We start from the raw sequence: 72,089 nt of genomic DNA, 5'->3' as shown, positions 1-72,089 counted from the left end.
AAATCTTAGTTTGATATTTAGATTTGAAAGTTGGATCTATCGGTATGGTAGTTAAGAATAGGTTTGGATTTTGCTTAGTGAATTACAAGCCATCCGCTAACCCTATGATCAGATGGGGAAACCCTCATATGCGGGATGAGGCTAGGGAGCGAAGCTGGTAAGTGTTCCTTGCCCAAGTGGGAGCGGGGAGCGGATTGGGCATCTGGCTACCCGCATAGGATGGGAGTAGCCCTTGTTCAACTTAATAAACATTTCACATGAGTTTTGATGTCCATGCAATACTTTCATTGTTCATTTCATAATTTATCTACCTAACCACTCACTTTTAAGATATTATAAACTGTCTTGCTTAAATTCATGAAAACAAAATGGAAAATACACGCTAGCATGTAAAGAATTGAATATTACAACTATAGTTTTCCAAAAATAGAGAAATATCATAATCTAACCAAGTAGGAAATAATATTCTAATGTTAAACCTTAGTAAAATCTACTTAGGCAATCCATATGTCGGGATATAATATATGTTGGGAGAAAATCCATATAATAGTATTCTTTTGTCTTCAAACCAATACCAAATTTGCAATGTACATATAAATTACAAAAGTTGAAGGCGATTTTTATTTTCTCTCTCCAGGCGATTTTGCTCTCAACAAAAAACTCAAACATCACACCTTCTTCGCCTGGGTGGGGTGGAGCTTTGGCTCCTCCCTCCCTCCTCCTGTCTGGCTAGTCCAGAAACTATCTAGTCCTTTTTTTTTTCCCATCCATAACAAGGAGAAGCGATGATTTACTGTTTTCCAATCCCTCAATACTACCACACACCCCACCACAGGACTCCCCAACCTTCGATCTTTCAGACGGCGAAACTGAATGTCAAACGGAGAGGCGCATGCATCACACACGTGGCACAAACCGCGCGTGAGATCCACACATCTTATTGTCGCTACGTGCGGCACTTTTGAGGCCAACGACCTCAGATCCTTCAGATTCGACCAACCTCCACTCTCCTAGAGTAGCACATGGCCTCCACACATCGCCACAGTCCCTGATGGTCATCTATCGGTGATTCAGTGCATCTTTTGTTTGCTATCTTCCGATATTTTCGCTTCTCCTAATCAAAGATCGTAGAAAAGAGGTAGTGGAAGTCCCCTACAGCCAGTCCATGTAAGAGTTTTTATTTAAACTCTACGTCTCATACACCCATATTAATAGAGTTTGAAATAGATCAAACTTATCAGATAAAAGATGAGTAATAACGAGATAAGAAAACTCTTAAGAGATAAGATTAAAACTTTATATCTCTAATTATAGTCAGATACAAACTCTAAGATTTCTTAATGGTCAGAAATCTATAAATAACACTGATGGATTAAATGGTTCTCACCTACAACATTAGAGTGCCTTTTGCCATCGTGAGACACTTATGAGGTAAAGTTGTTAGGGTAATCCTTCCTTCATAGCCAGATCTAATTTTTCATCAAACTGATGGAGAAATGTACATATTTATTTATCACTGTTTATTATTGTAGATCATATAAAATCGAAGATCCGATTATTAATATTCATGTTAAAATATTTAACATGTGGTATCAGAGCAACAGGTTATTAATTTTTTTATAATCTCGATATAATATTGCACATGCCGTATATCACTTTGATATTTCTTTCGGTCGTGAAAGATAAAAAAACATATACTACTTTGTACTGATACTATGCATCAACGCCACACATGCATAAAATTATAATTTTGATTCTATGTTATATTATCGCATTGATATTGATGATCTGTATATGAAATATATGTGTGTGTGTGTGTGTGTGTGTGTGTGTGTGTGTGTGTGTGTGTGTGTGTGTGTGTGAAATTGCATATGTAAATTTCTGTATATTTATGCATATCAAATTGCTCCATTTAACAAACTCTAAACTGTTTTGAGATGAAACTTAATGGATATTGTTTTCAGGTTTGTTTATTCAAAAAATAAATAAATAATAAAAAAAAGGGGGGAAGGTCGGTGCTGCGAGGAGGCTGAGAACCTCCTCGCCGGCATCTCTGTCACGGCAGCAGAGGGCTCTAAAGACCAAGGTTGCAGTGTTTTCGTGATTAAAAAAAAATGAAAGTGGAGAGGAGGTCGGTCAGATTAATATTATTATTTTATTATTTTAATTTTTTTTTAAATCCAAAATTTTATTTATTTATAATACATGTTATTATTGTTATTTACATGTATGAAAATTTTATTATTGATAAATTCATATGCATATTATTATTGTTAAATACATGTATTAAATTTTATTAAATGTCATGTGCATGTTATTATTACATACATAAATCTTATATACATGTATGAATTGGCTCTTATTATCATGCTATATATAATTGTTTATCCAATATGGACAAATGATTTACATCAAAATTAAAGAAAAACTTGGTTGCCCAAAGGTACAAGATTTTCTTAAATTTTGGTAAATAATCATTAAATTCCATAGTAAGATGGATATGATAGAATAGAAAATTTTGCATGTCAAGATCTACTCTCAAAAGAGAATCTGATGACACTACTAGTTCATCTATCAAATTAAGGTTGGAGTGAGCATTTTGTGTATCAAGATCTACTCCCAAATGAGGGTTTTAATGACACTACTAGTTCATCCATCAAAGAAAAATCGGAGGAAACAATTTGTATGTCAGAGTTTACTCCCAAATGAGAATTCTGATGATACACTTAGTTCATCCACAGAATTTAATATTGGTGAGAACACTTTGTGTATTAAGATCTACTCCCAAAGGAGGGTCTTGATGACACTATCAGTTCATCCATAATTATTTAAATTCTAATTATTGTTTATAAGTGTCTAACTCAAAGCGTTATGTGACAAATATTTTCTTGCAGTAAATGTACCGACATCATTACATTCACAAATTTTATCAGTTCCTGTTTTAAATGTCTCTAATTTTTCTGAGTGGGTTGAGCGAGTCAAATTCACCTTAGGGGTCCTAGACCTAGACTCATCCCTTACAAGTCCAAAACCACCACCCCTCACTGAAAAAAGTAACAAGGAAAGAGTCATTTAAATAGTGGGTGAGATCAAATAGGCTGAGTCTAATGTTCATGAAAATGAACATATCTGAAAATATTAAAAATTCACTCCCTAGTGTTGAGGATGCCCAAAATTTTTTGAAAAATGCTGAGGAGAGATTCAAGTCTACAGATAAGTCTTTAGCAGGAACACTGATGGCTAGACTTACCACTATGAAATATGATAGAACCAAAGGAATGCAAGAGCATATCCTTGAAATGACAAATATTGCTGCCAGATTACAAACCTTGGGAATGAAAGTAAAGGAGTCCTTTATTGTTCAGTTTATTCTGAACTCATTGCCACCTCAATATGGTCCATTTCAGATGCATTATAATTCTATTATGGATAAATGGAATGTGAATGAGCTGGCAAGTATGGTAGTTCAGTTGGAAGTAAGACTGAAACAACAAGGGCATTACTCTGCTAATTTTGTGACCAAAGAAACTGGAAAGAAAAAGCATCATTATAGTAAAAAGAAACGAATTGGACCACTAAGATGAAAGTAGCTTAGAAAAGTTAATCATGTTCAACATAGTAGTACCAAATGCTACTGGTGTGGGAAAAATGGACATATGAAATCTGAGTGTCAGAAACGTAAGGCTTGGTTTGAAAAGAAGGGTAAGCCTCTTGCCCTTGTATGTTTTGAATCAAACCTTATAAATGTTCCTACTAATTCTTGGTGGCTAGATTCAGGTACTAATGTTCATGTTTCTAAAACCATGCATGGATACCTTACAAGCTAAACACCAAGCTCCAATGAGTGATTCATTTTTATGGGAAATGAGAATAAGGCTGAAGTTTTGGCCATAGAGACTTTTCGTTTAGTTTTGAATACTGGTCATTGTTTATACCTTCATAACAAGTTTTTGTGCCTTCTGTGAGGCGTAATTTAATTTCCCTTTCTAGCCTGGACACTGATAGTTATTCCTTTTTATTTCATAATGGTAATTTCAACTTGTTCAGAGACTCTTTATCTATTGGTTCAGGGTTTCTTTCTGATGGTCTTTATCAACTTTGTCTCGATAATACATTTATTCATAATACATATACCCATAACCATGAAATGTGTATTAAAACTAAAAGAAACATGATGAATGAACATTTTTATGACTTGTGGCATAAGAGATTGCGGCACATCTCTAAAGAAACGTTAGAGAGATTAGTAAAAGAATGGATACTTTCGTATTTAGATTTTACTAATCTTGAAGTATGTGTGGATTTCATTAAAGGAAAACAAACCAAACATACTATGAAAGGTGCCACAAGAAGTAAAGAGCTTCTTGAAATAATTCACACAAATATATGTGGACCATTTTCCACTTAATGTTAAGCTGTTTCAGTACTTGAGGTATTTCTCATAGAGGTGGAAAGGCAGTTAGATAGAAAGGTGAAAATCATTAGGTCGGATCGAGGTGGAGAATACTATGGTGGAAAGTATGACGAATCGGGTCATAACCCTGACCCATTCGCCAAACTTCTTGAACAGTGTAGCATTGTTGCACAGTACACGATACCAAGGACGCCACAGCAGAATGGTGTTGCTGAAAGGAGTAATCGGACTTTATTGGATATGGTCATAAGTATAGTAAGCAATTCTACCTTACCCAAGTCATTGTGGGGTAAAGCCATTAAGACGGCAACTTATATCTTAAACCGGGTTCCTAGTAATTCAGTTCCAAAAACTGCTTTCGAGTTATGGACTGATAGGACACCAAGTTTAAGACACATGCATGTTTGGGGTTGCCCAGCAGAAGCGAGACTTTACAATCCACATGAAAAGAAATTGGATCCCAGAACAGTAAGTGGGTACTTTATTAGCTACCCAGAGAGATCCAAAGGGTATAAGTTTTACTATCCTAATCACAGTCCGAGAATAGTGGAAACAAGAAATGCCAAATTCATTGAACTTGGCGAAAACAGTGGGAAAATGGAACCTAGATATGTGATCATTGAGGAAGTACGATAGATGTCCCTATACCTACATCCTCAGAAAAGATAATGGTTCATCTAATTGATCATCACAATGATACATTGGAACAAGAAAATGATCACCCATTTCAGAATGATAATACCACTGATGAACCAAGTTCAGAGTTACCAGAACAGATAGTCTTACACAGATCTTAGAGAGATCGGAGACCTACTATTTTAGCAAACTATGTGGTATATCTCTAAGAATCTGAATTTGACATTGGGGCAAGTGAAGATCTACTAACGTTTTCACAAGCTATAGAGAAATGTGATTCTAGTAAATGGATCGATGCCATGAAAGAAGAGTTGAAATCTATGGATCAAAATCAAGTTTGGGATCTCATTGAGTTGCCTGAAGGGTGTAAAAGAGTCGGGTGTAAATGGGTCTTTAAGACCAAGCGCAACTCTAAAGGCAACGTCGAATGACATAAGGTCAGACTTATTGCTAAGGGTTTCACCCAGAAAGAAGGCATTGATTACACAAAGACCTTTTCTTTAGTATCTAAAAAGGACTCTTTCAGAATCATTATGCCATTGGTGGCTCATTTTGATTTGGAATTACACCAGATAGATGTGAAAACAGCTTTTTTAAATGGAAGTTTGGATGAATTGGTCTACATGGAGCAACTTGAAGGCTACTCAGAAAAGGGCAAAGATCACCTAGTATGTAGGCTTAAGAAATCAATATATGGGCTTAAGCAAGCTTCCCGACAATTGTACTTAAAGTTCAATGATTCCATTACTGCCTTTGGATTTAAAGAAAACATCGTTGATCGATGTATATACCTAAAGGTCAGTGGGAGTAAGTTTATATTTTTGATCCTGTATGCTAATGAAATCTTGTTGGCTAGTAGTGATCTTGACTTACTTTATGAAACCAAAGGTTTTCTATCTAAGAACTTTGAAATGAAAGATATGGGTGAGGCGTCTTTTGTAATCAGAATTGAAATCCTCCGGGATCGAAAACAATGACTGTTGGGATTGTCTCAAAAAAGTTACATAGAAATAGTTCTTGAGAGATTTGGTAAGAAAAGTTGCTCATCACTTGATACTCTGATATCAAAAGGTGATAAGTTTAGCCTATCACAATGTCCTAAAACTGAGTGGGAGCGTAAAGAGATGGCAAAAATCCCCTATGCTTTGGTTTTGGGGAGCTTTATATATGCAGAGATTTGCACAGGACCAAACATTAGTTTTGCAGTTGGCATGCTTGGGCGTTACCAGAGTAACCCAGAGATGTCTCATTGGAAAGCAGCAAAGAGGGTATTGCGATATCTTCAAGGAACTAAGGATTATCAGCTTACCTTTAGGAGAACTGACAACTTAGAGGTAACTGGATACTCAGACTCTGATTTTGCCGGTTGTTCTGATAGTAGGAAATCTACTTCTAGATATGTTTTCCTACTAGCCGATGGAGCGATCTCATGGAAAAGTATGAAGCAAACTATTACTGCTTCATCAACAATGGAGGCTGAGTTTGTGGCATGCTTTGAGGCCACAGTTTGTGATAATTATTACTGCTTTGAGGCTGAGTTTGTGGCATGCTGAGGAACTTTATCTCAAGGCTTGGAATTGTTGACTCTATAGATAGGCCGCGGAGAATTTATTGTGATAATTCCTTTGCAGTATTTTTCTCCAAAAATGATAGGTATTCTAAAGGTGCTAAACACATGGAGCTCAAATACCTAAGTGTCAAAGAGGAAGTACAGAAACAAACAATGTCCATAGAACATATTCGTACTACGCTTATGATAGCAGACCCATTAACAAAGGGTCTAGTAGCAAAGCAGTTTAAAAAGCATGTTGACAGAATGGGTCTTATGATGTAAACATGTTATTGAGCTCGTAGATGTTTTATTTTATTTTGGACACTTAATGATATGTATTATGGTTGTTTTGTTTATGTTTTATTATCTTTCCACTTCTTTGTACATTGAATGGTTTGGAAGAATGATGACAAGATAATATCTGTAACAGACATTAATTGGAACCCAAGGTAGTCTTAATTATCCCAATTAAATACATTAATTGGTTACTGGTATTGTGGTACATGGAAGGAAATTTTTTGATTATATAACAGAGGACCACCATGACTCGCATCCATAGTTGATTTGACATTGATATTACAAAACTCATGTAATGTACTTTGAGCTATGAAAGTTTCAGGAAATGAATTTGTACAGTATGGTTAATTTCTTGTAATAAACCCATGAACGGAAAATATTATTTTATGGGCGTATGGGCCAAGGGGGAGAATGTAAGAGTTTTTGTTTAAACTCTATGTCCCACACACCCATCTTAATAGAGTTTGAAATAGTTCAAACTTATCAGATAAAAGATAAGTGATAATGAGATAAGAAAATTTCTAAGAGATAAGATTAAAACTCTATATCTCTAATTATAGTCAGATACAAACTCTAAGATTTCTTAATAGTTAGAAATCTATAAATAGCACTAAGGGGTTAAAAGGTTCTCAACTACAACATCAGAGTGCATTTTGCCATCGTGAAACACTTGTGAGACAAAGTTGTTAGGGTGATCCTTACCTCATAGACAGATCTAATTCTTCATCAAACTGATTGAGAAATGTACGATTTATTTATCATTGTTTATTATTATAGATCATATAAAATCGAAGATCTGATTATTAATATTCATGTTAAAATATTTAACAGTCCAGACTAGCAAAATGCAATACAAAACACTTCACTGCGACTTCCAGTCGTAGTATTATAGTATGTTTTTTAAACAATATAAAAATCACTTCAAGCGGCTTCCCCTTGTAGAAAATAGGTGGGCGTCGAGTCATTAGTCCCAGAACACTTTTTTTTTTTATTTCTTGTGCTGTATTTGCTTGTTTGAGATGAACGTTGGGATCTCCCACCTTGTTGACTATTGTATCCCATAACTGTTAATGTCAATACTATACAGTCTATTTTTTATTTATTGTAATACTACACAGTTGTAGTAGTTTAGATTATACATATAGGTAGGCTAGTCAAAGCTGCTAAATAGAGGGAGGCTACATACGGCGCTGTGGTCTCTACATACGGCGCTGTGGTCTAAACATCAGGCGTAATTGTAGGGGCTCTTCCCGCTCAAATTAGACAGTGTAAAAATGTTCTGTATAAGGAGAATAAATCCTCAAAAAGAGGGATCGAATCCATTTGAAATGGTATCAGAGCTTTCTTAATTTTTTTCCGATCTATTTCTTGTGCTTCGGTCTTTCTCTACAGACACTTTCTTCTCGATTGGATTCTTCTCAGCATTTCTCTACAAAAAGTGGTCTGTTCTTCTCGTGCACTTTCTTCTCGGTTGAAGCTCTTCATTTTTTTTTCTTTTTTTTGTTTCCCCTCGAATTCTTTTTTTTCTTTTCTTGGTTTCTCGGCTCCTCTGTTCTCAGTTTCTCAGCCAAATATATGAATTGGTAGCTGTCGGTGCTACCTCCCCTTGATGGTGCTGGTCTCTTGCTGGCTTGGGTGTTCTTGGCACAATGGTGTTCTTCTTGGCTTCTTGGTGTAAAATCTGAACTTTCTCGGCAATTTCCGCTTGGTCACCTCGGTCCTTCTGTTTTTCAGTCGGCAATTGTTTTCTTGGTCAACTGTTTTCTGGTTTCTTGGTCAGTTCTTCTTGGCAATTGTTTTTTTTTTTCAGTCGGCAATTTTTTTCTTGGTCAATTGTTTTATTGGTCAATTGTTTTCGGCAAGTGGAATTATTTTTTTTGGGTTTGCCGTGGGCTATCTATGGGCTATTAATTATAGTTAAAGTTTCTTGGTCAATTGTTTTCGGCAAGTGGAATTAATTATAGTTAAAAGTTCAATTGTGGGTTTGTCGTGGGCTATCTGTGGGCTATTAATTATAGTTGGGCAAGTGCCATCTTTTATTTGTAATTTTTTTTTAGCATGGACACCGCACCTGTGTGTACCAAGTTTACGGGTAATAATTATTCTACGTGGGCATTTCAGTTTGAACTTTTTCTTAAGGGAAAAGATCTTTGGGGTCATATTGATGGCACTGATTGTGCACCCAATCCTGATAAATCCAAGGATTGGGCTATGCTTGATGCTCGAATTATGTCTTGGCTTCTTGGCTCAGTTGAGTCACATGTTGTCACCAACTTACGACCTCATCGTACTGCTCAATTCATGTGGACTTACTTAAAGAAAGTATATCATCAAGATAATGCTGCTCATCGTTTTCAGTTAGAGCATACGATTGCCATGTTTTCACATGACAATCGTTCCATCCAAGATTATTATTCGGCGTTCCTGACTCTTTGGACCGAAGATTCTGATTTAGTTACTGCAGATGTTCATGTTGCCTCTCTTTCCACTATTCAAAGTATTCATGAGACTCGTCGTCGTGATCAGTTTCTTATGAAACTCCGCCCCGAGTATGAATCTGTTCGCTCTTCTCTACTGAATCGCTCTCCTGTTCCTTCTCTTGATGTTTGTTTTGGTGAGTTACTTCATGAAGAACAAAGACTTAGTACTCAAGCCTCTCTGGAACAATCTCATGGTAGTTCAGGGTTCCCTCCGATGGCTTATACTGCTCAACGACGAAGACCGCCTGTACATTCTAGCACCTTACAGTGTTTCTGCTGTAAGGAATATGGGCATATTGCTACTAATTGTCCTAAGAAATACTGTTCTTATTGCAAGAAGAAGGGTCACATTATCAAAGCATGTCGTATACGCCCCCAAAATCGTTAGGTTCAAGCATTTCAAACTTCTATAGCACATGGCTCTTCCTCCGGTGCTTCCTCTAATCTTGAACCCCTTGCAACAAATTATTACACACCAGAAATGGTGCAACAGATGCTAATTTCGGCATTATCTACAATGGGGTTTCAAGGTAACAATTCAACTAAACTTTGGTATGTAGACTCAAGTGCTTCTAATCACACGACAAATACTCCTACCGCTTTGTGTCATGTTCGGCCCTATGCTGGTCAATCTGTCATTCAGACTGCCAATGGTAGTTCTTGGCCAATATCTGCTGTCGGAGATGCCTCTTCTCAATTTACTGATGTGTTTTTTGCTCCTCAACTTTCCACAAATCTTATTTCTGTTGGTCAATTAGTTGATAACAATTGTGCTGTTCATTTTTTTAGTGATGGTTGTGTTGTGCAGGACCAGGTAACGGGGGAGCCGATCGCGAAGGGACCTAAAGTGGGGCGTTTGTTTCCACTATGTTTACCCGTTCCAGTACTTTCTTCAGTTTCGTCTATTAAGTCTTTTACTTGTCATAATATTCATGATCTAAGAATGATGTGGCATCATCGTTTAGGTCATCCCAATACTCAGATTTTATCTCATGTATTGCACTCAAGTTTTCTTGATAATGAAGAACGTTCTTCTTTATCTCTTCAATGTGACTCTTGTAAACTTGGTAAAAGTAAAATTCTTTCATTTCCTTTGCATGCTAGTAGAGCTTCTCACTGCTTTGATCTTATCCATAGTGATGTTTGGGGACCTTCCCCGGTTAGTTCACATGAAAAATTTAAATATTATGTGACTTTCATTGATGATTATAGCAGATTCACTTGGGTTTATTTTCTTCGCTCTAAATCTGAAGTTTTTCGTACTTTCACTGAGTTTTTCGCATATATTGACAATCAATTCTCTACGACTATTAAGACATTACGCACAGATTCTGGTGGTGAATATTTGTCTACTGAGTTTCAGGCATTATTGGCTTCTAAAGGTATTATTCATCAACGTTCATGTCCTGCTACTCCTCAACAGAATGGAGTAGCCGAACGCAAAAATCGTCATCTTCTTGATGTGGTACATACTCTCTTATTAGAATCCTCTGTTCCATCCATGTGTCGATGCTCTGAAAACTGCTACTCACTTGATTAATCGTTTACCTTCCCAAGTCTTACACATGGAGTCTCCATATTTTCGCTTGTTTGCTAAACAACCTAGTTATGATAATCTCCGTATCTTTGGTTGTGTATGTTTTGTCCATTTACCTCCTCATGAGCGACATAAATTATCTGCTCAATCAGTTAGATGTGCGTTCTTGGGATATAATGTGTGTCAAAAAGAATTTGTTTGCTATGATCCTACTTTACATTGTACACGCATTTTTAGGAATGTTATTTTCTTTGAAAATCAACATTTCTTTCCTGTGTCCTCTATACCCTCTTCATCTACTGTGGTCTTTCCTCCTTTTGAACAACAGTTCTCAGATCTTCATCCAGTCAACTCTCGTTTTAAACCAGGTATTGTGTATACGAGACGCTCCCGCCCACAGTCTCTTCCGGTGGCTCAACCGATATCTGATCCTATCATGCTCCAGGACCAGTCAGTTGCAGCACCTTCAGAGCACTTGGTACGTCGCTCTTCTCGAGTGTCAGTACCTCCGGATAGGTATCGGTGGTTTACTTCTGCTCTTACTGCTGCATTATCCAATTTTGATATTCCCACATGCTACTCACATGTTGTCAAGCATGATTGTTGGCGAAAAGCTATGCAGGAAGAAATTGCCGCTTTAGAGGCCAATCACACCTAGGACATTGAGCCATGTCCTCCCACCATTGTTCCTCTAGGTTGCAAGTGGGTTTATTCAGTCAAAGTCCAATCTGATGGAAGTTTGGATCGTTACAAAGCTCGACTTGTTGCACTTGGGAATAATCAAGAATATGGTGTCAATTATGAAGAGACCTTTGCTCCTGTAGCTAAGATGACTACTGTTCGTACGATTCTAGCTCTTGCTGCTTCTAGTGATTGGCCACTACATCAGATGGATGTTAAGAATGCTTTCCTTCACAGGGATCTTAAAGAGTGTATTTACATGAAGCCACCCCCTGGATTGTTCACGTCTCCGACTTCACATGTGTGTAAGCTTCGTCATTCCCTTTATGGTCTCAAACAAGCTCCGAGGGCCTGGTTTGATAAATTCCGCGCAACCTTATTACAATTTTCATTCAAGCAGAGCAAGTATGATACTTCATTATTTCTTCGAAAATCAGACATGGGTATTGTCGTTCTTTTAGTTTATGTTGATGATATTGTGATCACTGGTTCCGATTCTGTTTTACTTGGTCAGCTCAAGACTCATCTCTTAGAGTCTTTTCATATGAAAGATCTTGGATCTTTCACATATTTTCTTGGTCTGGAAGTGCATCGTAGTCCCTCTGGTATTTCGCTCAATCAACATAAGTATGCTAGTGACTTGGTAGCTACAACTGGCCTATAGGAGGCTACTTCTGTTGATACACCTATGGAATTAAATGTCAAGCTTCACAAAGAGGAGGGTGACTTACTTGTTGATCCCAGTTTATATCGAAAGTTGGTGAGTAGCCTTGTTTATCTCACCATTACTAGACCAGACATTTCTTTTGCTGTACAGCAAGTTAGTCAATTTATTCAGACTCCTCGTCATCTTCATTTGGCTGTTGTTCGTAGGATCATACGCTATGTTCAGGGCACTTCTGCCCGTGGTTTATTCTTCCCGGCTAGCAACTCTACTCGTCTTGCTGCTTATAGCGATGCTGATTAGGCTGGTTGTGCGGATACACGTCAGCGATGCTGATTAGGCTGGTTGTGCGGATACACGTCGCGCCATCACTGGTTGGTGTGTGTTCTTAGGTAATGCATTGATCTCTTGGAAGAGTAAGAAGCAAGACAGAGTTTTTAAGTCATCTACGGAATCTGAATACCGAGCGATGTCTTTAGCTTGTTCTGAAATTATTTGGCTTCGAGGTATGCTTGTCGAACTAGATTTTTCAGAGACTAATCCCACACCTCTATATGCCGATAATACGAGTGCTATTCATATCACAGCCAATCCTGTCTATCATGAGCGCACGAAGCATATTGAAATCGATTGTCACTCTATCCGTGAAGCATTTGAAGCTCGTGTTATCATTCTTCCACATATTTCTACTGAACTACAAATTGCTGATATCTTCACCAAGGCTCTCACTCGTCATCGAGATTGCTTCCTAAGTAGCAAATTGATGCTTGTTGATCTACGGGCATCAATTTGAGAGGGGCTGTCAATACTATACAGTCCATCTTTTATTTATTATAATACTACACAGTTGTAGTAGTTTAGATTATATATATAGGTAGGCTAATCAAAGCTGCTAAATAGAGGGAGGCTACATACGGCATTGTGGTCTCTACATACGGCGCTATGGTCTAAACATCAGGCGGTTCTTCCCGCTCAAATTAGACAGTGTAAAAATGTTCTATATAAGGAGAATAAATCCTCAGAAAGAGGGATCGAATCCATTTGACAGTTAAATATATCTATAATATGATTACTTAGAATAAAAAAAATTACAAAAGTTGAAAGATTGAACCCAAAACTATTAAAATATTACAATTTTTTTAGTAACGCCGCGAATATATTTTAGTAAAATTAAACAATATTGGTGGACTTAAAAAGTAATGTCGGCATAGACTTTTGGGATGCCTTTATGTGTAATACGCCGATTAAACCATATGGACTTCTTTTTTTATATATTCTTTTTCTTTTTAAGAGTTGGCGTAAATGGCAGCATATGCTTCCACTTCACTTGGGTTACGATTTACTCCTACGGTCCACCATTCAACTATGAGAAATGGTTTGTACTAGCCCAAATACATTAATTCCGTGCAAGCCTTCGTTAAAAAAATAGATTCTAACTTAAAAATTGTAATTTAAATATAAATAAATAAATAAATAATTAAAAAAATTTAAAATTTAAAATTTAAAAAAAAAACTATTCTTTATTAATACAATCCACTTTTTTATAAAAAATTTGTACGAGACTTATCTATTTTGAACTTAGTTTTTTCTCTTGAAACGCTTACTAAAGTTCATTCACCATCGCCAAATGTGACCCAGTTCAGTGATCTCCCCAGGGAAATGCTTACACAAGTGGAACTCACCAACTATAATGTAAAACACCACAAATTCTATGACCATGGTAGACAACTTGGATTTCATTAGCATACCTCGAACTATATTCAAATTGATATACATAATTGAATTACTAGGCTCTGTATTGTACCAAATCGCTGGTAACACCAATACTCTTCACCATTACAACTCTTGATCATAAATATAAAAGAGCTACCAACAAATTATGGGACAATAAAACCGCTACAGAGTAACTGAGATTATCGTTGAGCTGTCGTTCCTCCCACACAACTTCCTCACATTGTGGACATTACCTTGCAATTTCCAAAGATGGAAAACCAAGAGGGGCCAAAACTATTGACACCACTGTAATCCATCTAACTCATCCTCGAGCTGTTTCTCCTTCCCCACCATTTTCTTTTCACAACAGTACCATCTTCATTTCCAAGCTTATGTAAAATTACCTTTGTCTCTCGCAGTCTTGCTCCATAATCCTTTTTCCAAGCCTCGAACATCTGCCTCAACCTCCTAAGCTCGCGGTCTGGATTCAAACTTGCATCAACTTGACCAGATTTTACCTCCACCAAGAACTTGGCGTCATCACCAAATACTTGACTCCTCTGCTCAAATTCTTCGGCCAGCCGGCTTATTACACTCAAACCTGTACTCATTGGCCTCAAACCATTGCTCTCAGCTTGCTTATTATTACTTCCCATATCCGAGCTGTAGTCTCTGTCATCGCTTGCATTTACTGATGCATCAGAGTTTCTTTCAGAATCATCAACGGCTAGGCTCTTCTTTGCAATCGAGAGGCTAGATTGTAGGGACCTCATTTGTTTTTGCCACACTTCTTCCATGGATTTCATTTTCAGCTCATATTCAGACCAACGACTCTCATACTGCTGGAGACGTTGGTGGAGAATGTCATTCTCCTCTTCTTTTTCTCTTAGGGCAGCCTCAGCCTTAAGAACTCGGCGTTGTAATTCAGCAAGGAAAGAAGACTTCACCACCACCTCATCTGACTCATTAGCCTGTTTGAAATTCACACTTGTGAACTATCTCCAATTAAGAGAACAAGGGGGAACCCAAAAAGTATTGCATGCAAAATATCTTGTACTAAATTGGAACAACATCAAAAGACAAACAGTCCATACAAGATTAGCAAAGATCTTTATGTGGACACTAGTAATTCCATATGATTTTCTTTCTTTTTGGTCACCAATTGACACGTGTAATGGGATCTTAATATTAAGCACTTCATTAGGGGATTAGCATTGTAGCATAAAAGGGAAAAAATAGTGGTAAATAAGTTGTCCAGAAATCATGCTTTTTGCAGGTTAAGTAGATAGTTTGGCAATGATAAGGTATGTACATTAATTTAAGAATGCATGGAAGCTTTGCATAGATTGATACTGCCATAGTGATTAGAAGAAAACCAGTCCGCTAAAGTAGTATAATTCAGACAAATAATAGAGTTACGGAGTATTGAGTACCTTCATGCCCACAGATTTTAGCAGTCCTATATCTCCTGAGAATCTTCTGACCAGAAAGCCACGAACAACTGCCACATAGCACAACAACATCATGAAGAATGTACAATAATATTGTAGATTATTCTTTTTTTGGTTAGTTAATATTGTAGATGATTGACAGTTGAATTTAGAGCTGCATGCATCAAACACGAGCCAGCTCACGTTTAACCGGTTTTACTAGAGTCGACAAAACCAGAACTGCTAACTCTGCTCCAGTTAGTAACTTGATATATAATTAAGTAGTCCCAAGCCCAGATTTGATATGATCAGGATCTACCCAAATCGAACCCGTTAGATAGGTGTGAGAATGTAAGATGATGGCATTGCTAAAGAAAAATAAAGGGCATGCACCTTCATGTGGTAGGTGAGGGGGCGGAACTGTCCCTCTCTTGGATCCCACTGGGGGTGTAGAAGAGAACAGATGGACCAACCGGTTCTCCATGAAACTGGTTGGTCATCGGTCTCGACGATCTGTTTCTACTGAAAACCAAGTGGATTGTTAAGGTCCTCTGCTTGAGAGGCCCAGTTCACCAAGACAGAACCAAAACACCCCTTACATCAATATGTTTCAAATTCACTATTTTACCCTGTACAACACGTTAGCCCTTAGGGTTTTTTATTTTTCACGCATATCGTCTTCATCTTTCTAGTCTTTTTAAGTTTTATCTCCAAGCATGCCAAACAATCCATTTAGTATTCCACTTACGACAATGCAGACTACATTCTTCTCCTAGTATATGTGGATAATATTGTTATTATTGGCAATAATTCTTGGGGTATCACCAGACTGAAAACGTTAACATCAGTTTGAAAACAAGGACTTGAATAAAATTTTGATAATTTCTTGATATTGAAGTCATTAGGTCTAAACAATTATACCAGTTTATCTCGGAGAACTATGCATTAGATTGTTAGAAGAATCAAGGTTGATGATAGGCTTAACCCACTGAAGTCCCATGGACCCAAATAAAAAACCCCACGAATGAGGGAGAGTAATTTGGGAATCCTAATAGATATTGTCAAACTATTTAGGAAGATCTTATCATCAGATCGGAAATCTAACATGCAATTAGGGTAGTAAAGTAATTTTTGGCTTCTACTCCTACATGATTATTTTTTGCTAATCAATCCACTATTCATATCACCTACAATCTTTTTATTTTATGAGAACCAGGGATATCGAGGTTGATTATCACTTCATTAAACATAGGATATTTAGTATTTACTAAAGATATTTCTACACTATTTGTGAAGTACAAATATTAACTTGTACATATGTTCACAAGTTTTTGGGTCATAGTTGGTTAGATTTTATTTGTTTCAAGTTGTACTTGTATGATACATATACATGTGTGCTCCAACTTGTGAGTGAGTGTGAGAATGTAAGATGGATGACCTTATTGCATTAAAGCACACCTTAAAGGATATTTTTTTTAATGACTGGGGAATCATCCTACGGCAGAGCCCTTACTCCTTAGGACTCACCCATGGAACCTAAACCCCCAAGAAGACTAACACAGAAACCCACCGCCGTGGCCTCACTTAAATCGAAGTTTGATCATAGGGGGAATCGAACTTGTGACATGGGCTCATGCACACAAGTTCGCCCTTACCACTTGGGCTACCCACAGGCGGGTTTAAAGGATACTACTCTTGTGTATTATTTACTTTATTTTCCCAATCTATACCATTCAACTATATATAAGAGTTAGAAAGGTAACTGTTCCTCTCATTGGGTAAACCCTAAATCTCAATACAATACATCTAAGAATTTGTAGAGTTAGAAAGGTAACTGTTCCTCTCATTGAGTAAACCCTAAATCTCAATACAATACATCTAAGAATTTGTTTTGACAAAGTTTTAATTTAAAGATTCTTACCTGATTGTATCAGAAGTGATGCATCATGTATGCTCTTCAGTTTTCTCATTGCAATCCTGCCTTTAATCTGCTTTTGTATTATAATAGCAGCTCTGTGTTTCTGTAGCAATACTGCATACTCGCTTCTGGTTTTGTCTCCTCGAATGACTGCATGAATAGATGTAGCAATATTAATTTTCAAAAGCGCTTTTAAGCTTCTGCTTAATGGAATATGACATATTTCAGTGATGCAAGACTATGGAAAGGGCAATACATGACTGAAGAGTGGTAATTCCTCTCCTGAGTTCCTTGAGGTAACGGCGTGCTTGATACCCTCTGAAGCAGCTTTGAACCCGTAAAATGCCATGGAGGGTACGGTTTCTTGTATCCTCCAGGACCCCAATCTGCAGCATTATTCTCAACATTATAGTAGGAGTAAGAAATAGATAATTGGTTGCATTTTCACATCATGCCAAACAAGCCAACTTTGAAATCAGCCTTCGTTACAAGATAATGATTTCAATTGGTTGCAGTTGGCTACATGAATCATTTTGAGTTTTAATATCAACTGATTGCAGAATGGAACAAATTGATAGCTTATATGCATTTATTGTACATGTATAACTTCTTACCAACAGAAAACAGGACTTCAATAGCATTAACAACGTATATAACTGAGTCATCCATGAATTACCACATTGACAATGCCATGCACCATCTCCCCAGCCCCAAAAATAAAATAAAATAAAAACTCAAAAAGATATGAAAATAATTTAGTTGAAACAAATAAAACATTCAAGGTACCTGTCCAGTACGAAAAAACAACTTTGTGTAGCCCACTTGATACATTTCAGGCAAGATATTGAACTGATGAAGAATTGCAACTGAAACACTTAGCGGATCCTGGAATGCAGCATTCTCCAGCAGAAGAAAACCATATCTGCAAGATTCAGACCCCACCCCCCAAAAAAACCAGAGAATAAATTAAGGAACCAATCATGAAATATATAAAAATTTCTAATCTACAACTGAACATAAAAAGATTGTTCTTTACCTTCTGGCAAACTTCTGGTGGGACATTCTGGTGGGAAAGCCAGATCTTGATATTCGAACTACTTCTAGGACTCCACAACATCTTAATTGCTGCAGAACAAGGTCTTGTTCATACAAGCCAGGAGACTGGAGGTTATTGGGCTTGATACAACGTATGAAATGAGGTGTGGTGCTCTCTAGGCGTTGCATCAGTTTGAATAATTGACCCTAAATACGAAAAAAAAACAGGTAAATAAAGGGAACACAATTATCTTTCACCACAAATTGTAAGCTTCAAAATCTTATAAGATTTCTTCTTGCAAGCCGGTGTGGAGGATATTGCAAATCATATCCAACCATATCAGCAGTGTCGATGGTGTCTTTCACACCAGCTTGCAAATATAATTTTCTCATGTAGTATTCTTATCAAATGCTTCCAAACCTAAGACTACTGCACCCCTTACCACCCTAGCTAAGTCCCAGAAACTGCTATTCTGGTCAATTGAGTCAGACACGTCAACATATAAATAGAATGACTCCGGAAAAACCCATAAAAACAGCAGTGTCAACTCCTACAGAATAATTCCACGTCAAGGTGACAAGGTTTTTTTCTTAACATGTCATAGAAAACTTTACTAGAAAAAGGAAAATCATACTTGCAAATAGGGAGTGCACAAAAGTATCTCCTAAAGACAAACTAAAGTTAAATGTCCTTAAGAAAAAAGGAAAGACAAATATTGCCAAAAGTAATAATCTAAGATACAAAGACGTTGAGAATAGGCATTATGGTTCAATTGTGGGAACTTCAGCATCACAAAGCTTCTTGTATTTTATCTCTCTGTGACAACCTCTGGGAGAGGTGAAGGTCAAATACAAGAAGTTTACATCCTTGTGCCAATTCTTCCTGTTCGGGCTTTTATAATTCATATACTTCCGTAAACGTAAACATGGTCATGCCACTTTTAGGGTAATTTGGACACAGTTGAAGGCTCTAAATTTGACAATGAGCCATTTGCTAATATACAGGAAAATGTGTGGGATTAAAATTAATGGACAAAAGCTTCATCCATGAGGCATTGAAAATTGCGTTTTCAAAGCCTAAAAATCCCAATCTTTCCACCAGATTTTTATGAAGGGAGGATATTTCAGAAGTGAGTACACAATCATACATGAAATCTTAACATCCATGATGGACAGTTCGAAGGACTTCTAAGAAAGAAAACCAACATACTATGCCTTTGCTTGGGAATAATGGACCATGACAGTAGAAAATTTTATTTTGTTCACCGCTTAATTTGTTGTTGGTTAGTAGTTATTTCACTATGAGCTCATCTAGAAGTCACCAAAAAACTGCTTTCAGTGTCATTGTACAAACTGGATTGTAACAGAACATTGTGAAGTAAGATTTTACAAACTCAAGAATTCATAGTTCTTAATTTTACGAACTGATCAATGTCGATATAATTGAGTTTAGCCTTCGCCACAAAAAATAAATATCTAAACAATTTCACCTGAGTTTGTTGAAATTTCCAATTCAAAATAAGATTAGCTATATACACTTCTGGAAAGTGGTGTACCTTAAATTTTGTCGCAACACTTAGCTTTTGGGAATCTGCTCCACCTGATTTATATAAAGGACCAGCTGCAGGTTTCTCAGATTGTGTAAGCATACTGGAAGCAAATGTCTGACAAAGTTGGGAAGAGCATGATGACAAGAGTTGGATTGAATCTAGATGCAATAAATCCCTGTTCTTCTCCAGAAATCCAGTTGTGTCATACATTACCTGAGGGGGGAAGCAAGTTTAGCCATCTAATAGTCAGCTAGCAAGAGAAAAAATGAACCCAAAGAACCAAAGGTTTTCTTATACAATTTATAATTGGCCTTCCTGTCCACATAGAAAATATTTGGTACTTGACATTTTTATAATGGCAATCTCAAGACAGCACCTATGCAATGGAAGTTGGGTTGAATGTAACACACTAGGCAAGTGATCTACAGCTCATTAAATGTAAATCTCGATTGCGGGATCATCCAAGGATAAGCAGGTACAAGCATTTGGGACATGACTGAATGAGTAAAATGAAGTACCAATCTACTTATCAAAAAAATGAAGTACCAATCAAAGATAAGATAGTACCTCCCCCGCGTAGTGACAGATAGTAAAGGCTTTTCCTCGTTCTCCTCTGAAACAGGAATTAGAATTCAGATGCTGCTTAAGCTTATTGGCAAAGGTCAGATCAGTGCCATTTGGGAAAGTTGACTCCTCATCTAACAGGGATAATAACCCCAATGGTTTCTGCATATAAGTTAGAACAACGTTCATGAAATTGCAATTTGTGAATCCAATTTGCCAATAATTAAAGGCATTGGTAATGAAAGCAAAATTAGCATGTCTGTCATCATTATTGGATTGGATTCTCTTCTCCCCATAACATTATCTCAAACAACAGACAGGGAAAGAAGGAAAACTCAAGCTCCTTAGATGTTTCGTCAAGCCAAGATTACACAAGTTCTGTTGGCTCAGTTCAATTGCAGCCTCTCTTCAAGATTCCCAATGCAATAGGGAACTGGCTTTTTTTTCTCAGTTCACAAATTATTTTCCTTACAGAAAAAATAAGACAACAATGATCCTGATCTCTAACTTTACATAGGTTTTTATATTTATTCTTTTAGCATATCAGAATAAAAAATCCAACCAGCACCGTTCATAATGTTTTCTAAATCTAACAGATGTATTGCGAATCACCAAAGGAAAATACAGTTGTTCCAATATGACAGTTTAAGAAGATCTCTCTGGGAGCAAGATTTTCAACAGGGTTTGACAAAAGTACTTGGATTATGCTTGATCAAGGCTTGTTATTAATGAATGAGATTAACAGAGTATTTACTTCCGCATAACTGATAAAAGAAGTAGAAGTATTTTTGCCCATTTTATTGCCAAAACCTTATTCTAGCAAAGAACATTCTAGCAAGAACTAAATTACAGGGAAATTTACTGTAAAGGTCCTTCAAGTTTGACTTATTGCTACTAAGTCTTTAACAGATTTTTTATGAGGAATCTTGAAAATTGTGCAAATGCAACACGTTGCTAATCCAGTTAAACCCGGACACATCTCCATCACACATCAGGTAAATCATCGACTTTTCACCGATGGGATGTGGTCCCTAGAAATTGTTTGCATGTTCGAACCTTAGACCTAGAGGGAGCATACCATCATGACCAAGGCCCTTACCACTTGAGCCAACCCCTAGGAGTTAAGCCTTTACCAATTTTAAATTTAGTAAAACCATCATATGCAACCAAAATTAAGCAATCATGTGTCAAAACAAGAGACCACCGAGATCAATGGGACTTACTAGTATAATAAACAACATCATTACTGTTTCAGAGAAGGATAGAGTTTTCCTCTATATTAGGTTGGAGGAAATTCTTTTAAAAAAGTATGTGCTTGTCACATGCTTAGTGGACGCTTGTCATATTTATAAATGGATTGGAGGAAAACTTTGACCTTCACAGAATATATTTCCCTCAAAAGTCAATGCCAAAAGGAAACTTTAGGGTTTTGAGGAGACCTCCCGCCAATGCCACAGACAAGGCTAACAGGATCCGACGACTCCTCTGAGGGCACTCCGGCGTCGGTCCTCCTGCCGGCTACCAGGATTCTCTCAGGAAACCTTCTTTTGGTTTCGTCAATGCAAATCTGGTACTTTCCTTACACTGGGACCCCTACCACCACCACAAACAAGATCGACAGGGGCCAACGACTCCTTTGAGGGAACTCCAGCATCAGTCCTCCCTCCGGCAACCGGGATTTTCTCAGGAAACCTTTATTTGGTTTCATCGACACAGATCTGGTATCTCCCATACATTGGGACCCCTGCCACCGCTACAAACAAGACCGACGGGTTCCAGCAACTCCTCTGAGGGCACTCTGGCGTCAATCCTCCCTCCGCCGACCGGGATTTTAATAGGAAACCTTTCTTTTGGTTTGTCAGTGCATATTTGGTGTAAGCCTAAAAATAGTAGCTCTACAATTTATTACCATATAACAACGCGAGAGGATCTTGTGATTTGGGATCAAAGGATGACAACACGAGACACACAATTGTCTCAAATGGAAGGTGAAAGGTGGTTGAAGGTGGAATCAAAAACTTTCATTTTTACGAAAGAGGGAGGAAAAATAGCTTTCTCATCTTTGAATATAGCAAAAGGATGGCTAAGTTCATGTATCTATGTGGGTCATCAGCTTCATGGGTTGCTAAGAGGATAGAGGATTGCTTAGAACTCCTATATCATGATGAATTCTTCAGGGAGCTAAAGAAGGGCAATAGAGTTCTCATCATTCAACACCATAATACGCAAGGGGCAGGTTTCTGCAGCTCTCAAAATTCCAAAATGGGAGGAAAGGTATGTTGGTGATCCTTGAAGGCACAAATGACATCGGATAGAAAGGTTTAGTGCATTCCATTCGAAGCGTCACTGGATCCAAAGTCCCTAATGCAAATAGAGGGGTGTTCATTGATGGAATGACAGTGGGAAGGCCTTTATCGGTAAAAGGTGTCTCGTATGCCTCGATTTTTGGGTCACCGGCATGTATTCCGACCAAGAGTACCCCTGCGGCAGAAGGAAAAGGTAAGGCACTTGTATGAGACAAAGGCTATCAGATAACATTGGGAGAAGTGGAGGGTAAGCACGCTCCTCATGTGTGCATGGTGAAATGGATGCCTCTACTAGATGATTGAGGGTGGGAGAAGTGGAGGGGGGCTGTCAGAGCTCAATTGACAGGAGTTATGGAGTATGTGAGAGATATAGTGATCAAAGTGGATAAGGGGCTAGAGTTGGTCATGGATTTGGGTGGTGGGCCAAAAACAGACAAGGGGGGTTTGAAGGCCTCAAGTTCACTGGAATAGGGCACCTCGACACCATCACAGATAGGATAGTCGGATGTCGGCATCACTGTTTACACCAATGTCACTCAAGTCATCAGCAAGTTGCCGTCTGACTACCCTCAGACTCCAGATGCAAATGGGGTTGGTACTTTTTTGTAGGGTTCACTTTCAGTTGAAGACAGGGGTCCTTCCAGGTTTTGAATACTTTGAAAGAAGCGGACGAGTCTCTCTCAGATGATGAAAAGGATGTAATAGAAGATAGTGCTTCACCACTTGTTTCGGGAGGCAGGGATGAGCCTAGTTCGATTTGTTCTATGCCTCTTGAGGGAGCAATAGGATCTAATAAAGTGGCATGGATAGGGTTGTCGGGGGTTGGCGCACCTGCAAGCAATGTACTCATCAATGGAACGATGACACCTACACCAGAGGTGAAGGAACCTTCAATGGTAACAACAACGGACATCAACAATATAGCTGCTGAAGATATTCGGGATTTGAATGCAAGAGATGGTGGGGAGGAAATTATGGGTTTGTCGTTGGTGCCTTGTGAGAAGGAACGTTTAGGGTCGAGAGCACAGTTGGGAGCTATGTCTGGGGAAAATATTGTTTCCCTGGTATCTCTTCCTCCGATAAACAATATAGTGGGTTCATTATCGGATTGGGTTATGCATAAAGTTAACGAGAATCAACGGTGTGTGAGGCTTTCATATGAGGGATGCAACAACCAATTTGCAACAATACTCACTATGATTGAGGCGGGCCACTCACTTGAAACCAAATCAAATTTTTTTTTTTTTTAAATATAGGGAGTTAAAGCATCTTTCTTGGGCAATCAACTACGATGCTAAGGGAGATATTTTGAATCGAGGGAAGACAAAGGGACGGCATTATGAATCCATCCTTGTAGAGGGAGTTTCGGGTTGGGGTTGAGGTTGGGGAGGTGTGTTTTTTTCCCATTTGGGCTTGGCGTATTTTGGATAGATTTCTAATTTTCACGGGCTTATTGGTCATTAGGGGCTCTCTAGTATGGGCTAGGTGTTTCTTGTATACTCCCAATGTACTTGTTTACTTCTATTGATATAGTATATATAATATTTTTCTTATCAAAAAAATATATATTCAATCTCCATTAGGGAAAATATCTTCATACAATTCATCTCACATAGTAACCAATTAAAAACTCTCGAGCAGAAGAAAATATGCAGATCTGTCAAACTTCATATGTCATATGAAGCGATCATATAATAAACTTAATTTTCTTTTTCTGTGTTCGCATGACAATGTAAGATATGAGGACCAACTCACCATCCACCTACAAGTTGCATAGGATTTTTTAAAGCATGGACACCTTGACTTTCATAAAGAAAATGATATCTAGAGAACAGTAGTAGAAGATAATTAGACTTACGTATTAATTATCTTCAGTACTAAAAATCTTGAAGTAATGCATATACTAAACATAAAGCATCAAGTTCTGTACCTTTTCAAAAAGACCGAGACAATCTTGATTGTCTTCAAAATCGACTTTTGTCCAGTCAATGCCATCTTGGATATATTCCTGAAAAAGAACATGGGCGGTCAATAGAAGTAAATGAGTTTTCTGTTCACAAATAGCTGGATGTTTGATTTTTTTTAGTGATATTTCATTTTCTTGATATATTAACAAAGCTTGTATAGTTGCATGTTTCAGATTATAGAGCTCAGATACTTATTCTTTGTTTCCTTTCCTCTTGCCTTTCTGAATGGTTATTTTTACATGTCAGTACAAAAGATTGTGAAACAAAAACAGGTTTTTCCTCTTGTAGTGAAAAAATATAAAAATCGTGATGGCTATTTGGTTTTAGACTAGGGTTTAACTCTACATACTCAAGTTTGCTCGTGAAAATATTTCAAAGAGCTCATACCATATATGCGTGTGTGCGTGTGCTGTGACAAGTGAAAGAGCTTATCCATGTTCCATGAAAACCAGCAGAATCAAGGATTGAACAAATCTGTTTGGTTTTATGCTCCATCCTCTCTGTAGTTTTACAAAGAATATGCAAGACAATACCTCTTGTTCCAACTTGAACAGATGACGATTAAAGTGTTGCTGCAATCTCTCGTTTGCATAATTTATGCAGAACTGTTCAAAGCTATTCCTCTGCAGAAATAATTTATATAGCGTAAATAATTGCTACGAACGGAGAGGGGGGGGGGGGGGAGAGAGAGAGAGAGAGAGAGAGGAACATAATTAAAACATACATCAAATGATTCAAAGCCATAGATATCAAGAATGCCAATAGATCTGCCAGTACGCCTTTTGCCTACTGCAAGAGATTTGTTGATTTGTTCAACCAGCCACTCAAACAAACAAGCATAAATTGACTTTGCTAATGCATCTCTTGTGTCAATGGCCTGAAAAATACAACATAAGTTTTCAATCATCAGGAAGGAAAGAATTCACCAGGATCAGCCAGACTCGAAAACAGTATGACATATAAATAAAACTTCTAGAATGACGAGTGTGGCCCAACTTAAGAAACAAGGAAATGCACATTGGTCTGAGTCCCTTGTCTTTGGGAAAGGTCCGGAAAGCCCTAGCTTTATTGATGGGAAAAGGCACATAAGAGAACAACCCACCAGAAGGGCATAACTCCGGAACACCAATGAATATTTGTCTTCAAAATAAGAAAGTGTGTATGTTTTTGTGTGTGTGTGTGAGAGAGAGAGAGAGAGACAGAGAGAGAGATTCACACTTCATACACATTTTCGAACCATGCTCCCACCCAGGCATTATTCTCATCTATAAACAGGCAAGAATTTAACTTGATTCAATATTCAGCTCGTTCAGTCTTTTCATAATGAGAGAGAACTGCGAAGTAATGTCCAAAATCCATTGAAAGAGGAATTAAATGTAATGAAGATACAGCTACTTAATAGCATTAAATAGACGTGAAGTATGTTTAACGATCCAAAGACTCCCACTCATCTCTTCCTATGTTTTATACCAAATACACAGCGTGAAAGATTTAACTATCTAAGATTTAAATTTATATTCACAATGGAAGTCTTCTTACCTGTGATAGTGTTAGCTTTTGGACAATACTATCACTCCCAACCCTCATCTTGCGAGTTGACAAAGCTAACTTAAGCTCCCCAATGTCGCATCCAATTAATTTAGCAGCATTATATAGACCTGAAAGTAAAACAAGTGAACCTCGCAATGACAACATATAAGGAAAATCAATAGAAAGAAGAACAAAAAAAAGGGGGAGTTTATGGTGCACATTGCAACTTCTCGTGGTTCAGGTTTTACTTGGCAAACTTCAGACTGCAAAGTGTAATTTCCCTAGAATTTAATGTTTGAAGAAGATGCAATTACTGGTATTATAGAACAAGAAAGAAAGGACCCAAAGATCATTAAATACTTGTCTGACTTAGAAAACTAGTTCCAAGCACTAGAGGATGCCGAAATGTAGCAGAATCAACAAGAAACTTCGGAAAAAAGCAATTAAATGAAGCGTTGAAAGTCCTTTATTGCCCTATCATACTCCCCAAAAAAATTGAAAAATGCCAACACGGACTCCTAGGAATGTTGATGCAATAACTCAGCTAGTATGCGATAGCTACAAAATAGAATCAAGAAAGTGCCAAGTCAAATCACTATGCATGATTGCTTGCTAAGATGATGACAGCATAAAGAACCATCTTCATTAGACCCCGCAACAGCAATTCTTCTCCACGGAGGACCACTTGGAGGATCAGGGCTCCCTTGAGAGGAGCTTTCTTCATTTAAGTGGCCGCACTAGGGGGAGATGCAATGTGATATAGTGGTGCTGTAACATGATATAGCGGTGCCATATATGCAAGAGGGAAACACCATAGCTTTCCTTCTGCTAACTCATGTAAAGGAAGGTTGCTGCTGTGAGAAATTCGATGGTCATCCTTACTACATTGTGAGATAGCTAGCACATTATGGAAAGCTAGTTTTAGTCCTTTTGGGCAAATATGGATGATGTGGCATGCCTAGACTGGTGATTGAATTTTACAGCACATTGGAAAGAACCATTTGATAATTACTACTGTGACATCATATGGAGAATGATGTCCATTCCTAATTTTTTTAATACGATGCATGTGGAGCTAAATGCATGACCACACAGTTTTGAATAAAGCACAAGGACCGCAGACCTCAAGGCTTTCTTTTCAGTTCTCCTTACCCTTTAAAGGCCGCAAGCATAATCTCCAACTTTAGATTCCAAAATTTTTCTGATCTCTATTCTATCTCTATTGAATGTATTTGATGTATACTCCCCATGCACTTCGATATTACCTTGCTTTACTTCATTGAATATCAATAAAACTTATCTTACTTATTGGAAAGAGCATCTCTGACATAAATAAGGTTTAGATCCACCCAAAATGAGTAGGAAGTTTAGTTTTCCTGCCTTCCAAGCCCAATTCTAAAAATCTTTTCAGAAAATTAGAACCACAAGAAACCAAGATCCGTTAAAAAATTAATTTCTATAACCAAGCTATTTTGGTCTAGTAAAAACTAAAAATTCATCGAAGGTCCACTTTTGGCAGGGTGTGGTGTGATGACCAAACTCTGAAAGATGCTTTGCCTGAATTATTCACTTGCTCCAGGGAGGCTTATATGGTGGAGAACTACCAACTATCTTCCAATTCCTTTCAATGGTGCATCAATTTTGTCAGGGAGGCTAATACAGAAGGTGGATCTCTTCTTATCATTCCTAGACCTGTTGTATTCTAGGCAGGTAGAATGTAACCATGATGATAAAATGGTTTGGGGGCCACTCACGAACAGAGTGTTAAAAATATAGTAATTTTACAGTGTGTTGCATGCCCAGCCTAGGGACCCTTTACATGGAAGTTCATTTGGAGAAACAAGGCTCCTCTTAGAGAAAAGTTTTTCACTTGGACGGCAGCTTTACAACTTTAGGGAAGATTCTTACCCTAGAGAACATTAGAATGTAGGGAGTCATTATGATGAACCAATTATGTGTAAGAAAAACGAGGAATTGTAAATCCCCTTCTATTGCATTTCGAGGTTGCTCGCACCTATGGAATAAGGTTTTCATCCTGTTCAGGAATGATTGGGTTATGCCTGCTTGAGTGGTGGATCTTCTAGCATGTTGGAAACGACAATTTGATAACCATCAATGTGTGAGTGTAATTTTGAAGAGTATAAAGAGTTGGTGTCGGAGCTTGAGTCATCTTTTCTTAACACCTTTTATTGGATAGTGGTAAAAAACTGTATAGCTTTTCTATTTCTTCTTTTCAGGATTTGTTAGCACCATTACCTTTTCCTAGTTAGTAGGATCTCTTGTATACTTGTGCATAGAATAACACCTTTTTTGTGTTAATAAATTTTATCATAAAAAAAGCATATCTCTTTCCAATATCTGTGTCAAGTAACATCCTCATTGCAATAGATCACAATCTGAAAATATTTTTTTGCTTGAAATTCTAGAAGATCTTACCTTCATCTGCCACAGCTTCAACATGGTTTTCATTATCAATCACGGTAAATGAGATGTTTCCTAGCCACAAGACAGCAGCAAGCATTGCAAATACACTCTGTTGATCTTCTTTTTTAACATGGACAACATCCAGAGCTTCCTGGAAAATGGTAACAATGATATAAACTTCAGTTGCACACCAATTGTAGACTTCAAAGGACTATAAGTTTTTCCAATTTTTTTTTAAGTAAAAGAGCTGCGTTTGAAATTTTTTTCATATAATGAAACTATATAAATGTGAAATGTGCTTTTCTTTCGTGACAAGAGAAAAAGTACCACAACAATGCGAAATTGTTCAGTATCATTAACCCCGGTAATTGAATAACAATCGCTTTGCCTCAGATATTTATACTCGTCTGCACTCTTCAAGTTTATTTGCTCTGTTTCAAAATCAAAAGGAACAAAGAAACAGATAAGGCAAGAGAACTATATCAAGTATAGCTATAGGTCTTTAAACTAATCCAAGCAGAATGCCAGTCAAGGAAAATTTACATTTATAAAGTTTCTGACAGCCTTCTATGAAAAATGGGTGAACCAATTTTATGAGATTTTTTATGGTACGTAATTTTAATTGGGATGGTTGGATTTTTTTTTAATTCGGAGATAAGTATTGACCATGACTTATCTAATATTAAGAATTTAGTGATATGCCTTTTCAAAAAAATTTGTATCGATTTGAGGTCAGGAGAAAGTGAACATATATTATTTTTCATAAAATACTATGTGAGAAAGTGAACATTTTCACATAGTATTTTTCATAAAATACTATGTGAAAATGATATAATGAAATAATTGGCGACGATTACCCCGTAGCGCAGCAGGAGCCCCAGCACAAAGCTGATAAAAGATATGGTACGATCTCTCTCCTTCAGTGCATTGGACCACTCTAGACTGTTTATATGGTAGTGTGAATACGTGAGTTAAATAAATCAAGTGGGCCGGAACAACAGACCAGCAGAATAAAGAATTACCTTTTCCAGCAAAACTGGGCACAATAGACAGAAGCACAATATAGATTCAAATTAAGGTCAGTTTCGCACTTTAAGGAGGTAAAAACCAATGAATTAGCTAAAAGTTTATTGAGGGACATCAGCAGTACAAGTGAACTTACAAGTTTGAATATTGGCACCAGATATTTTTCCAGTTTCACTGAAGTGGATTTCAATCAGCTTTCCCTGTGACATTTTCACCAAGGTTATCAGCAGTTGCAGCATAAAAGGCCATGATTTTAGCAATTTCACTTCTGCTATTCATGACTACTCTAACCCTAATTGCACTTTTTTTTAAGTAATTGAAAATTTTATTAAAGAACTTGAAAGGGTATGGCCCGAGTACAGAGAGCAAACCCTAATTGTACACCTTAAAGTAATTCAAGGGAAGAACAACAGACTTACAAAGCGACTTGAGTTGTCATTTCTCGATGTTTTCGCATTACCAAAAGCTTCTAAAATCGGATTAGTCTTAAGTATTTCATGTTCTATTCCACTTCCACCACCAAGGGCAGCCAAATATTGCATCGCAATCTTTGCCGTCTCAGTTTTCCCAGCTCCACTTTCACCACTGGACAATAAAATAAGCAATTATAACAAAAGAATATTATCTATATATGAAAGTTGATTAAAGCAGCAAAACTCATTGTATGCCACTTGTATATTTGATTTCTAATTTTTTATCGTGACAAATAGAAACACTGCCGAAATTGATAAGTTTTTCATGAGGGATTCAGAACAATAACAACAAAATTCACTGATCAAAAACACTTTCGAGCTAATGAGATACTTTTCATTGATGAAGTCTCTTTTGATCTTTTCATTGATGACTTGAGTCTCTTTTGATCAAACTTAGCTTAGAAATCATACTGTTCATTATTATTAACATATGTTTTCTAAGCAGTTTGCTTGGAGACGCAAGCCAAAGGGATCAGTACTCAGTCCATAGAGGAAAAGATGGTCACACAGCTTCAGAGGCCATTTGAATCTCAGAGTGGTAAAAAGTATGTTCAGTGATAAAGCACCAGGTTTGGATGGTTTTACTGTGACTTTCTTTCAAGCTTGTTGGGATGTAATTTAAGAAGACATTATTTAGGGTATTTCAAGATGTTCATATAAACAGTAAATTTGAAAAAGAAATCTTAAGGCTTCATAACCCTCATTTCTAAAAAATTTGAGGCAGTGAATGGATTGTCAACGTAATTACAAATTCCATTGCTAATTCATTGACTAGGGTTGTCAAGAAAATTATTTTGAAGCCACCAAACGTGTTTGTCAGATGTAAACCAATTTTAGGTTTTGTGCCAATTGCTAATGAACGTGTCTGGATAGTAGGCTCAGCTCAGGTGAGCAAGGGGTGTTTAACAAATTAAATATTGGGATGGGTGAATTATTATGGACCCATCCCTCGAGGGAACTGAACATGATAATTTTCTATAAAGACTAGAAAGAAAGTGCTAGCCAAGATGGCCATTCTGCCCAAAACTGCATCAAGCAAATAATAAAGAAACTCCAAATTAACATTTTATCTCCCCGGTGTGCTTTTCTATGTTGTGAATGGTACTCCCACTAGCTTCCTAAACAGTTCATGTGATTTAAGACAGAGGCATCCATTATCTCTGTTACTTTCCATTATTGACTTTGAGACTCTCAGTAAAGTGTTATCAGTAACTATTGATAGAGGTTCTCTCTAGCTTTTCTATGGGAGCTAGTAATCTTAGTGTGATTAACATTTCTATCTTTTGTTTGCAAATGATTTCTTAACTTTTTGGGGGACAAGCCTAGACCACCTCCACTCTTTGAGAACCCTGCTGTTTCTCGTTTAAAAGTAAGCTTGGTTAGAGTCAATGTTTGATCTTGAGGGTAATGTTTCTAACATGGATAGTCTAGCTAAACTATAGTGGGGCAAGGTATTCTCTTAACCCAGTAAAATAACTTGGTCTCCCTTTAGGAGCCTAATTCAAAGCCAAGTCAATTTGGGACGGTATGGTTAAGAAGACTGTGTTCATTTGCAAGTTAGAGGATGATATATTTGCCTAAAGGTGGTAAGATCACCCTCTCTAATTTTGCCCCCATATTTCTTGTCCATGTTTTCCCTTCCCACCAGCTAGGCCAATTGAATAGATTACTTGCAATGAGAAATTTTATGGGGTGGGAAACCGAATAAGTGAATAACTCAAATTTCAGCAAGTAAACTGGTTCAGGGTGTGGTCTCTGATCTCTGAGGGAGGTTTGGGAGTTCAAAATTTGCTCTTGCTCAATTGTGGCCTTCTAGGAAAGTGGCTATGGCACTACCAACATGACAGAGGAATTATGGAAAAGCCATAATGGATTCTAAATTTGGTTGTGCTGGAGGTGGGCCACATGAGGTGAAGTTGTGTAAAAGTATCAAGAGATGATGGAGTTTTTCTTTATTCTTACAAAACCTGTGATGGGTAATGGCTCTTTGAATAGATTATGGCATAAATTACTGTTAGTTGACAAGGCCATCAAGGAAGCTTTTCTAGAGCTGGATAATATTACACGTGCAGGAGGCTTCAATGGCTAATTTTTGGCATTATCCAGTCCTTCCCTCAGTGGAATGTTATTAATTTCTGTGTAGATCATGAATGGGAGGTTGATGCCTTCACAGAGTTCTTAAATCTCTGGTACTCTATTAGATTATGTCTTGGAGGTGCGTATAAGATTCTTTGGGCCTCTTCCAAGGAAATAAAGTTTACTGTTTAATCCTTCTATAAGTTCCTTATACCTCTAGACAAGTAAATCCTTCCCTCAGAATAGAATTTGATGGACTAAGGCACCTCTGAGAACAGTTTGTTTTGCTTGGACAGCCCTCCTTAGGGAATCAGCATCCCTTACCTAAACCCAATAATAAAATAAAGGAAAACGGTTTACCAAAAGTAGAACTGATGTTTTAACTTGTAATATTCCTTGATACAACAAATCCATGAAATTCTTATTTAGAGCTACTTCCTTCAACTTCTTCTAAGTAATTGGCGACAACAACTTAATGGGAGATAAGCATAAGAGGTAGGTTCCATACAGTAGGAAATTAGAACACACACAATATGGTATAAAGTAAATAGTGATACGAATACCTTTTTTCTGGTAAGTAATAGTAAGTTTTATTGATAGTTACATTAGGCATGGCCCAAACATACAGGTAGCAGACAAGAGCCTACACCTATAAGATTTTCAGCATTGAGCAAACATACGCATTGCAATCAAAGTAGCAATTTTCTGTTTAAAGCAGTAACTGAAAGACCAGCTCATCTACACAAAGGAATGACTGAGAGAAAATGAAAAAGTTAGTCAAAATTTACTGACCTTATAATGATAGATTGATTTACTTCATCTGGAAGAAATAGAAAGAAAGGAAAGGAAAAAAAAAAAAGAGTAAGAATACCAAACACTAATGACAACTTGCAGAAGTCTCTAACTGCTGAAAACAAAATTTTGTAAATTCATAAGAGAAATTACCCCTTATCATTTCCCGCATAGCTGTGTCTGTAATGGCATACACATGTGGGCTCTCAATAGATTTGCACTTATATGCTTCAATGTAATCATTTCCATATAGAGGAACTTTCTTGAAGGGATTTATGGCAACCAAAACAGGACCTGCTTTCGTCTGAAAGCACAGAAATATAACCAGATTCCATCCGGTATGAGTAGAAAATTAGAAGCACAAAAGCAAATATAAACACATTCAAAACATAAATATCTAGATACTTACATATATAATATCTCGATTGTATCTATACTGAAGATTGTATAACACTGACGGTTCATTTAAATAACTTAGCTGCATGAGATCATCTACACCATCAAGTATATCAGGATTTGCTTGTACCAAGCTTTCAGTTTTTACATTTAAAACCTACAAAATAAAATATGGATTCAACATCTGATTGCAATACATAAATGCTATAACTCAAAATTCCCAACAGTGCTCTTACTCTCCCATCAGACATTGATACAACAGACTCGGGTGCAGAAGTTGATAAAATCTTCCCAAGCTCCCAGTTCCCATTTGGAAGTTGAATCCAATATTGAAGCTTCTGAAACGGAAAACTTCAAAAATCAGGTGATATATAGAAAATAGGACGTAAAAAAATGTCAACACAAAATGAGCATAATTTGGAACAATTATGCATCTCCTATTGCAGATTTTTTCAATTTATTTTCTACAGATGCAGTACTTTTAAATAATCATAAAAACTGCAAGATAACTCACCGGCGGAACAAAACTACATATGCATTCAAGCGACACTGAGAAATGCACAAGGAATAGGCATCAGTGAAGAACCTACTTACATAGAATTCTCTGTTTTGAAACATTGTTGCATGTGAGATATACGAGCCATATTAACCTCTATTCAAGTCAGAATAAAAATAAGGATCTATCAAATTCTTCAACAGATAAAAAGGTGTAAATAAATCACCACTTTTTGCTCTAAGTTTCAAGTTCAAGAAGCATTATAATCCAACAGCTTAAAACTTGAGGTAAGATTTTCTCTAACCGAGGAATAACAACAAAGCTATGGAATAAAGGTAAATTTCTGCCTTTAGAGAGATTTTCAGTTTTGACAACTTTGAGTTTTCTATGCATTGAGCCATAATGTGATATCCATTTGAAGCAAGACCTATATTCTTTCAAAGATAATAATGTAAGTGTCTTCAGGCTAAAACAGTTTTTAAATTGAGTCATCAGTTTATGGGTAATGGGTATCTTTTTGTGCAAGGACAGATCGGAATCTCATACAATCCCTGCACGTAATTCTACTTTTAGGACTGTCTTCAACCATATTTTCTCTAGCTTCCTTTATAATAGTATTGGAGTCTTTAGTTAGACCTTTAGTTTATTGGTCAAATCAGAAATCCTAGTTATAGCAGAATATGTAAGAGATGATGATCTATATATTTTGGCTTCATTTGATTCAAAAAGTCAGACTTTGATCATAGAATATAGAGTTTTGAGTGTTTTCTCATAGGTTGCCTAGTGAGGTCTTCTTTTACTGAATACAAGTACTGTTCATAAGTGCTACCCTGGACAGTCACATGCTCGTTTCTTTTCTTTTCTGTTACCCAAACCCAAATCAAGCCCCTCTTCTAACCCATCAGCACCCTAACTCCCACATATTTTGGTACCAAAAAACCTGCAAAACTAGCCATAAGTACCCAAACACATTAGCTGTACAGAATTGTCCAGGGACCTGTTTACTCCAAGAAACAATGCTCTTACCGTTTCTTGGCCTTCTTCCCCATTGTTTCAAAAAAACAACTAAATCTTTTGGCCCTAACCCTTCCTTCTAAATTTCTAAAGCTTTGATCCCCAAATTCTCCTACCCTAAGCCCACCACAAGCACATACAGACAGTTTCCATAAATCTGTCCGACATAATTCATGACTAATAGGAACAATAACTCTTTTCCGTCGAGGTGTATTTGGAAGAGTAAGAAACCTCTGAAAGTTGCTTGCTTTGTTTGGACAGCATCCCTCGAAAAGATCTTGAGCACTGAAAATTTAAGAAAAAGTCGGACTATTGTAGTTGATTGGTCTAGGTGAATCAGTGGATCATTTGCCACGTAATTGCAAGGTCGCTAGGGATTTAATGGGGTGACTTCCTCAATAGAGTTGGACCAGTTGGTCATGCTTGGGAAATGCCCAGGAGGGTGGTTGATCTTCTAGCTAGCAGGAGACGTATTTATGGAAGTCCCCAAATTGTGGCAGTGTGGAAGATGGTGCCTATATGCTTTATATGTGGTGCATTTAGTGGGAGAGAAATGGCAAGAACCTATGCAACCTCAGGATTAATCAGGACTTTATTCCAAACACCCGGTTTCAATCCAAAAAAGAAAGGAATTACAGGAGCTTCAAAGGTTGGGAATGCGCATTAGACAAACTCAGAAATTTCTTTTCTAAAACATTGTTTCTTTGGGCTTTAGCTATTGATTTTAATGGAGTTAGCTTTCATGAGTTCCTTGTATTCATCACTTCTCCTAATTAGATGTTCTCTTGTATACTTCCTGTGTGTAGGGACAACACCTCTTTCTATGATTTAGTAAAATTTGATTTCTACTAATAAAACGAATAACAATTCTTTGGACAACCCCAAGCAATATACAAGAGAAACAAGGGCCAATGAAGTAACTACAAGAACTAGTGTAGACCATGGAACTTTTATATTAGAGAGGCATACATACAGAAGTTTTATTTTTCACAATTTAAGTAACAGCTAGCATTTTTTTCTGACTCGATAGTAACTCATGGGCACCAAATAACACACAAAATGAAACCAATTCAACCAGGTGACCCAAAAAGCACGAAGTCACAAAATTGCAAGATCAAAGAATACACAAAATTTTAAAAATAATAATAAAATAATAAAAATGAAAAAAGAAGAGCAGCCAATTAATTAGCTGTAGCAACCAGGCTCTACACAGTGCATTGCTTGTTTATCTTAAAAATGCAATACAGAACTGTTTACCTAACAGTCTACAGTTCCTTCTGAAAAAAATATATAAACGAGTGTTGTTCCCTTCTTGTTCTATAGATAAAGAAATTTTCATTGTATCTAAAAGCTGTTGAGCAAGCAGGTATGGCAGTAAAAAGGTTAAGTCCCACATTGAAAAGGTGTCACAAGTGTAAAGGGTACTTAAGCCTTTGGATTCAGTAGCACCCAATATGTTATAGTCTCAATGGACAAATCCCAGAGATCTTTATCTCTCTAACAAAATCAATGACTCTCAAGACAAATCTAAGGTAGGATGACAGAAGCGAAATGAACATTTGAATACGGACCTAATGTCCTTGCAGTACATCATAATATATTTGATCAAATGCAATAGTATACATAACCAAGATGAGCCAACTACAATTTCTACAGTTTATACAAATATAGGAACTTATGTGTGTGTGTGTGTGTATATATATATAAGTTTTCTTCAAATTTTCCAACAACCCAACTGCTGCTTAGTTCTATTGGCACTAATGGGTAAGTAACCGTTGTTCTTCATTCAAGAGGTGATATTCACGTTCTGCCTTCTATGCTCGAGGAAAAAATCTAGAAATCTTACCTGACTTATTTCCCCTAAAGCTTCTATTCTCAAACCAATGAAAAATAATGCAGTAAAAGCGTTATAATCTTGAGCCATAAATGAGTATTGTTCTCTTTTATATTTCAGTAGTGAGCTCTTTTAGCATGGAAAAGCCCCTTATTTTTAGGCATGCATTTAATCCAGAAATACATAGTGATGAAAAATGTATTGTATAGCATCATAGGCAAGCTACAGTTAATACAGAATTAAACAGTTTGCCATGAAGACAGACAAAAAATGACAATGATTTCTCTGACATCTGTTTAGAGAAATCAAAAGCTCAGTTTCAAATGATCAAGCAGGCAAGACATAATTATACCATGTATATAGCCAGAAAGTACCTTCTTTGCAGCATAGGAGGTGGTGTCACCCCACCTACGATCACTATGAGATGCAGATATTGAAGGCAAATGCGAAGCCACTGAATCCAAATCTTCATCACCCATCGAGGGCCTGTATTCAACTGATACTGCATTCCCACCATATGGTGAATCCTCAATAACCTGATCCATCTCACCAATAGAACCCTCAACTCCTTGAACAGCCCCATCCCCTGGATCACCATTCTCAGAAATAATAGATGAGATTACATGAATGTTTCCCAAATTCCCATCATCAGGTTTTCCAAGGCGTTCCGAAGATGGAGAACCTGAGAACCGAAACTCCCCAGGCAATGATTTGATTGACAGGAAAGAAGGAGGGACCCGAGAATGCTGTGACATCTTCCTGAAATGTTTTCCAATCCAAAGGAACTCAGATTTTGTAGAGTATTGGCAGAAGTGGAATAAAAAAAACGAGATCATAAAGCTTACTTTTAAACCAGAAAGGTCAATCAAACTTTAACAAGGTCCCACTGAGTGACTTATCTGATGAACATAATGGCGGGGACCATCATTTAAGATACAGACTCTACCTCTAGTGTTCCTTACTTATCAGTCACCATTGACATTTTCTAAATCCCAAAATATGCTAAAATATCAGTTACCTCAAACGGATACCAATTGCCAGCGATAGGATTCGGTCAAATACTGGATTCCATACACTTTGAAATGGCTATGCAATCAGAAAACATAAAGAAAATGAAACAGAACAAAACCCAGAGTCCTCGATCGGATTCTGACCCTTATCTAGCAACTCCTTAACCAATTGAACTGATAATCAAACGTAAATTTATTTGGCAATGCCCTTTTATACAAACGGATCTTTTCAGTTTGGCATTTTTTTTCCCCTGTGAACAAGTGGGTAAATCAAAGAAGATAACTTTAGAGTTAAAGAAAAACTAGAGAATTCGAGTAACAAAGTGTTCATTATCAAGGAATCAAAAGAAAAGCCTCTCCAAGAATCAAGTTCGTCAAACTAAAGAAAAAGCCCGCAAATTCCGGGCTTTTAATTACTCATCCTTTCCTTCATTTTCCTCAGCAGCCAAACTGGGAGTTATAATTAGAACTAGCACAACAAACAAAGACACCAGCCATAGAGCCCCGATAATGAGGTTCATTTCTTTTTCGTCATTTCTCTACAACAGAACAGAGCCTAAAAGAAACAGAAATTCTGCTAAAACTTACACAGATCTTTTACTTACCTCAGAAAATAAGTGAAGCCACTTCAGATTTTCAGTCAAGAGCTGACTAGAACTCCGATCGACAGCCAAAAAGAAATCCAGAAAGAACTTCTCAGAACTCAAGGAAACAAGTTCACAAAAAAAAAAAATGTGAACTTCGAAAGAAGTTCGACAAAGAACGTGGGAACGAAACAACTTCTCAAGGCGAAATCTTGAAAATGTACAGAGGATTACGAAGAATAATCAAGATTGGTAACGGTACTCCAACGTGGGGACGGTTGGATTCCGAAAAGATGCGGGAAGGAAACCGAGAGAAAATCTCAGGTGCGTGGTTGTGTGGGTATGGAGAGGAAGAAGCTTTCCTCTCTGGTTTCCTCTATTTTTCTCTTGCTTCAAACACACATGCATATGCATACAGAAATTACAAACTGCTGATTTTTAACCCCTTTTTTTTTCATATCTCATTTCATTTAATTTGTGCGCCATTCAAATTTTTTGAGTCCTCCCGACCAACCGAATTTATATTTTATTTTAAAATTCTAAACCGTGGAAACTTGGGCTTGTTGACGATATTACCCTTGTTATGTTGACATATTATTTTACATGAATACAAAAATTTCATAAAATTAAATTATAAGTTGACAAAATATAATTATTATATTTTAAAATAGATTTGATGTATCAAATTAAGTATCCATCTTGATAAAGAAATAATTTCATCTCATTTTATCTAATTATTATAATTTTTTTAAATTATCTTATAAAATATAATAAATAATTCAAATTTTTTAAATCTAAAAATAATAATAATAATTAAATAATATTATTATAATAATATTTTATTTAACTTTTATCTAAAACCATCTTATATTATCTCAGTGTTCAAACCGCAATTTTGATTTGACTATATAAAATTCTCATCTCAAATTTAAAATTTTTGTCTTATAATTATAATTTTTTTAAATTTTCATATAAAATATAATAAATAATTTAATTTTTTTTTTTTAATTTCAAAATAATAAATCATTGCCAGTGAAAATAATCGTTGAGTTTGAATGCCATCCATAACTCTGATGACGTAATCAAGTTAACGATTGAGGTTGACGAAATTGGAGAAAGTGGGTGAGGCAACGTAGCCAAATATAAAAAAAGGCTTTGGAGGGAGTAGAAGTTTGAAAAAAAATCGAAGCACTGGATAGTCATTGGCCCACCGCAGATAAGGAACACGTGGGAGCGAGAGCATGCGATTACGCCACGCCATTGGAAAAAAAGCACGGTCGGGGTCTGCATAAGGTGTAACACACTCATCTGTCTCTCTCCGCCTGTCATATCAGTGAGGTTACAATCAGATGTTTGGGTCTCATCATTCCCCACCTTACACCTGCCAATCAGAAATGCGCTGTATGGGTTGAAGCAATAATTACGGTACCCCTCCTCTCCATAAAATCAGAAAAAGTACTTAAATGTTGCATCCGTGGTAGGTAAAGAATTTAGCACCACATTTAACTTCTAAACGGTTGTAATCATGCAGACAATAAGTTCATATTAATTAATTAAATTAATTAAATTTTATTTTATTTTAGCTTCTACAATTAAATTACATTAGTTAATTTGATTTTTCTTTTTCTTTTTTTTCTTGGTTGAAGTATGAGAGGGGGAGGTAAATGCCATTGGCCATTGGTTTATTAGAGAAAAATTATAAACATGACCACATACACATAAAAAAATTCTTAGATTAAAAGCCAATTGTCGGGTTTAGAGCTCTACCAATACATAAAATTTCTTTATAAGTGGTATGGTTTTAACTCTACAGACAAAATTTAGATATAGTTGATATAACAAAATTTAATTGAAAACTTGTATATATAGAGCTTTTACAATATTTATTTGAGAAATATATATTTAGTTTATATAGAAGAACTTATGAAAATAAATTGACATGATTTGATGTGATATATCAGATTGAAAAATACCTTAAAATACATTATTTTAAATATCATAAAAGCAAACTAACATGGCTTGACATATGTCATTAAATCACATTACTTTGTAAGTTTACTTTTGTAATAGAATATTAATAATTATATTTGGTAAACATTTTTTTTATACATTAGAAGAGGGGCGTCGAACCCATGATCTCTATTTTGGATATGTAAGTCTTGTGCCATCAAGCCACATGCCGTAGGCTATATTTGATAAAATCTATAAGACATTAAGACACATCAATATATAAATTTAATTTTATGAAATCTTTTATAATTCTAACGCTTCTCAAAATATAATTCATTGGTAAGTTCGAGTTAGAATTAAACTCAAAAACAAATTAAAAGAAGGTAATTTAATACTCGAGTGGTGCCGTTAAAATTGTGATGCTTTTAAAAGCTTGATATATCCACCAATTGGAGAAAGGAGGCAAAGCGGTAATTTGTTGATGCATCTTTTTCCAACGGCTCAAAATCAAGTTAAAAAGAAAAGGGAGACAGGTCCAATAACAAAAGGTAGAGACCGATTACCTGCCCAAGTTATTCATTCCCAAAATAATTAGAATAATCCTACGCTTCCCGCTGGGAGCATCCGTTGATATTTTTTTATTTTATTTTTGAGATTAATGAAGTATTTTTTAATAATATTGTGAATTTTTTTTAAAATAAAATATTTAAAAATTACATATAAAAAAATACTTAAAATTGTACTAGCCCAGCCGTGAGAGTAGCACCACCCAAATAATTAAGCCTTGTGTATCATGAGTTTTTCGCGGTCCATCTTATTATCTTTCATATTTATAGTTAGAATAATTTCATTTTTATACTTTATGAATATTGTTATTTTAAGGATTTTACGTTTCATACTACTTGTATGATATAATTTGATTTATTAAATAAAATTTAAAATTTGAATGTTACAATTTAAATAAAGTGAATAGTATTATCTACAAACCAGTTTAAGAATAGAATAACTATTTCTAATTTTTTGAAAATTAAAAATGGATAGACAAAGTTGATTTTTTAAATATTAATTTATTAGAGCACATAATGGAATAGTGTTTATTTAATTTTCTTCTTTTGGTGGACAATTGAAAACTTAGAAGAAGAGACATTAAAAAATTTTAATAGATTAAACATTAAAATAATCTATATAGTTTGCCTAAAATGATAAAATCTGAACTTTTTACACCATGTGCTGTTGCCCAGATGACTAACACAAGAGGGGGGGTGAATTGAGTTGTATTAAAAAAAATAACAATTATAAATCAAATATATAATATAAAAAATAAACAAAATATGAAATAACAATAAATATAAAGAGTAAGGGTAAGAGAGAAGCAAACTCAGTATGTTAACGAGGTTCGGCCCCATTGCCTACGTCATCGCCTCAAGCTACCCCTTGAGGATTCCCAAATTCACTATTCAACCTCCTTCAGGTGGAGATAGAAACCTATTACACCTTTGAACAACACCGCTATAAAGGATCCGTGTAGAACACCCTCTACACTTGCAATCACCTTACACGTGGTGATTCAACTATTCCCCGTGTAGAATACTTTCTACACACACAAGGGTTATACACACCCTTTTTTTGATACAAGAGCTGATAGTGGGTAGGTTATCAGAAAACACTCCTCAATAAGTGAAATAAGAACAATACAGCGCAAACTATATCTCTCAAAATGAACAAGGATTAAGGCTCAATGCTTAGAGAAAAGAGAATGAAAGCTTTGAATGAATGTTGTATGCTCTTGGTGTTGTAAATGTGAAGCTCTCAAATGATCTATTTATAGGCATATGAGACTTCATATTCAAATTTAAAAAGATTCATATGTCAAAGACAACATCATTCACTTTTTCAAAAAATTCAAATAAAAGGTTCTTCTTTTTCAATTGTCAAAGACAACATCATTCACTTTTTTTAAAAAAATCAAACCTAATCTTTTACTTTTGGCATATGACAAAATGAGCACATTTTCCTTTTCAAAAAATTCAAACCTAATCTTTTACTTTTTGCATATGACAAAATAAGCACACTTTATTTTTCAAATTTTTCAAACAAAAACATCTACCTTTTGTATAAGTCTAAAAAAGCATCAATCACTTTTGAAAATATTCAAATAAAACATGCACATGTGAAAGATGACAATCAATCATCTTTAATATTTTCAAAGTTCAACCCTTTAATCAAGGCATGCACATGCAAAAGATGACAATCAATCATCTTTCAAAATTTTCAAATTTAATTTTCAAAAATATTCATGCACATGTGGAAAATGTATTTTAATGCTTTATGATAAAATATTAATTTTGAGCATTAATCTTAATTTCGAATTTTGAAGAGATTTACAACATTACTCTATAATTTTAATGTGAACTTGTTCCCTTCTTGCTCATGCTTGTTTCCTTGATGTGCTTGACTCCATTGTGTAGACAACTTGAGTTTGAGACTTCTTTATTCTTTGAATTCATTTGTTATCATCAAAATCTATGTGTAAATATATAATTACACAAAACTTGAAATCTTGGGTTCAACAATCTCCCCCTTTTTGATGATGACAAATACTTGATAGAACCTGAAACCTGTATTAATACTTAACCTCCCCCTGAGAATGTGCGTTAGTTTTTCAAGCAAAAATATAAATATAATTCCAAACATATATAACAAGTTTAGCAATTTAAACAGTGTTAATGTTCTAATTTAACACTTCTCTCCCTTTTTACATCATTAAAAAGGATCCGTAACAAGTAAATAGACTGAAGAAAACAGTGCGTAAGTAGACACTATAGATAGTTGAAAAATGGAGTCGTCCGTGACCCGACAAGTGCTGCAAAGCCTCGAGACCTAACTCTATGAATTTAATACGGCTGAAGATTTAAACAATCGCCTGATGTTGTTGACAAACGGGATTGAAGGCTCCGAGTTTCTATAAAAAAATGATCATTTTCATCTATCGGCTGCCAAAAAATAATCGCTTCTTGACCTGAGTTCTGTTTTTCCACAAAGATAGAATGGCTGAGCAATTCTCTTCCACTAATGTTCCAGACTTGAATCAGGAACCCTTGACGCATCAATCATCAATCTTCTCTCTTGAGGTCGTCAATACCATGATAGGAGCAGTGAACCGTTTTTCTAGTAAGGCTGATTCTGAGATTATTGCAGAATCAAGAATGCTCAGTAGTCAATATGCTGCATCTGTTACGATCTTGTCTCGAAGGTTAATGGCGAGGGTGAGTGAGATTGATCATCTTAACATGCAAATATCTGAGTTACGACAGAAGCTTGCTAATAAGGATAGTGAGAATAAAAGGCTAAAGCAAGAAAACTAAGAGTTGAAAAAATTTGCAGATTGGTATGCTCATGATCTGCAACCACGAATAGAGGAACTGGAACAAGAAAGGGTTCAGATACAAGGTCAACATCGGCAGATAACAGCAGAGGTTCATCGTTTACTAGAAAAATAGGGACAATCTACTGTTAATCTCGATGGCTTAGTAAGAAAACTTTTGACAATGTGTGTCCAGCATATCTTGTATTTCTTTTGACTAAATAAGATTTGAAGAGACAATAGTTTGTCTTATTCTTTATGCTATCTCTATAAAATCAGTCCTGAAGTTCATCTAATTCACATCAAGTTTTCATCTCATCTCTATAACTCATCTGCATTCCTTCGGCATTCTCGTTTTAAGCCTTCTATTCTTTTCTCAATGGCTCATTCTTCTAACATTTCTCTAGATCCATCCATGAGGCATTCTGCATCTCAACCTCCTGTCCTTTCTGCAGCTACCATTGGTGCCATGTTGCAGCAAGAAAATAATAATCTGACTAATAAGTCAGATTCTGATGCTATTTATGACTTGGTGAGTCTTGGGACTCGCTACTCTTCCTCTATTGTTGCTTTTTCTCAGCGGCTACAAGCCAAAAATCATGAAGTTGAAAGGCTCAAAGAACAAATTGTTGTACTTCAACGAATTGTTCAAGAGTCTCACACAAGGGAAGGAATCATTCGGCAGAAAAATAAACAATTGAAATCTTTATTAAATTCTTCATTCCGCTTGCCGGTTCCTATGGATAAGAATGACATGATATTGTATGAAGAGAATGAGCGTCTCAAACATGAGGCTAAGAATCTCAAGTTTATGTAAAAGTATTTAAAAAATCTATCTCTATTTTTATTGACTCTATTCTATCTTTTAAGAGATATTCATAACATGCATCATAACTATTTCTCTTCTGATCATACATAATCTATCTTCTGGTAAAGGCTTTGTGAAAATATATGCTAACTGATCGTGTGTGTTTGTGAATTCTAGTACTATATCGCCTTTCTGCACATGATCTCGAAGAAAATGATATCTTATTTCAATATGCTTAGTTCTAGAATGTTGTATTGGGTTCTTTGAAAGATTTATAGCACTTGTATTATCACATTTGATTGGAATGTGATTATACATGAGTTTAAAATCTTCAAGTTGTTGCTTCATGTAGAGAACTTGAGCACAACAACTACCCGCAGCAACATATTCCTCAGCAGTAGATAGTGCAACAGAATTTTGTTTTTTACTAAACCAGGAAACTAGTGCATGACCTAAGAAATGACATGCTCCACTAGTGCTTTTTCGATCTATTTTACAGCCAGCATAATCTGCATCTGTGTAACTGATTAGATCGAAAGATGTGTGTTTAGGGTACCATAACCCTAGGTTAATTGTACCACTAAGATATCTAAGAATGCGCTTAACTGCATTTAAATATGATTCTTTTGGAGATGATTGAAAGCGTGCACATAAGCACACACTAAACATAATATCTGGTCTACTGGCTGTTAAATATAATAAGCTACCAATCATACCTCGATATATCTTCGAGTCAACTGGCTTACCAGATTCATCTTTATCAAGTTTAGTTGATGGGCTCATTGGTGTTCCAATTTCCTTAGCATTTTCCATCCCAAACTTCTTCAGTAATTCCTTAATATATTTTGATTGATTGATGAATGTCCCACTTTTTGCTTACTTAATTTGCAATCCGAGAAAGAATGTAAGTTCTCCCATCACGCTCATCTCAAATTCTTCCTGCATAGTCTTAGCAAAAACTTGACACATATTTTCATTAGTAGCACCGAATATTATATCATCAACATAAATTTGAATCAAAAGAATATCATCATTTTCATATTTAATGAAAAGAGTTGTGTCGATTTTTCCTCTTGAAAAACCTTTTTCAATCAAGAAACCACTAAGTCTTTCGTACCAAGCTCTAGAAGCTTGTTTAAGTCCATATAGTGCTTTTGTGAGTTTGAAAACATGATTTGGGGAAATATGATTTTCAAAACTTGGAGGTTGCTCAACATATACCTCTTCATTTATAAAGCCATTTAAGAAAGCACTTTTAACATCCATTTGAAAAAGTTTGAAATCTTTATAATAAGCATATGCAAGTAGCATTCGAATAGCTTCTAATCTTGCGACAGGTGCATATGTCTCATCATAATCGATTCATTCTTCTTGATTAAAACCTTGGGCTACAAGTCGAGCCTTATTTCTAATAATGACTCCGGACTCATCTTTCTTATTTCTAAAAACCCATTTTGTTCCAATAATAGTATGATTTTTGGGTCTAGGAACAAGTGTCCAAACATCATTTCTTTCAAATTGATTCAACTCTTCTTGCATAGCTAGAATCCAAGATTCATCAAGAAGTGCGTCATCAATATTTTTGGATTCAATTTGAGATAGAAAAACAGTATGATTGCAAATATTTCTAAGAGATGATCGAGTACTTACACCATATGAAGGTTCTCCCAAAATTTGTTCCACTGGATGATCTTTCACAAATTTCCACTGTTTGGTTGCATCTTGTATTAAATTTGGATGATCTTTCCTGATGGCTCCATGTTGAACTTCCTCTATTGTTTTCTCTTTGTTGAGATTGAGACTTTCTATGTTATTTATACCTTCTGTTTCTTCATCAATAGATTTCTTGGAGAGTGGAAAATTAGATTCATCAAATACTACATGCATAGATTCTTGTACAGTCAAAGTTTTTTTATTGAATACTCTATAAGTTTTACTATTAGTAGAATACCCGAGAAAGATACCTTTATCAGATTTTGCATCAAATTTGCCTAAATTATCCCTATCATTCAAAATAAAACATTTGCATCAAAATACATGAAAGTAATCAATGTTGGGCTTTTTCTCATTCCAAAGCTCATAGGGAGTTTTATCTAACTTAGACCTTAGCATAACTCTATTTATAACATAACATGCAGTACTTACCGTTTCGACCCAAAAATAACTAGGCAAGTTGTTCTCATTGAGCATTGTTCTTGCCATCTCTTGAAGAGATCTATTTTTCCTCTCTACTACCCCATTTTGTTGAGGAGTTCGAGGAGCAGAAAAATTATGCACAAAACCGTTTTCATCACAAAATGTTTCAATATTTTTATTAACAAACTCTTTTCCCCTATCACTTCGGATACTTGAAATAGTATAGCCCTTTTCATTTTGAATTCTCTTGCATAACTTGGTAAAGGCATTATGTGTCTCATCTTTATGAGCAAGAAAGATGACCCAAGTATATCTAGAGAAATCATCAACAATAACAAATGTATAATATTTTTCTCCTAGACTTGCAACTCTATTTGGTCCAAAAAGATCCATGTGTATCAGTTGCAATGGTCTAGTAGTGGAAATATGTTTCTTAGTTTTAAAAGAAGTTTTTGTTTGTTTACCAAATTGACATGCATCACAAATTTTGTCTTTAAGAAAATATGTTTTTGGTAAACCTCTCACAAGATCATTTTTTGAAAGTTTGGAAATAAGTTCCATGTTGGCATGACCTAATCTTCTATGCCATAACCAACTAGTTTCATTTTGAGCTGAAAAGCAAATAGCATCTTGTGAGGTAATTTCTTCAAAATCAATTGTATAAACATTATTGTTTCTAAAAGCAATAAAACAAATATTACAATCATGATCATTCAAAATAATGCATTTATCCATTTTAAAAGTAACTGTAAATCTTTTATCACATAATTGACTTATGCTCAAAAAATTATGTTTTAAACCTTCAACAAATAGAACATCTTCAATTATGATAGAAGATTCATTACCAATTTTACCTATTCCCACAATCTTCCCTTTCGAGTTGTCTCCAAATGTCACGTGTCCTTCTTCTTTAGATCTAAGATCAAAGAACTTAGTCTTATCTCCCGTCATGTGTCTTGAACATCCACTATCTAAAAACCATTTGTTTTTGCTTGTGGAAGACTTCATGCATACCTATAAAAACAATTAAAATGATTTTTCTTGGTACCCAAGTTCTTTAGGTCCTTTATTTATTAGTATTAGAAGAAACAAGATTTTTAGGTACCCATATGGCCCTAATAGTCATTGTATGATTTCTTCTAATAGGACAAGCATGATAATTATGACCATTTCTATTACAAAAATTGCAAATAGCATGTGACATATATGAAAAACTTGAATGATTATAATAATATCCTTTTTTGACAAAATTATTTTTATGAAAAGAATTTTGAATATTAGTCTTTGATGTAGAATGGTTATCAAAGAAATTTTTATAAGATTTGTATTTTTGTTTTGGCATATATCCCAAACCTGCCTTGTCAAAAACACATCTTTGACTACCAAGAAGTTTTTCAAAATTTCTTTTTCCATTCGTAAAGTTTTCAACAATATTTTCTAAATCGGTTTTCTTCTTATTCAATTCAAGATTTTTATCTTTCAAAATGATACTTTCTTTTCTTAAAATTTCAATTTCGTTTGTTAAAGAAGAATTTTTCTTTTTCAAAGCAGTATACTTGATACCCAATTTTTCAAATTCCTCATATACCTCTTCTAAAACATTTTGCAATTCTTCATATGAAGGATTTTCAATATTATCAAGATTTGTTACCTCAATGTCGTCTTTAGCCATAAGACAAAGATTTGCTGATTCTTCATTGCTTGCTTCACTATCTGAGCTACTTGAATCATCATCCCATGTAGCTTTCATTGCTTTCTTGCCCTTGTTTCGATCTTTCTTTAGCAGAGGACAATCTGACTTGATATGACCAGGTTTATTGCATTTATAACAAATTAAAGTGTCATTTTTACCTGAATCTTTTTTGGAAAACTTTTTGAAGGATTTCCTCGGATGAGGTCTATTTTTCTTCAAGAACCTTTGAATTCTTCTTGTTATCATCGCAACTTCTTCATCTTTATCTTCATTTTCCTCATCTTCATCACTTTCATTTTCATGAGGAACAGCTTTAAGTGCTAAGCTCTTCTTTGGCTTTCCTTCTTCTTCTCCTCTTTTCAATGTGTACTCATGGGTGATAAGTGACCCGATGAGTTCATTGACTTCGAGTTTCTTGAGGTCTCTAGTTTCAAGAATCGCTGTCACTTTTGATTCCCAGCGTTTTGGTAGAGAGTTGAGAATTTTTCTTACTATCTCCACCTTGGAATAAACTTTGCCAAGAGCTGTCAAGCTGTTTATGATGTTAGTAAAACGAGTGTGCATACTAGAAATAGATTCATCATCATTCATCTTAAACATTTCATATTCATGAGTAAGAATATAAATTTTTGATTCCTTGACTTGCGAAGTTCCTTCATAAGTAACTTCCAAGTTATCCCAAATTTCTTTTGCCGTAGCACAAGTCATTATTCTATTAAACTCATTTCCATTGAGAGCATTAAATAATAAATTCATAGCAGTTAAATTCAAAGTATAAAGTCTATCGTCTTCACGATCAAACTCTTCTTCTTCCTTTTTGACCTTTACTCCATCAACCACTTTTGTTGGAATATAAGGTCCATTTACAATACATTTCCAGATTTCTCGACCTTGAGCTTGAAGGAATATTCTCATTCTAACTTTCCAGAATGAGTAATTATCTTCACAAAAGAGTGGAGGCCGACTGCTAGATTGACCTTCACCAAACGAAGCTGAAATGTTAGCCATAAGATCTTAACTCAAAAGATAGTTAGTCTTATAATAGAGCTCTTAGCTCTGATATCAATTATTGCCCAGATGACTAACACAAGAGGGGGGGTGAATTGAGTTGTATTAAAAAAAATAACAATTATAAATCAAATATATAATATAAAAAATAAACAAAATATGAAACAACAATAAATATAAAGAGTAAGGGTAAGAGAGAAGCAAACTCAGTATGTTAACGAGGTTCGGCCCTACTGCCTACGTCATCGCCTCAAGCTACCCCTTGAGGATTCCCAAATTCACTATTCAACCTCCTTCAGGTGGAGATAGAAACCTATTACACCTTTGAACAATACCGCTACAAAGGATCCGTGTAGAACACCCTCTACACTTGCAATCACCTTACACGTGGTGATTCAACTATTCCCCGTGTAGAATACTTTCTACACACACAAGGGTTATACATACCCTTTTTCTGATACAAGAGCTGATAGTGGGTAGGTTATCAGAAAACACTCCTCAATAAGTGAAATAAGAATAATACAGCGCAAACTATATCTCTCAAAATGAACAAGGATTAAGGCTCAATGCTTAGAGAAGAGAGAATGAAAGTTTTGAATGAATGTTGTATGCTCTTGGTGTTGTAAACGTGAAGCTCTCAAATGATCTATTTATAGGCATATGAGACTTCATATTCAAATTTAAAAAGATTCATATGTCAAAGACAACATCATTCACTTTTTCAAAAAATTCAAATAAAAGGTTCTTCTTTTTCAATTGTCAAAGACAACATCATTCACTTTTTCAAAAAAAAAATCAAACCTAATCTTTTACTTTTGGCATATGACAAAATGAGCACATTTTCCTTTTCAAAAAATTCAAACCTAATCTTTTACTTTTTGCATATGACAAAATGAGCACACTTTACTTTTCAAATTTTTCAAACAAAAACATCTACCTTTTGTATAAGTCTAAAAAAGCATCAATCACTTTTGAAAATATTCAAATAAAACATGCACATGTGAAAGATGACAATCAATCATCTTTAATATTTTCAAAGTTCAACCCTTTAATCAAGGCATGCACATGCAAAAGATGACAATCAATCATCTTTCAAAATTTTCAAATTTAATTTTCAAAAATATTCATGCACATGTGGAAAATGTATTTTAATGCTTTATGATAAAATATTAATTTTGAGCATTAATCCTAATTTCGAATTTTGAAGAGATTTACAACATTACTCTATAATTTTAATGTGAACTTGTTCCCTTCTTGCTCATGCTTGTTTCCTTGATGTGCTTGACTCCATTGTGTAGACAACTTGAGTTTGAGACTTCTTTATTCTTTGAATTCATTTGTTATCATCAAACTCTATGTGTAAATATATAATTACACAAAACTTGAAATCTTGGATTCAACATGTACTTTCGAGTTTAATCAAAATCACTCCTTCATTATCACACTATTAGTAATGTTACATTAGCACCAATTAGAGGCGCAAGCAGATGGGTTACTTTTATATATGTTTAAAATCAGTCGAAATTAGCTGGTGAAGGCAAAGAAAACTGGCAACGTTAGTTTCGGCCTGATTCCGGTCGATTATTGGTATTGTGATGAGACAGAAACTCAGAGAGAGAGAGAGAGAGAATGGTGTTGCGTCCGCATCTAGCTCACGATGAGAGAGAGAGAGAGAGAGAGAGAGAGAGAGAGCACTGCACCGCTGCATGAGAGTGGTGGAGCGAGAGTGTGTATGAGATATGAGAATCCGGAGAAGAAGAAGAGAGGGGACTACTTAACCTTAAATCCAAACATTTCATTTTAATTTCTCTTTCTAAATAATACGTGTAAAACGAAATCAGTTTATCTAAGATATATAATATATATATTATATTGACTAGTTCGATAGTTTGAACCTAATTCAAACTGGGACCGACCAGGCCAATGTCAGTTTTATCAATTTCTTACCACGGGCTGATTGGTTCTTTATCGGTTTTAGTTGATTTCAAACTCTAGCGCATAGTTCACATAAGCAACGGCCAATTCCATCTATTTTTGTAGAGCCGTAGCACCAATGGAGTCATGTATCATTTAAAAAGAACAAAAAACAAATAAAGAAAGAAAGCGGGAGATTAAACCTAGAGAGAGAGAGAGAGTTTGGGTTTTAGGCTTTTTTCTGATCAGATAGATGATATCAAGATGAAGATAGGTCCGTCAATTTAAGAGAGAGAGAGGGAGGGAGAACCAAGAGATAAAAGAGAGATGTGAGAGAGAGGAAGAACCGAGAGTTGAGAGAGACAATCGGACAATAGCCATTGTCCACTAGCCGAAGGGAGAATAGAGAAACAAATGAGAAATGAGAGTCTTGAGAGAGAAATGGCACTGAAGAAATAGAGGAGGCCGGGCTCGGGAGCCCAAATCCAAAACAACATCGTTTATTGTATTAAGACAAATGACATTGTTTCAAATATTATTTTTTGTAAGAGATTGTTATAAAATGATGCCATTTAGGTTAAATGGCGTTGTTTTATGTACGACTTAAATAATAAAAGAATTATATAATATGTTGGTCTGTTTACCGATTTGAATACATTTAACCAATTTTAACACGGTTCAAACCTCAAACCAAAACCGATGTCAATTTCTATACATTTGGACTGTTTGCCGACCCATTTTCTGTTAGTTTCTACTGGTTCCAAAACCAAGCACTAAATCCTATCTGCGACGGTCGATTCGGTCAACTCATATTCTGATAGGGTCCTCGGTCGAGATCCTAGACACCAAGCTGCCGTGCCCCTTCTTGCTCCTCAATGACCGATGTGGGCTGCCACTTGCTTGACCGTGATGGTTATGGGTGGTGTTGGCTGAGTTCGTATGGTTGATCAGTGGCTGATGGTGGGCGAGATTCTAGTGACTGGGCGTGCATGCATGCATGTGCAGGAGCTGAATCGTCAAAAACGGTTGTGAGTGGGATCAGGTGGTTAAGTGGCTGGCTCACCAAGTCAGGCACACGTGGCTCCTGCTGGTGGGCTGACCCAGTCAGGCACCAGGTGTCTCCTGATAGTGGCTGACCAAGTCAAGCACAGGTGTCACTTGCTTGGGGGGCTGACCAAGTCTCACACAGGTGTCTTCTGATGATGAGGCACACGTGGCTAAGGGTGGTTTAAGTGGGTTGGCCGAGTGGGTGATGGCTGAGCGGTTTAAGGGATAGTTGGTTACTCCCCTACTTTGTAGGGAGCGGTTGTGGCTAGACAGGTGGCAAGGGCTGGGCGAGTGGCTTGACTGGTGGGTGGTAACTGTCAGCTTGTCCCTGACCTTGCCCCAGATTCGACCAGGGTGGCCTGGTGCAGACCAGATGCCCTTCAATGGCAACTCGTGGCTGACTTAAGCGATGCCCCACTCGAACGGTTCAAAATACTCAGCAAGCAAATGCGAATGTAATGCAATAGACACAATCCAAAATGCTGAAATACCTCAACAATGCATTAATCAAAGGAAAACAATGAAATGAATGGGTTACCCTGATTCACGAATTGCACAGGGTGAGCCTTCTCCTTTGGGATTCACGGATTGCACCCAATGGAGCCTAAGTGACAAAGCACCAATGTGTCTATGGGGGCTTACAAGCCAAATTCGTCCAAATGTTCAAAGATAAAAACTCAGTAATAGCCTATTGCCTCACTTATACTAGAAAGCAATTAAAACGATTACAAAGAGAAAATAGTTTCGGGCCCACGCCTCCAGGTTAAGGCCTCATGCTGTCAATGGCCCATGGGTGGCCAGGATGACTCACAACATAGACTTCATGCTTGCAAGCGTGGGTCTTCAGATTGGCCTGCCGGGCTAGCCTTGGCTGGTCCATGGTCCTTGCATGTGTGGCCCAGGTTGTGTGGGCTGGGCACCATTGATGAGTCGCTGGGTTGGACCGTGGTTGGCTTAAGCATGGCAGGCTGCTGCATGGCCCAGGCCAGTGGGGCCTGGGCGTTGGTCTGCATGGCCCAGGCTGTGGTGCCTGGGCGTTGGTCAGCAAGACCCTGGCCAAAGCCAGGGTGTTGATCAGCATGGCCCTGGTCAAGACCAAGGCGTTGAGCAGCAAGGCCCTGGCCAAGGCCAGGGCGTTGATCAGCATGGCCCTGGTCAAGACCAGGGCATTGAGCGGCATGCCAGCATGCGTGGGCCTATTGGGCAGCCGCACCGTCAATTCCAAGATGGGTGTGCAAGCGTGCGCTGTGCGGGTGCCTAGGCCATGCATGGGCCTTGTGCCTACGCACGGCCCATGCATGCACGCGGTGTGTGCGCATAGCCCATGCATGCCCGCTGCGCACGCGCACTAGGCGTGCGTGCAGTCTAGCCGTGCGCTGAGTGTGGTATGACAACCTCGCTTGCGTGTGCGCGCCGATTGTTCGCTGCCTGATGGATGGTGACCGTGGTCTAGCATTCACCAAGGGCTCGGTCTGTGGGTAATCAAGCGACGCCAACAGTGCTGCTGGCGTGCTGTCCTGGCATGGGTTGGTGCTGGTCAAGGCATGGCCCGTGGCCTCCTGCCTTGGAGTTTTGACATATTCACCCCTGGCCAGTCTCAAAGAATAAAATAACTCGTATGGCAAATGGGTGAGCCGTCCAAACATTCACCTTCTTCCCTGTCTCCAAATTATGGGAAGTCGTTGTCAAATTATTATACGCACGTACACGTGATTTTGGCAATTAAGATACGAAACCACACGCTGCAAATTTGTCACATGAAGTTTGAACAATATATGCCAACTACTACTCTTGTCTTCTTTTTTCCATATAGTTAAGTAAATAAATAGTTAGATACACATTGAAATAAATGACAATAACTCCTTGAAGTTACTCTTGCAAGGAAGCATGCATTTTTAAATCAGATTAATTACATGAGATCATAGGAAGTTTATTTTTATTTTTATTTTTATTTTTATTTCGATTTACTCACTAACACTTCCTAAGATTTCCTCACTAAAATAAAAAATAAAAATAAAAAAACAATTTGTAATTAAAATTTGTATTTATATTTATTTTAATTTTAAAATTTTCATACTTCCTTGACGTTTATTATTTTAGCTAAAGAATAGTTACATACTCTATGCATCTATAGGGATAGGAGTTTAGACAAATTTACTCGAAAATTTGGGGTGGTTTCAGCATATATATATATATAGGGGATGTAAAATGAAAAGAAAAGTGATAATTGGGGTAAAAACTAATAACTTTGATCAAAGTTAAACCTCATAAAGCAGTAGTGGTACCGTTGGGGATCATTTAGAAATAGCTTTGGATGGATTGGGTTAGATATGCATGCGGTCACCCACCATTTATATATAAAAATATATATATTGCATGCAAAGGAAGATTTGATGTAGCAACAGCTACCTAGCTCCGAATTAGTAGTACTAATGCTACACCAAAATATGCTTATTGTTTTCCTCATGCACACCTCTAGCTATATATATATATATATATAATAATGATAGGGTCACCGCTCCCAGATACCGCTAGTCATTTTTATTTTATTTTTTATTTTTTGCTTTGTGATTAAGAAAATATTTTTTAATGATGTTGTGAATTTTTTTAAATTATTTAAAAGTGTTAAAAAAATACATGTAAAAATATATACACAAAAAATACTACACTGCTAACAGTAGCTCCCAATGGGAGTTGGGAGCGGTGACCGTAACAGCTTCCATATATATATATATGTATATATATATATAGAGAGAGAGAGAGAGAGAGAGAGAGAGAGAGAGAGAGAGAGAGAGAGAGAGAGAGAGAGAGAGAGAGAGAGAGAGAGAGAGAGAGAGAGAGGACCCTCCTTAGAAAATTAATTAGAGAAAAAAACCCCACATGCATGAGCTATATATTAATTTAAGCATATATGCCACCACATGATGAATGATGTGTGGTCCTATTATGTGCCAATTTGATTGAACCGATCATGTGAAGCACATGAGTGTCTATTAATGGCATTTCTGTATGACTTTTTATCATCATGTTTGAACTTTTCTAATTGAATTCCTAATATTATACTAACCCTTATTGATCCTCAATATCATATATTAATGGTCCATCGGCTTTGCTTCATATATAAATCATACTCATGCATACCACAACAAAAATGATTATTGACGATGATAATAGATTTATTTTAGTAGAAATGATCATTTTTTTTTTTTGCAAATAATTGATCAAATATAAGCATTTTTCTTATAGTAATAATAAAATTAAATCAAAATTTTTCGAGATTGTATTACGAACCAGCTAGCTAGCTACACCAAACACTACAAGAAAAATGAGTTTTTGTAACCAAAATTTTGTAATAAAAAAGACTATGTCTGACAAAAACATACTCATTTTCGTCGAAAATAGTTTTTTTGGTTGCAAAATTTTATTTGCAAAAATCTGTTTATCTTGTAGTGAAACTTGGATGGATGTCTCAAAGATATATATTGGAACAAACAGCTAGCTAGCTTTTAAGTCAAGCTTGCTGTCTAAGAGTCGGGTCCAAGGTTTCATTATTATGTTAATTTGAAGAGATCACAAAAATCTTCCTCACGAGACATAACATAGGACACAAGTTTCATATACAAGTCTTATCTAGTTGGTTTAATAATTATTTATTATTAGCTGTAAGTGAGGATCATAACTAGCCATGACCTACTAGTTATATGGAAGGAATTATGGTTATACGTACATTCTTCGCCTATATAGATCATGGACTAAATTAATAATTATCTTTCAAACTTCATCAAAAAGGCTAATCAAGTTTTTAAAATGATATCTACACGATCATTTAATTTCACGACACAACTATATATGAGTAATGATACACATACAATTAATCATATTTTAAAATAAGGATATTTTTATAAAGTGACCAAAATCCCCCTCGTGCAATATTGATCATGGACTCATATTTATCCATTAATGGGTAATTATGTTTGTCCCAGCTTGTAAACTACCATATATATTTTTACTTTGCATCTCAAACTACTAAAAATCTCAATTTTCACACTAAATTATATATATATATATAAATAAATAATGTATGTTACATATAATCGTGAAGTGTATAAGTGACGTGCAGTCGCTTTAAAAAAGAGTGAGATTTACTATTAAAAAATTAATTTTCTTTTTATATGAGTTCCTTATTTATTCAGTTTTTTTTTTTTTAAATTGATTGTGTAGTATTCGAGTACTCATGACTGCAAATATGATTTTATATCAATTTACATACTAAAATTTCTATTTTTTTGAAACCTTAGCGTAAAAGCTAACATGTAATAAAATTTTCATCCATTTTAACGATGGGGTCGGTGAAAGATTAGTTTGCAAAAAATTAATTTAGTTTTTCCAGCATGAAGTCTATGGCAATGGCATGCAGTAGTACGAGTGGTTTCAACTCTTATTAATGGAGGTAAATATGTTAATGGTGGTTGTTGCGACCATTATATATGGTAGCTGCTGCATGGCATAAGCATTACACTACTACAATTTAGCTCCATATAAAGTACTTTTAAACAAAATAATACCAGGCAATATCCCATTTGACAGCCGTTAATTTTGGCAACTATTTAAATGATTAAAATGACTTTTTATTGATGTTAATTGCCAAAAAATGATTGGGAGAAAAAAAAATGAAAAAGAGTAAAAGAAAATAATTTTGTTAATTAATAATGGTTGTAAAAAAATGATTGCCATTAATAAATTAACAAATATATTAAGCAAATATCATGAACTTGTTCTTACTTTTGTTTTTGTTTTATCAAAAATTTTATATGTAATTATTTTTTAGTATTCTTTTACGTATTTTATTAATGTGATTGGTTGTATATTAAAAAAATTAATATAGCCAATCACATTAATTGAATGTCAAAAATACGTAAAAATGAATATTCATGAACATTAAGCTTATTTTATTTTGTGTCAACAACCGTATTAACTATTTCACTGTCTATTGATTATGATAAGGTTGGTCTCTAAAAGGGAGGCTTAAAAAAGGCATTTGATAATATATTCTGCTGTAAAAACATGCGTAAATATTGTCCAAAAACCTTGTTAGATGAAAATTGGGAACAGCCAGATTTTGTTTCTTTATAGAAACATATATATATATATATATAATGTTTTTTCATCTTTTCGGTGAAATAGGAATGAAAAAGAAGCACAAAAAGCCTCATATCTAATTATGTAGCATACAATTAATTTGACAAGACAACGAGGCTAGGCTAGCTAATAACTAGTGAAATATTTCGTACGTGGTCAACTAAATTGCTCCACCATGACATTAAGGTCAACTCTAAAATTAAGGCAACCTTAATAACAACAATAAACTGAGGCAATTTTAATTTCGTACGTACTTGATATATAATTAAAAGTACTGAAGTCCTGATCATCTGATGAAAATGAAAAATTCAAGTCTTGATCCGACAACAGGAACAAACTGATCAAGGACCTTAGGATCAATTTTCTCAATATAATCAACCAACTTGTCAATAAATGAATTAGGTGCATGGCCATGCATACTTAGATTTTGACAACCCAACAAAGCAACTTAGGCTCAATTGCACTGAATTTGATCACATGATCCCCTCCATGCATCTTTTTAAGTGATCAACCAAAAGAAATCTCTGGCCGATCGAAGAAGATATGTTCAAGAAGAATGAAACGACAATGCCTAACATGCATGACGTATTGACCCATGTGTCTACCCATGACAGAAAAAAGCTAAGTGAATGAAGGAAAAAAAGGCGGTGGTAACCACTTTCAATTATTAAAGGTCCAGCCTATAGACACTCCCCATCTCCCTTTCGTTTTTGAAAAGAGACTTGAGAAATTGGCTCAACTCAAGGCTGGAATGCTGAGAGAAGTCTCCATCTTTCCAATGCCTTTTTTTTGAAGAAAAGCATCGGGAACAAACTATGTACATGGATTGTGGGCTATGTATGTAGATAATATTTAGAAGAGAAATGGGAAAAGCTATGTCGGAAACACATTATACATTCATTCATTCTGACCTTGCTAAAGTTGGTTCAGTGTAAAGCTGTTTTGTTATGGGTTAGACCCCTTTGTACTATCCCCATTATTGGATTGCGATCCCCCCCATCAATCAAACATATAAAGGAGGGGGGACAGCTCCTGTGCAATCTCTTTATCTTCGATCCTCAGCTTTAGGCAGGTTCTAAACGCCTTTTTTAGGTTCTTCTTAAATTTTGCAGATGGGAATATTATTGAAAGAAAGTCTTGCTGGGGTAGGCTTGTATTCAGCACAGACATGGACTTCATGAAAGGGGCCAAAGCTTATCTAGACATGAAAACTTTGGTCCGAATGTGTGTGCCTCCAATTTTATTTCTGTTAACTCCTGTAGTTGTTGAGACATGGCCGGGCTTCAATCGGTTCAAATGAGACTTAGAATTCTAGACATAATACTTTTTTTAAAAAAAATTGTACAATATTTCTACACTTTACAATTATAAATATCTTTTATCTTCTTTGTGACGATCTCCCACCAAATTCCAAAATCTACCACCTGATTACTCAGTCACAATGCTTCATTTTTTATTTTTTTTATTGGGTTTGTGATGAAGTATTCTATTCTGAAATAAGATTTTGATTGCACCCAGAAATATAACCATAATATATGGGAGAGGTGACTTCAAAAAACAAATGAGAGAACCATTCTCTCCACTCCCCCCCCCCCCCCCAAAAAAAAAAAGAAAAAGAAAAAAAAAGAAAAAGAAAAAGAAAAAGACAGAAGAAAATAATAAAGGGTAACTCCCTCAAAGTACACCACCATCTGCTATTATTACCAACTATATATCAATTTTGACAATCACAATTTGAGCTACTAAAAATTTATAATTTTCCTCAATTTCTCTTGTAGATTTCTTTTTCTTCAATGGAAGAACTTTTCAAGTTTCTATTGAATGCAACTTTGGTTTTTAAAGTTTTAATTGTTTGTTGTTCTTGTCTTTATATTTTTATTTTGGAAGGTGCTGATGTAAGGATTAGGTGTAAAATATTCAATCCTAACACGCCACCTCAATGTCTTAAAAATTCACAATAAGCTCTACTACAAGGAAGAAATTCTTTTAAAGGAAAGATCTAAAACCTTAAAAAATATAACTCCTAAATTTCTAATTACCCTACTACTAATTATTTTTAAGACAATCATTACATATTATTCTACTGTCATTCAGGGTGGTGTCTATTACTTAGTAAATAGTCACAAAGAAATTAATCCAGCCGTTACTCAAGTTAACAGCGCGCCCACCCTTCACTTGTCAGTAGTGGTCGGATCTTATCAATTTGGTCAAATCTAACCAATTTGGTCGGATTGGGGTAGTCTATTGCTACCCCGACGCTGGTGGCGATAGTCCAAAAGACATCTTTATTCTTTTAAAAACAATGACGTAATTATTTAAAATTAATAGGATTTTAATATTATGTGAGTGGGTCTATTTCATCATCAATGGAAACTTGATGCGTTAGCTTTCCATTGGAGGATGTAAAGGGTCCTGATGTTAATTTTCTCTTCAACAAACAAAATAACACTAGAAAGTGTTGCTTAAAATATGAATTCCTATCTTGAGAAAGTTCTTTCTAAAGAATATGATTTAATTTGAATATAGAAAATGATAGTATGATTATCAAATATATTTATTAAATATGTTTATTTTTATTTTTTTAATAGTTAAAAAAATGACTATTAATAAATTTCTATATATATTTTTATTTTTTTAATGATTAAAAATATTAAAAAAAAGATAAAAAAATTATTTATATTAATATACATATTTAATAAACACTAGTCACTCTAACTTAGGATCAATGATACGTGCTGGATATGGAATGTACCGGGGCTCCGTCCTTGGGCTATTTATAAGCCCATTGTCGGATGTTGAAGGAAGAGATAAAAGAATGTGTGATGGACTGAAAAGGGGCATAAAGTTGACAAGTACAAAGTTGGAAGTGTAGACGAAAATTAGGCCATAGCTTGAGAGTTATTACCATTTATGATTGATACAATCATTTTTAGTTATTTTTTGTAAATTCTATTGATATAATTAGTTAAAATGATTATTTTATAATAAAAAATAATGTAACTAATTATATTAATAAAATATACAAGAAATATCTATAAAAATAACTATACATAAAATTTTTATATTACTATACACAATGTTTTCATTTTTATTTTTTATTTTTTTAATAGATATATAGTGTAAAGCTACTTATTATAATTTTTTATAGCTAAAATGGTGGTGGAACCGTGGAATGGACTAAAGCTTCGTTTAGATAGTGAAAATATTTTATATTATCTCATTTTATTATTATAATTTTTTAAAATTCTGATATAAAATATAATAAATAATTCAATTTTTTTAAACTCTAAAACAATAATAATATTAAAAAAATAATATTTTAACAATATTTTACTTTATTTTTAACTTTTATCTAAAATTATCTCATCTCACTGTCTAAATTGCACTAATAGAATAAATGAGAGTAACCTTTTTCCAAGGAAGCTTTCGGAATCTCCAAACTTCCCAACAAATATGGAGCCAAAAGACTGGGTCAACCAATATATATATATTTTTTTGAAAGGAAAATAATTGCATTGGAGAATCAATCATTACATGGTAACTCAAGCAAAATGGCAGACATAACTACAGGAGGACCATCTTCAATCCACACTGACTCAGAATCTGAAAACACATGCCTAACTTAGCTGCAATATGTGCAACCTTATTGCTACCTCTCCTAACAAAGCTCAGCTTCCAACCATTCATTCCCTTTAATAAATATTTAATGTCTTCAATCAGAATTCCTTGCCAAGAACTATTAGTAGATTGACCAATAACATCCTCAATTATTGACTTTGCATCTCCCTCGATAACCACCTGCTGCAACCTCATTTCTCTGCATAACTTGATGCTTCTTATAAGAGCATAGCATTCTGCCGAATAAGCATAACGTAGATGACTCCTTGGAGCAGTAACCACGATCATAGCCTCACCCCTATAATTTCTTACCACAATACCAATACCCATCAACTTCTTTTCAGAATCAAATGTAGCATCAAAATTTAGCTTATAAGAGGAATCCGATGGTGGGCTCCAACACAGATCAACAACCTGTTGATGGATACTCTCTGCATCAGTGATGGAGCACAGATGAACATCTTGAAACACTTCTATATCATTCAAAGCAGATCTAATCAAAGCAAGTGGAGTAATAAATTTGTTATTAAAAACAAAAAAATTTCTTCTAGACCAAATCTTGTATAGAATAGCAACCACCTGATCTAACACCATAGAATCTAATCTGTTACACAAATTAATCCACAATATTCTAAAATTTGGATAATTCGAGCTCCACTTGTTTAGAGGACTATCTTTCTCCCCCTATACATCCATAGAAGTTGGACAAGTCCAAAGAACATGTATAATAGGTTCCTTACTATGCTGACAGATAGGCCACAATCCATCATCCATAATCTGTTTTTTCCTTAGCAACTGTTTTGTAGGAAGAATATCATTAAGCGTCTTCCATAGAAATTGTTTAAACTTCCCTGGAACCTTCAAATGCCATATTTTCCTCCATATTACATCAACTGTCTCACCATTTGAAGTCTCCCCAACATACTGTTTTGTCAATGAGCAATCCAAAAAATAAGCACTTTTTACAGAAAAGACAACTTTTGTACTTTTGGCCCAAATCAATTTATCATCTACATCCCTCGAGCTTATAAGTATACTACAAATAAGTTGAGCTTCTTCTGAACTGAAAACTTCCATTATCAAGTTAGTCTTCCACCTGGCACTAGCAATATCAATTAACTCAACAACTGTAGAATCTGTAGACAGCCTATTAATAGGAGTTTGGACTTTATAAGTAGTAGGTTTTGGGAGCCATTTATCATGCCAAACACGTATACTGTGTCCATTTCCAACCCTCCAAACTACTATTTCTTTGATCAAACTAATAGAAGACCAAATATTCCTCCAAATATGGGAAGGAGAAGAACCAAATTTAGCATTCAATATATCACAGTTTTTGAAGTATTTGCCTTTAAAGGCCTGTGCCACCAAAGACTTAGGCTCTTGAATCAATCCCCATACTTGCTTAGCCAACAGAGCTCTATTAAAACTAATAAATCTTCTGAATCCAAGTCCGAATCCAAGTCCTCCTTTGTTCTTTACCTCCCCTAATTTTACCCAACTTTTCTGTATTAGATTTTGACCTTCCTACCATGGTGGGAAGACCTAAATACTTATTATAATTTCCACATAACACCCCATTGTAGATTCAATAATCATCTCTCTTGCTGCCCGATCTGTGTTTGAACTAAAGATGATGGAAGTTTTTTTGCTTATTCATAGTCTGACCTGAAGCACCTCATAGAGCCATAAGATCTGTTCTACATAGCACCACTCTTCTTGCTTTGCTCTATAGAAAATGACACAATCATCTGCAAAAAGAAGATCATTGGTGGCCATTCCACCCCTTGGAGCAGAAACACCCTTAAAAAGACCACCCCTCAGCACATAGAAGAAATAGAAAAGGAGACAAGGGGTCATCTTGTCTAAGGCCTCGAGATGGAACAATAACGTTACCCGGTACTCCACTAACTATCACAGAATTAGTATTTCTATCACCCTTCTCAAGCCAATGTCTTTTAGCCCTTTGATTCCATTTAACATCCTCTTGATTCAATAAGAACCCAATCTCCTTCCGAAGTTGTTTCTGAGCAGGCATAGAACTTGAGTCTTCATTGTGTTGAAGCAGATCCAGCTCTTTTGATTTCTCCTTGATAGCTTTTACTCTTTCACGATCCAAATTCTTGCTCCATCTTTTAAGACCCTTACTACATTTCTCAAGTTTTGCCTGAACTGATTCTAACATATTCACATCAGTAGATACTCTTTGCCATTCTGATTCTACTACTTGACTACAACCAGCTTCTCTTCCCCAAGTAAGCTCATATTTGAAACTGTTATGAGCACTTCTCTATACATATCTACCTGAGCCACATTCTAGAACCAAAGGACGATGATCAGAACAAATAGCAGCAAATGTTTCAACCTGACAATACATGTTACTGTCTAGCCAAGTCTGATTAGCCAGAACTCTGTATAACCTTTCCTTGGTATAAGAATCATCTTCATGTTGATTGCTCTATGTAAACTTTTCTCATTTCCAACCCAAATAATATAAATGTCCTTGCTCTAATACTTGTCTGAACAACTCCATTTGATTCTCACTTCTCAAGCTACCTCCCACCTCTTTGTCATTGGACAATATCTCATTAAACCCCCAACGACACACCATCCAGAAAATTCAGGCTTAAATGACTTTAACAAATCCCAAGCTTTACTCCTTTGACTAACTTCTGGGTGACCATAAAAACAAGTAAGCAGCCACTTATTCTCCCCAAGTGCATCGGAAATAATAACATTAATATGCCTTACTGAATAATTAAGTAGCTCAACATTTAGATCATGCTTTCACATTAACACAAGACCATCACTTCTACCAACAACATCAACTCCTATATAGTTCTCATATCTAGCTTTTGTGGCAATACATCTTGCAAGTTTAACAGTTAACTTAGTTTCCATAATAAACACCACCTCAGGCACTTTGGTCTTCACTAGTGAGCAAAGACTTTGAACTGTTCAGGGGTTCCTAAGCTCCCGATAGTTCCAACTTAGGACTTTCAGAATACTTGGCGGGGCAGACAATCAGCCTCCGCCAATCCAACTTGTGAAACACCATCTTTTTGACTTTTCTTTGAGCTCGATATATCTGTAAGCAACTCTTCATCTTCATCAATCAATCGTTTACTAACCGACTGACAGATAGTACTTGGAGCATACTTACCTTGAATGCGAGCCCTTCTCTTCCATTTGCCTCCCCCTTTCTGCAAACACTGAAGTTTACCACTAACATTCTGAGTTTCCTTTGGCAATTGAGATAAATTAATTGTGAAGCAACAATTAATTTAGTGAGTCTTTAGATACAGGATAACTGGGCCCATCTCCCTTAAGGTCTGTGTTGCTAACTCCCTTTTTCGATACTATTTGGACTTGCTTAGCAAGGCCCAAAAGCCCATCAAGGCTTACCACTTGTGTTTTCAGTCTTCCATTATCAGAAGGAAAAGTATAGTTGTAAATATAATTGTGTACTAATTTATATATTAATATGATATGATTGATAAAAAATAAATTTTATTAAAAATAATATTAATTTAAATTTTAAATATGAATAAATTAATATTAATACGTGGATTAATAAGTAATTATTTGTATGTAGGAAAACTCCTTCACACAACCACTGCCCTTAACACTTATCCGTTGTTGATCCTCTCCCCCATATTCAAATTCAGAAACTGAAACAAGCCCCTTCCCGAGTTTCATGCCTACAATATTGCTATTACTAAAACCACCTTCCAACTCAGCCTGCACAGGCTGCTCCTCCTCCACTTCTGTGGGTTGGTCACCTTGTTCAAAATTTTCTAACGATCCCTCCGCCTCGGGGTCACCTCCTTCTTTTGTACCCTCTGGTCCAGTATAGCTATTAACTGAAGACAGAGGAGATGATTTGCACCTTCCACCAACCTCCGCACAAAGCCATGCTCCAAACTGCATGGCTGTGTGATCATCATTTCCAAACCCTGACCCGCCATTCGAGCAACCGGAACTATCATGAATAATCCATCTACACCTAATGCATATCTTTGGAAGTTTCTCATATTGAAAAGCCACCCATAACTTCCTACCTGAGGAATTAATGAATCTTCCACGAGGAATAAGTTTAAAAAGAGGCAGTTCAATTTTCACTTGAAGAAACCTCCCCCACCCTACACCATCTTCCGCCACATCCACCTCTAAAACCTTACCGAGGCACCAATCTGCTCCCCATATTCCTTCGTCATCTTCCCTAGAGGAAGGTTATGCATTTGTAACCAGAAAGCCTCAGTTTCAAATTTAATCTGTGCAGACTGGAGCCCACCATCATGAGGACGCAGAGAAAACAACATATTGTCAAAAAGCCATGGCCGTCCATCTAGAATTCTGTCTTTATCTGCATGCGTTGCAAAAGTCACCACGAAAACATTCCTCTCCACCTCTCAGAACACAACTTTTTTACTAATCCTCTAGATCTTAGCCATCAAATTTGATATCAGGTCCTTACCAACAACACGATCACTACAGACTTTCCCAATAAGACTACGTTCACCCTTTCGCTTCACTTGCTCATCCTCCCCTAAAGGGGACTCAAGAACCACCTCCTCCTCTTTTGAAAGACGTAATTGTTTCCATCTATCTTCCAGATCTTCCATCGTATGAGCTTAGAGCTAAAACTCACCGAAAAATAACTCGGGACCACCACGTCTGAAATTGCCTAGAGGAGACTTATAAATATTTTAGGTCAACCTCTATTTTTATTATTGCACATATAGCTAATTCGGATTTTAAGAGATTGTAGAATTATTAATGAAATGATTGAACAATGAGATGAGATGAAAATTTAGTAATTAGTAATTTAATAATTTGTAAAATAATAATGAAATTATTTGAGTTAAAATATTTTATTAGATTTAAAAAAAACAATAAAAGTTAAATAAAAATATCGTAAAGTTAAAATGTTGGCCGAATATAATTTTTTAATATAATTTTTGTTCTAAAATTTGAAAAATTTGTATTATTTTTGCATTTGTTTGAAAATTTAAAAAATAAAGTTAAAAAATTAAAATTAAAAAAAATTATATTTAAATGATATTTAAAAAAAAATTATAAAAAATTTTAACATGAAGATCACCAAACATCTTTGTTCAAACATAGATAAATGCAGTAGATTGAACCCTCAAAAGAAACATGCGGAAAACTAGGTAAATCTAGGTGCTTCCTGTTACTATTTATGATAGATACATACTATTTATGATAGATACTATTACGATTTAAAATTCTATGGATGTAATTACGTGGAAAAAATGTAATTTAGAAAATAAGATGGAAGAGATTTTTAAAAAATAATAAAATTTTAAAAAAAATTATAAAAAGAATGATTTTTAGCTAGATTTTAAAAAATATTACTAGTATCCGGCTAGAAATGCTATGAGCTATGAGCTAAAAAAATATTTAGCTGCCCAGAAGAAGAGAGAAAGGACCGCAGGCAACCCACACACAATTGGATCCTGTCATGATCATGATAATAATGCATGCCAGCTAAACTGTTTGGCATACTCTATTATTAATTGTGTCTTTGGGTTCTGACACAGAGAGAGAGAGAGAGAGAGAGAGAGAGATGGCTGCTGCGGACGAAGAGAGAACCCTCTTGGACGGTGATAATGCTCTTCAGCAGGTTCTAACCCTTGATCTCCCCATCTTCTTTTATTCCGTTTGTAATTCAACTATTTGATCTCTTTGGTCCTTCAGCGTGAGTGAGTGCGTTTTTTTCTTCCTTCTTTCATCGTCCGGGCTCTACCATCTTGAGCTCGGCCGTAAATCTCCAATTTGCGGCCTCGGATTTTTGCCTCTTCTTAAAAATGAAGGCAATGTTGGGGGGTATCCCAGATGAGAAGACATGGCTCTACAAATTTTCCAAGCAACACAGATTCCTTTTTACTTTCTCGGGCAAATGGTACTTCTCGTTGAAAATATTAGTATTTCTCTGGATGTTCGCCAATTATTGTTTGAACGGTTGAACCCGTAGAACTCGCAAAAGAAGAGGGGGGGAAAAAAAATAAAAAAGGTCGCTTGAAGATGGGATTGACACGTGGCTAAAATCTTGCCGATAAAGGCGGACAGGGTACCAAATTTGCCTACCACCCTACTCCATTTAAGCCCCTGCATCATTCTTTTCATTGGTTGGATTGGAACTATTTTAAACTTCTGACCGTAGAACTAAAAAACTGGACGATATTTATGGTGGTTTTCTAATTTGCATATACTATTTTAAAATAATAATTTTGGTTTTTTTTTTTTTAAATAATAATTTTGGTTCAAATGTGTATATATATATATTAATTTTATTATTTTACATTGAACTCTAACACAATTTCACAACCACACACTTAGAACTCTCGTATGTAATGAATTGCTATAAGAATTCTATAAATATCAGTAAAATAATTTGTGAATAATAATAAAATAGTTTAAATTAAAGATTTTTTGGATTAAGTGTTGATCTAATATTATCTAATTATTATAATTTTTTTTCCAAAATTTTAAATAAAATACAATAAATGATTCAAAATTTTTAAATCTCAAAACAAAAATAAGATTAAAAAATTATATTTTAATAATATTTTAATCAACTTTCAACTTTTATCTCAACTTAACTCACTTTCAAAACATCCATAATATGTTTTATTGGGTTTTGATAAAGGAGAGATAAATTTGAATAAAAATATTATAAAGTTAAAAAATTATTAGAATATTTTTTTAATATTATTGTTATTTTGAAATTTAAAAAATTTATATTATTTTTTGTGTTTTGTTTGAAAGTTTGGAAAAGTTGTAATTTAGATAATAATTAGATAACAAAGTTGAATATTTGAAATTGAAAAATGTTTATGATTAGGTGATGTTTGGGAATGAAATTTTCCAAATAAGCCCTTATTCTATCAAGAAAATATTTAGTTACAAAAAAATTTCATAAAAGTAAATTTACAAGTTGACGTAGTTTGGTGTGGTACGTTAGATTATAACTAAAACTATTTTTATTATAAAGTAGATCTAACATATCATACAAAATTTTGTTAATTTAATAGTTTATTTTTATGAAATCTCTTTGTAGCTGTAATACTTCTTATTCAATTAATACTTTTCCTTAACTTCATTGAATCTGATTTTAAATTAACGCACAAATTACATAAAATTGATAGAAATTAAGAGTGGTTCAACTCGAATTATCAAAGAAGAGATTTTCTAGCATGGGACAACAGGTGATTTAACAAAAATTTAGATTTTTTTCATAAATAATTTACAAAAGTACCTCCTCCGATTAGTTCTTCCAAAGATTTTTCAAAGTGATTCTTTACTAGGTGTAATGCTATGTATACTTCTGTATATTTGGGTTATGCCTATTTTAATATCAATAAAATACCTTCTTACCTGTAAAAATAAAAAAAAGACTTCGTGAAGTGATATGCCAATGTAGTACCTCAAGTGCACACATTTTTTTTCTAGGTTTTATGGCATATATACTACTTATAATGGAATTTAGGAAAATGCTAAGTGTAATTAAGAAAAACTTATAAAAAATTTACTTCTCCACATGTCAGTTATTGATACGTTGAAAATTATGAAGTTTGAAATTCAAAAGAAAACTAACAAAATGAGTCCTGTAAATAAAAGTGTAAGTACATACAGCACTTCTCCTTTGGCTCTTCCGATTTTTGACTTAAAATAAATAAGAAAAAGCTAGCAGAGTAAAATTAATTCGGTAATTGTCGTAGGTTCAGTTTTTGCCTAAAAAGAAAAAAGAAAACTCAATCGCAAACCCCATTTTTAGTCGTTATAATGTCAAATAAGTAATTATTAACCGACATCAGTTGAACAACAAAGCTGAAAATTTTTTAGAGAAGCCAAAATTAATTAGCAAAACGATTATTTTTTAGCTGAATCTTTGTACTAGTGGTCTTGCTCCGGGTAGAGGGTGTTCTAGGAGCTGTAATCAGTTTAATTTTTATGAACTTTGAAACTACATTAAAGGGTTGGTCCCAAACATAAGTTGACCAATGTACATATATTTTTTTCTTTAAGAAAATTTGCTTTAAAATTAAAATTGAAAATACAAGAGTAAGGGGGAGATTCCCAACAACGAAAACTCATTCCATAATAAACAAGGAAAAAAAAAAAAAAAGAAGAAAAAAACATACAAAACTGGGTAGGAGATCCTTTACCTACATTTTCTTCTCCCCCCCAAAACCTCCCTCCCTCCCTCCCCTAGCTACATATGGTGATTTATATTATTTGATATCTCTTCAGAATGATGAGGTCACTGGCGATGGCTCAGTTGACATTAAAGGGAGGCCTGTCCTGAAGAATGGTACTGGAAAGTGGAAAGCATGCCCCTTTATTCTAGGTAACGATTCTTCTCTATCCATTTTTGTGCTGTTATTATTTGCCATTTAACAGTTGTAAAACTCAGTACAGGTACTGGAGGTTGTGAACGTTTGGCCTTCTATGGGATTTCCTCTAATCTTGTTACCTATCTTAAAAGCAAACTACATGAAGGAAATGTCTCTGCTGCAAGAAATGTTACCACTTGGCAAGGCACTTGTTATTTTATACCCCTTATTGGAGGCGTCTTAGCTGATACTTACTGGGGAAGATATTGGACAATGGCAGTTTTCTTCGCTTTTTACCTTATTGTAAGCAGATGCTTAAGTTACCATTAACTTTATATATTTTCTAGGCAGAAAGTTATTTTAATTTTAGGCACTTGATCAGCACATTGCCTCTCAAACATCGTACATGTTTCAAATCAGAAGAGCTATAGCCTTACGCTCTTGTTTTCCTTTACATATAGTTAGGTAATCGACTATATGGCTCTCATTGCATCATTTGGACTACAACGTGCATTCTATTAGACTTGGAGGGAATTCTACCATATGGCTGGATATGTAGTTTTGTTGAGCTGTATTAGATTAGGTCAATGCATGTTAGAAAGGTTAAGGAAATTTCAATGAAGTAATAAACACTGATAGTAAAAAAGGCTCTTAGGACGCCAATGCTGTCTGTCACAGTTGTTTCTTCTTTATAGTCCCCATTGGTAGCCTCTATTTACACGTGGTTTTAATAGGTAACTCTGAGCTATTGGTTCATTGTTTTTTGCGCAGGGTTTGTGTACATTGACTCTCTGTGCATCAATTCCTGCATTACAGCCTGCTGAATGTGTGGGTACAGTATGCCCTTCAGCTACTACAGCTCAGTATGCAATATTCTTTATTGGACTCTACTTTGTTGCGCTTGGGACCGGTGGGATCAAACCGTGTATTTGGCCTTTTGGGGCAGATCAGTTTGATGATACTGATCCCAGGGAAAGAGGAAAAAAGGGATCCTTCTTCAACTGGTTCTACTTCTTTAATAACATTGGTGCTTTTCTATCAAGTAGTCTAGTGGTTTTGGTTCAAGAAGATATCGGGTGGGGTCTTGGATATGCCATTCCTACATTGGTTATGGTTATTGGCATTGTAATCTTTGTTGCAGGCACGCCCTTCTACAGATTACAGAGACCAGGGGGAAGTCCTCTTACAAGAATTTCCCAGGTCTTGGTTGCATCATTTCATAAGCGAAATTCGGTGGTCCCAGAGGACAGTAGTCTCCTTTATGAAACACAAGACTTGAGATCTACCAGTAGAGGAAGTCGTAAGCTGGACCACAGCAATGAGCTCAAGTACTCGTTTTCCTTATTATAGTGAGCTCAAGAAATATGGTTATTCATTCTAAAAAAAAAAAAAAAAAAGTAATATGGTTATCATTGATCATCATAAACTTGTTCATTTGGACAGGAATAAAAACCCCACACATTTATAAGGGACTGTTCCTGCTATTAGTATTTGGAATGCTAAATTGAATGACTATTACATTCCAGACAAGAATGTAATGAATAACTGCTGCTAGATTCAGTTTACTTCTGCATAAACATGATAGCTATTTTCAATTTTGCAAAAAAGAAAAAAAGGATGGGTACGATTTTTGCACAAGAGATATGCTAGGAGTATATTATGTACTTATTTTGTCCTGTATTGCAGCATCCAATCTATTGTTCCTCTTAGAGAGCTATGAATTTTATGTTATTATTTCCTGAACTAAAAGCTGAACGACTTGCATGGAAGTTAATATCTTGATTTTTTGGACCTCCTAAACTGCAAAACAAGTTCTGCTTTGTTAAAGCTTTCACTCCATCTTTTTTGTAGGTGCCTTGATAAGGCTGCTGTTGTCTCAGATTCCATCTTCAAAAGTGAAGATTTCTCCAATCATTGGAGGCTTTGCACTGTGACACAGGTGGAGGAATTGAAGATTTTGATTCGAATGTTTCCAATCTGGGCGTCAGGAATTATCTTTTCTGCAGTTTATGCGCAAATGTCTTCATTATTTGTGGAACAAGGGAAGATGATGGATAGAACAGTAGGTTCTTTCACCATTCCTGCAGCCACTCTCTCGAGTTTTGACCTCATCAGTGTTATTATTTGGGTCCCAATCTATGATAGGATAATTATTTCGATTGCAAGGAAATTTACAAGGAAGGAAAAGGGGTTCTCAGAGTTGCAAAGAATGGGAATTGGCCTTTTTGTGTCAGTCCTTTGCATGTTGGTAGCTGCTTTAGTAGAGTTTAAGCGATTGCAGCTTGCTAAAGAGCTTGGTTTAATTGATGAAGATGTTGCAGTACCAATTAGCATATTCTGGCAAATTCCCCAATACTTCATGTTGGGTGCTGCAGAGGTATTTACATTCATTGGACAGCATGAGTTCTTCTATGAACAAGCACCAGATAACATGCGTAGTTTATGCAGTGCATTGTCACTTCTGACAAATTCATTGGGGAATTACTTGAGCTCTTTGATTTTGACTATTGTAACTTACATCACAACCAAAGGTGGGAATGTTGGATGGATACCAGATAACTTGAATGAGGGCCATCTTGATTATTTCTTCCTGCTTTTGGCTGGTCTAAGCTTCTTGAATATGTTGTTGTACATTGTTTTTGCGAGAAAGTAC

The 72,089-nt window shown here is 35.6% G+C and overlaps 3 protein-coding genes across 4 annotated transcripts in view; 1 reads left to right on the top strand and 2 right to left on the bottom strand.

Moving 5' to 3' along the window:
• Positions 1–13,979: 13,979 nt before the first annotated feature.
• LOC122310549 (myosin-1-like) lies at positions 13,980–38,850 on the bottom strand. Its single transcript, XM_043124520.1, has 24 exons — positions 38,421–38,850; positions 37,180–37,564; positions 33,698–33,799; positions 33,475–33,618; positions 33,219–33,369; positions 33,066–33,093; positions 30,144–30,309; positions 29,861–29,924; positions 29,721–29,734; positions 29,556–29,640; positions 29,026–29,129; positions 28,711–28,849; positions 26,284–26,402; positions 25,469–25,621; positions 25,278–25,367; positions 24,708–24,785; positions 20,475–20,633; positions 19,914–20,120; positions 18,359–18,564; positions 18,109–18,244; positions 17,579–17,708; positions 17,326–17,472; positions 15,408–15,475; positions 13,980–14,945 (listed from the first exon to the last, which is right to left on the bottom strand). Exons 2-24 carry the CDS (start codon positions 37,558–37,560, stop codon positions 14,292–14,294), a joined length of 3,525 nt encoding a protein of 1,174 aa, XP_042980454.1. The 5' UTR covers positions 37,561–37,564; positions 38,421–38,850; the 3' UTR covers positions 13,980–14,291.
• A 22,078-nt stretch (positions 38,851–60,928) lies between these two features.
• LOC122311798 lies at positions 60,929–65,763 on the bottom strand. Its single transcript, XM_043126476.1, has 3 exons — positions 65,216–65,763; positions 64,240–64,393; positions 60,929–61,490 (listed from the first exon to the last, which is right to left on the bottom strand). Exons 2-3 carry the CDS (start codon positions 64,306–64,308, stop codon positions 61,023–61,025), a joined length of 537 nt encoding a protein of 178 aa, XP_042982410.1. The 5' UTR covers positions 64,309–64,393; positions 65,216–65,763; the 3' UTR covers positions 60,929–61,022.
• A 735-nt stretch (positions 65,764–66,498) lies between these two features.
• LOC122311408 (protein NRT1/ PTR FAMILY 8.3-like) overlaps positions 66,499–72,089 on the top strand; it is a 6,042-nt gene continuing 451 nt past the window's right edge. The window contains exons 1-5 of one of the 2 annotated variants that reach the window (XM_043125957.1): positions 66,499–66,723; positions 69,354–69,450; positions 69,522–69,739; positions 70,208–70,764; positions 71,288–72,089. The exon at positions 71,288–72,089 is cut by the window's right edge and continues 451 nt beyond it. In XM_043125957.1, coding sequence (XP_042981891.1) covers positions 66,667–66,723; positions 69,354–69,450; positions 69,522–69,739; positions 70,208–70,764; positions 71,288–72,089 — 1,731 coding nt within the window. In that variant the 5' untranslated portion in view covers positions 66,499–66,666. Of the gene's footprint in view, positions 66,724–66,766; positions 67,003–69,353; positions 69,451–69,521; positions 69,740–70,207; positions 70,765–71,287 lie in introns of those variants that run through there. The other variant, XM_043125958.1, reaches the window with a different exon arrangement.

Source organism: Carya illinoinensis, chromosome 5 (assembly GCF_018687715.1).
Source record: "Carya illinoinensis cultivar Pawnee chromosome 5, C.illinoinensisPawnee_v1, whole genome shotgun sequence".
Classification (NCBI taxonomy): Eukaryota; Viridiplantae; Streptophyta; class Magnoliopsida; order Fagales; family Juglandaceae; genus Carya; species Carya illinoinensis.
The sequence above is the reverse complement of the archived record's forward strand: the minus strand, read 5'-3'. Positions and strand labels throughout refer to the sequence as shown.

Bases quoted from the DNA above. Each gene is read 5' to 3' on its own strand.
- LOC122310549 (XM_043124520.1), bottom strand. From the start codon at position 37,560: ATGTCACAGCATTCTCGGGTCCCTCCTTCTTTCCTGTCAATCAAATCA. The intron at 30,310-33,065 runs GTCAGTAAATTT...TTTATTGTCCAG, and splicing joins AATCAATCTATCATTATAAG to TGGTGAAAGTGGAGCTGGGA. The intron at 18,245-18,358 runs GTAAAGAACAAT...TGAATCTTGCAG, and splicing joins CACCAGAAGTTTGCCAGAAG to ATATGGTTTTCTTCTGCTGG.
- LOC122311798 (XM_043126476.1), bottom strand. From the start codon at position 64,308: ATGTTAGTGGTAAACTTCAGTGTTTGCAGAAAGGGGGAGGCAAATGGA. The intron at 61,491-64,239 runs GTAAGTATGCTC...ATCCATCAACAG, and splicing joins GAGAAGGGCTCGCATTCAAG to GTTGTTGATCTGTGTTGGAG.